The 72,089-nt window shown below is 31.3% G+C and overlaps 1 protein-coding gene across 4 annotated transcripts; it reads right to left on the bottom strand.

Annotated features, from left to right (window-relative positions):
* Window positions 1–230: 230 nt before the first annotated feature.
* On the bottom strand, window positions 231–30,955 carry LOC132940980 (coiled-coil and C2 domain-containing protein 2A). Of its 4 annotated transcripts, none has more exons than XM_061008819.1 (26): window positions 30,940–30,955; window positions 22,408–22,529; window positions 22,154–22,282; window positions 21,997–22,086; window positions 20,718–20,814; window positions 20,070–20,162; window positions 19,406–19,585; window positions 19,017–19,152; window positions 18,798–18,918; window positions 18,390–18,700; window positions 18,129–18,332; window positions 17,892–18,071; window positions 17,571–17,825; window positions 17,275–17,511; window positions 17,086–17,191; window positions 16,809–17,015; window positions 15,992–16,185; window positions 15,213–15,324; window positions 14,953–15,143; window positions 11,291–11,486; window positions 8,984–9,136; window positions 7,956–8,121; window positions 6,778–6,899; window positions 5,251–5,529; window positions 3,895–4,278; window positions 231–1,874 (listed from the first exon to the last, which is right to left on the bottom strand). In XM_061008819.1, coding segments are annotated over exons 1-26 (4,455 nt in total). In that variant the 5' UTR covers window positions 30,941–30,955; the 3' UTR covers window positions 231–1,685. The 4 variants fall into 4 exon arrangements, with proteins under 4 accessions (XP_060864802.1, XP_060864803.1, XP_060864805.1 ...); XM_061008820.1 differs by lacking the exon at window positions 30,940–30,955 and adding an exon at window positions 22,614–22,697; XM_061008822.1 differs by lacking the exon at window positions 3,895–4,278.
* Window positions 30,956–72,089: the final 41,134 nt, after the last annotated feature.

Raw genomic sequence — 72,089 nt, forward strand, 5'->3', positions numbered from 1 at the left:
AAATACTCTGAATAATATTTAGTTTGGGATATTAAATCAAAATTATTGTATGTTGACCTTCAAACAGCATATGAGTTAAAAAAGTAATTACGATAAAAATATGATTTTTTCCAAAAACGTTCTTTTGTACCTATAACTACTAAAAATTATTGAAAAGAAATATTTTCAAAAACGTTAATGTTTTCTGAATTAATGAGTGTCTTGCGTTAAAAGGATCATCCCGTAGGTAGTATAATATCATGTTATATATACCTTATCGACGGTTTTTTTTTTATGGATGCACGTGAATGTATTTATAATTATATTAATTCGAATAATCACGCAAACGTCAGCGCGAATATTGCAGTTTATATTTTTTTATTTATTTTTAATCAGATCAGTTTTTCCCCTCCAAATACCATATATAATAGAGCTTTTTACAGATTTGCGCACTTATATATAGGTACGTCGATTGATATCATGCTATATAATTTTAAACTTCATTCTGGTATCGCTAAATGAATAACCTATAGTAGAAGATAAATTAAACGCGTATTATCGGTACCTATACATATAGCCATATAGAATTAAACGTAGGTATCTAACGAGGCGAGAGACAAAGTCAAATTTTTTTTCTCTCTCGAAGAAACTTCTGTCTTTCCGTCATCATATTTGTGTAAGTATATGCAAATTTAAAAAGATTTTTTTTTTTTTTAATTGATCTTGAGCCCGGCAGCTGAGGCCATTAGCTATTTTTAGTTTTACTGTAGGTTATTAAGTCGGTAGGGGGAGGAACACGTGTGTGTTTTTGTTTGGCAGAATTTTTGATTGGACACCCGTAGGTATCTGCCATGCCCGGGTGGGGGGATGGCGGCACTTGTTCTCCGGACACCGTGACTTGCACGGAGAAAAATGCCGCCCAATGGTCGAGGATCGAACTCGGACCGGCTGTGCCGAATCCGTCGCGTTAGACCGCTCGGCCACCTCGTCCCCCTTAAAAAGATTAACCCCAAGACATACCGAAATAAAATCGTGTTGTATATAAGGGAGAATTCATCTAAAAGTCATCGCTTATTAACTATTATAATTAATATGGATATCGATGAATAATATATTATAGTCCTATCGTTTCGTGAATTAAATCGTTTGTACAAGTTAGAACTGTTGAACATTTACTATAAGTTATAACGTTCTAACTCGTATACATATATATATGTAAAAAAAACAATATTTTTGACAAAAAAATGGTTTATTATTCTATTAAATAAAAAAAAAAAATTGTATATTTAATCTTCCACATAATGTAATTGCCGTGAAAACCAAGAAATTATAAATTATTATTAATAATTAAATACTTAAACTTTCTATTATTTAAAATATAAGTTTTATATAGATAATTTATCTCCACACATATTTTGTTTCAAATATTTTGAATTACAGAATATATTAAACTTCAATATGATAGGGGGGCCCTATGATCGGGGGGAGCCGCGAACCCCTGAAGTGGATTATCGTGTGCCAATGGGTGATGATCTTGCCCACTCCCAGGGGGTTGGTGAGGCCCTAGTGGCCTCGTACTTTATACTTTTGTTTGAGCAATGAACATGCAACATAATTATTCGATTAGTTATAAATATAAGTCACAATATTGTCTTTATATTATATATATTAATGTTATGATAATGATTTTCGAACTGTAAGTGCGATCAACGCCTGGGTTGCAGAGACGCCAGGTAGATCCAAACAGACAATACTTGATTCGGGTACGGGTGCACATAAACGGCTAGCGCGAACTCCACCAGCGGACTTTCATTAAGGTGCATGCCCGTCGACTGTATGGCGTCTACTAATACTTCGGTGTTGCTGTACGGTCTGTTGATGGGAAAACCACACATCTGCAACAATATATACACAAGCGTGACGTTATATAATATGATACCTATATGAACTATTAAAAATAAACATAATAAAATAGGTAGGTACACAATCTGGTGCAAAAATCCTAAAACATTTAAGGGCAGCGAAGTCTCCACAATATTTCAGCTTGATATAAACAAGAAGATTTTTGAACGGAAGTATAAAAAATTTAGGAAGTCCTAAGTGATGTGATGTGGATGACTATTATGTACTATTAAGTACTATCAAAATGAAAAGTTAGAAGGCCAAAAATAAAAAATTTCAATCAAACAAAATGTAATTGATGACATTTTAGCAAGAGAACGTAGGTATATTTACTTTTTCATATCAATATTAATAATTACCGAAGTATAATAAATCATAAACGGTTCAAATTACTTAAGAGGATGTCAGCGCTCTATTTGTTTTCTCTCTCTGACCTTGAAAATCTACATTTAGCAAAACTAACACTGTGTTCTTAAATTTAATATTACAATTAACTCACCTATCAAAGCTTAAATTAATTATATCTGTGTCCATACGTTGGTTTTTTATGATATTTTAGTTTTTATGCAAGATATATGCGAGCGTGTAAGTTATTACAGTTTAAAAATGTTTATAAATTGTATAAAAATTAAAATGTTGTAAAAAACCAACGTAGGTTAAAGTTTCTCAGCTTAAATAGTTTGATAATAAGTGAATTCGCTCTAGTATTAAAAGTAACAACACACGGTTGATTCTGCTAAACATAAATGAATATACATAAATTTGCAGTGTTGCACGTGCAGGGTCAGCGAGAGAAAACAAATGGCGCGCTGACATTGTCTTCTATTAAGAAACTAAGGCTGAACACCACACTTTAAATACAATTTAGCACGAACTAAACAATTCTGCGATAAAAACCAGTTATACAAGATAAACGTAGAGCCCGTTTCTAGCAAAAATACGAACAATGTTCGATAATACGTCTTGTTTCCGCCAAGATGTAATTTATTTTTGAAAAGAAATTACACCAAATATTTTGTGTGCATCATGTAACAGCACGATTGATCAAGAATACAACAATATCATGTGTGTAGATTATAGAACAATAAAAATTATCTGAAACGGCTCGACCGATTTAAATGAACCTCTCATAGCCTCATGCACTCTGCAGTTTGCACTTATGTGGACGCTCATCGCCGTTGTCCTCGTTCCAAACTTCCGAAGTAGTCGGATAGCCTACCAGGGCGGCTGAGTTACACTAACTGCAGCAAGTTACACCCAAAAGAAGTTGAACAATCACAATTTTTTTTAAGAGTTGTCATTTTTTACGGATCACGAAGTAGTTTTAAAGATTGAAGTTGACAAAACTAATATATTATGAACATTATTATGTAGGATGTTATTAATTATTATTATGTTAATTGGAAATATAGCTGCATTTCATACAAATATAAGTCCAAGTAATTTAAGTCAATTATTTTTTAAACAAATCATATTATAACGATCTTATTAAAACATTTTTAAATTATTGTAAATTTGTATAAGTCACTGCATCCAAACCACACAATTTTGTATTTTGAAAAAAGTTTCTCGTTCCGAATACACTCAATATTTGTATCAACTTACGTTAAGTAGTAAAAGTTTATAATACGCAGTTAATTATTACAAATCAACGCACAAAATAATCATCGAATAGATGATGCTTGTTTTTAATTAAATATTTAAAGCTAACAAAATATACAAATTTAATATTAAAATAATTTTAGTGATTTTTCTTTAAGCCCCGTGACACCAAGGTGTTTTTACATTTATATTTATTTACGTACCTGAATATGAAAATCTTACCGGCACTTAATTTTTTTTTTTAACTTTGATTACAAATGTTTAGCACGTGACCCAAAAAAGATTCTCCGCCCCCGCACTATTTATATCATAGTCTACCCGACCGCCTCCTGGGCCTTGATAAATATTTAACAAACTGCAGTAATATGGCCCGAGTACATATATAGTGGATCTGTCAAATATGCGCTGCACCTTGTGGGAGACGAGCAAGTGCTGCAACTCGGCCAGGTAACCGTTCTCCGCAGCGGTGGCGGCCGTGTATCCGCCATTCCACGTCTCCCGCTCCAGGTTTGGAAGGATTTTTCGCAGCACCGATACGCAATATCTATTCCAGACGGTCTTGGACTTGACCCGCCACTTCATCAGCGCGTTCCGCAACGTCGTCTCCAGCTTTTCCTGAAGAAGGCGGGCGTCCGCGATGGCCGGCGGCGTGTAGTCCACCGTGTCCGGCTGCACGGAACCCGCCACGGTGGGCGCAGCCTGGTACCGGCCGAAAGCCGGGTTCCAGTCCCGGGTCTGCGTCACGTCCCACCGGGTCCTGGGAACCGATTTTTCGTACTGTACGTTCAGCCAGATCTATATGCATATGTTATAACATGGGTACTTGGTAGACATAGGAGCATTATATATCATCATATATATTGTGTAGGTACGCGCAGATAACCGATTTCAATTAAATAATATTGTAGTAAAAATGTTCCGACGTTCAACATCAGCATCTCATCTAATAGAAGAGTGAATCTAGTCGGTGCATTTTTTGAGAGGCCAAAATCGAAAATGCCCACAATAGTTTTAGAATGCGATATAAAAAAAAAAAGAAAGAAAAATGGAAACTTTTGAACAAAACAAATTTTTGACAAAACCAATTTCATTTTTTGGTGTAACTCAAAAACTAATAATCGAATCGAGGAAACTTCAAATTTTCACTAAATATTTTTAATAGTACTTTTCACTTGTGGTAAAATTTTCAAAATATTTTTACTCTCGATCTATAATCATAGTCCATTTTTCGAATTTTGTAAATTTTTTTAATAGAAGTTCAAAAATATTAAATATACATAAGCACGATTATTTTTTGTTATATGCATTTAAATTTCAAATTTTGACAAGATTCAAAATCCCGAAAATATGCAAATGATTTTGCAGTTATAAATTCATAAAAAATGTTCTGTTCATAGCTAACATTAGACATTTTAATAAAAGATTCCTCGCAAGTTTTTCTACATTACACGAAAAAAATTTACTTGAAAATTACGCTATTTATTATTTAGTCATGAGATATTTTTTATTTTTTTATTTTTAGTTATTAAGTTGGATTTTTTATATAAGTATACTAAATGAAACCCGTCGCAGAATCGTTTTTCACTTTCAATAATTTTTCATTGAATTCAACTCGAATACACCCATTACAATGACATACTCGACAATTACTGTACAGAAGAGCCGCGGTACCCAATTTTCCACCTTTTTTAATGTTCATTTTTAGGTTTAAAAGAACCAATGACTACCTAGTCATAAAACTTATAATCAATATATATAGATACTCACATTTTCAGCGTTCATCAGACAGTACGCTTCCTGTACGGGTGAAAAGCTGTCACACGTAGAGTACTTCTGACCAGTGAGCGGGTCCCAGACGTCGTACACAGGGCTGGAGCCCGATTGGTCAGGCACAGGGCACGATGTCAGCACGTAAGCAGCCTCACCCCGGGACACGCCGGTGCCCAGCAGCAGCCAAGAGCGGATGTTTAACTTGGCGAAGTAACAGCATAGCAATAGACCGTGGTCGACACCGGAACCTCCACCGAACAGTAAGCCCAACAGTTGCTGAAACAGTCAACAGAAAGATATTACAACTGCCTATGCATAATATTATAACTAGGTCCAAACGGGTTGTTCAACCATATAAGTTTTTCCGACTGATCCGAACGTAATTTATCCGTTAGAGAGAGGACGTTAAAAACCTTGACAATTTAATGCAAGGTCCCTTAGAAGTTTCATTAACGTAAGTTCAAAAATATTAAAGATAGATAAGCAAAATTATCATTTATATTTTATATGCATTTGAAGTTCAAATTTTGAAAAATTTCGAACATTTTCAAACTATTTTTCAGTTAGAAATTCATAAAAGTTTTTTCTTTCATAGCTAACAATTAGGACGGTAAACCCTAGACACTTGAAGTTTTCACCAAATGTTAAGGTGACCATTTTCCATACATGGTAACATTTTTACATTTTCCATGTTATCATATTCTTTGAATAAAATTTAACATATCTATATTGACAATATTATATAGATACCTCAATTGAAAAAAAGTTACTTACAGCTAGTAAATTATAAATAAACGCGTTTGAAAATCAATGTGTCTTGATGGTTATAAATTATACAATATAAATGTCTGGTATTAAAGATCGGTAATGTAGCTTTACGACCTTCAATATCAGCTATAAAATTGTTTTATTTTTGAGTACTCGTGGTAAGAGTTTCAGCCGATGCACCACACAGCTGCAGCCTGCATTACGTTAAGTACATTTTTATTTTTCTCACATTTCGCACAGTCTATTAAAATAAGAAAAAAACTAAACGATGGTCGATGACAGACGAAGGAATAGTTATGAAAATAGCCACTGGAATTTTTTCAAATTTAATAAATAACCGATGACGGCAAATCGATAAATTAAAAAATATTAATCCTACCTATATAATGGGACTACGAATCTAAAATGTATCTAATAGAACTAACTGACTCTCGGAATTAGTAAGTTAATTGTTTACGGTGTTTGGCGTCGAAAACAGTACAAAGTTTTTAGTGAATATTGAGGAATAACGATTTTACCGATTATACTCGTACACACTTATGTTCGTTTTTCGATGCACACACTAACAATTAATTACCTTAATACCATCATATTAATTTTACTCTGGTATTTTTCTTAAAACACGATCGAGTGCAACCCCGGGAACCCTCAAAAAGTATTGCTGGGAAAAAAATATTAAATAACTAATATGCATAGAAAAAAATGATATGTATGATATGTATATATTATATTAATTATGTTTAGTACGATACTCACATCCCCCGTCAACCAGACATCAAATCGGCCGATGAGCAAAACGTTGCTGTTTACCACCGGTATGAGCGATACGAATCTGGCCACCATTTCGGCAGTGGTGTTTAGCACGTCCTCGGAGATCACTGGGAAAAACAACAAGTTACTTTGAGTGAAAAATATAAATAAAAAAATGGTCGCATGACATTAACAATATACATATAGATAAGTCGTAGGTGATAAGTTTGTAATTTTTCGATAAAAAAAATGGACTTAATTTTATTATTTTATTAGAATTTCAAGATAAGATGAGAAAACTCAGAGAACAATCTATTATAGTTCAATATTCTGTATCTATTATATATACGACTATATGTTGAATAAATAAATGTCCATAACAAATATTCTGCTCCAGTGTAAATCACCAGGATCCGAAATCATAAAAATTATCCTTAGAATAGTGTAATTGTACTGTATACATAGGTTGATGAGGGGACGCAAGGAAACTCGGTCCCACTACCTCTGACCTTGCTTAAAAGGCGTCTCCTTAAACTTATTCTTCTAAAAGTATGATAGTACGTTGAGAGTGAGGCCTTGCAGTTGAATCAAAATAATTTCTTCTTACTTCAAAATGGGTAATTATTTATTTTCCAAATGTTATTCTTTTAGATTTATTAGTACCTATACTTATCATTATACTAACGTATTTTTTTTTTAGTTTGATAAAAATGATTGGTCGGTGGAGCCTCCCCATTTGCGTGCAACATCTCTTGAAACAATATTTTATATTTAAGTAGGCGTTCAAAAACGTATGTGCAATTAAGTCCAAAGGAAAATATAATTGATGTTTTTTATTATTTATTTATTTTTTGTATGTTCAACGGACAAATGCCCTTTAACCAAATGTAAAGTATATAACAAAATTACAATCAATTTAATATTGAAAACTTGATATAGTTTATATTATAATAACCTATTCCTTACCTAATGATTTTTTGTATGGGTCATGGGAAAATTTTACATGAAACGCTTAAAATAAAATATAAATCACAAGAACCCTTTGTAATTTTGAGCCACATGCCCACATTAAACCCTGACTGTATAATACATACACCTACCAACTAGCTAGGTATTTAAAATTATAAACAAAAACTTTAAAAAAAATTAGTGTAGGGGATAATAAGTGTGTACCATGTACGTACCAGGGAGAGGTAACGGCCTAAAGAATCTGGTCACACAAACGGATTTACCGCTACAGTGTATCACCAAGGTTTTTACGGGCCTTCCGGGAAACTGTTTCGCTCCTTCTGCAGACCAATACTCTAAATATCTCTCAAAATTAAACGATTCACTGCAGTCCAACCTCTCCTGTAAATAATTAATAGTATAATATAACACAATACTTAAATACATGATACAACTTTATATTCTAAAAAAAAAAGAAAAGATTATATAATTAAAAAAGGTCAAAAGATAACGATAATAATTGCAATTATCTCAAGTTTCATGCAAAAGACTTTTCAATTACACTGATTAAAAAAGAAAAAAAAATTGAACGGTTTAATTAACGGGCGAGTGTACAAAATCTTTTTGTTACTCTTTAGATAGGCTGAGATTTTTAAGAGCTGTATTAATTAGGTAAAGAGCAAATTAAAAAAAATGTGTTTACGGATAAAAACAAAGTAATAAATATCTATACAGGAATCTATTAAAAGCATTAAATAACTGAATATATAATTTTCAAAAATAAAAATAAAAATAATGAATACATAAGTCATAAATGCAATATGTTTCTGACATATCCGTTTATACTTTATATAAGATATCTTAGTGGTACCATGTAAAAATAATAATTTTAACATACCAACACAATGGATTTGTTCGATTTTGTACCTAGTTGTTAAAAAGATAATAATATATTTGCATTAAAAATGATATGCAAATATGATGATATTGTATGGTTTGTGAAATAGTTTCAAAACCCTAAAATTGGTGCAATTTATAATAATAATAATAATAATAATGGAAAAGAAACTAGAAAATATCACAATAAGTATTGATGATCAAAATAATGTATTATATTATTACATTTTCTTCTTTTTACTACATTTAAACAAAAACAGAAGATTATTTTAAGAGCTATTGACAAATATTTTAAAATGGAATTATTAAATAGTAAATATATGAAAGTAAATATTTTATCATTCATTAGTTTGAAGATTTTACTTACCTTGATAGGTTCAGGATGGTGTAGTGGCGGCTGGACCATAATGAATAAGCTCAGAAAAGTTGAGTTCCTATAATGAGAGCTCTCAGAATTTGACACAAGTCTTTCATATCCCAAAAGGTGTCTAGGTGTGTTCATTTGGAATATTCCCTCGATCTAAAAATAATGTTAATAAAATAAAATAAATATACATATGTATAATATATTATGTGGATACTAGATACAATTTATACACATGCGTAGTTAATAGTATTTTTAGAATAAATTAAGATGGCATTAGTTATGCTGGCTCATAATAATTATTAACATTTGACATGGTAAATAAGAAGTTATTACATTTTTTTAATATTCTAGTGAGTGATATACTGAAATATAACTTTAACAAATTCCTACTTTAATTTTAATATTTTTGTTGAAAGTAAAAACCATTAAGAACAAACATAGGTCAATTAGACAACAATGATTTATTATAATTTATAACACACAAAACAACATATTTATTTAATCAAAACCATTAAAGTTCTCTATACCAAAATACACACTTTTATATTACGTAATTGCCCATTAAATGTTCATTAATATTTCACTGATTCAAATTTAAATTTACAATAAATTAGCAAAACACTCATTAAATATCATATAACTAATAGTAACATATAACAAAGTGATTGATAGATTTATAATTTTTCAAAAGCTTCTTTTTACAATATTAACGCTCATAACTTTATCATATCTTTCAGATGGTAGCCAATACTAATTTACTCAGTATATATTGTGGGGCCGGAGTGACGCAGTGGTCATACAGATGACTACGACTCATACAGTCATCGGTTCGATTTATAGCAAAGTGCAAAAAGTGTGTGTTGTTCTACGTGATCACCAATTTCCCGTGCTGTCGACCGGTTGTGTCATCCGGTTTCTAACTAGGTCCCACTCCACTTGGAATGAATACCGCACATGCCGCATGCCTACTTATGGATAAGGGGGGGTAGTATCATGCATAAAGTGATATATATATACATAGGTAAAGAGATCACATGATCTCCCTACTACCCACTTGTGATAAGCATTAAAAATAACCTTGAGGTCGTTTCAATGAATAAATACAGAAAAAAAAGAAGTATGTATTGTATTGAAAACTTTAAATTTAATTTTTGTTAAATTGTTAATTTATCACACAAAACCTGTTATAATTTCCATTTAACCATAAAATAATAAACAAAATTAGTTTCAATAAAGATATTTTAAACGCATTAAGTAGGACAGGCCACTAGGCCAGAGGCAAAAGATGTTTTTTTGTTTATAGGTATATTGTATAGGCGAGGACCAGATATTAAACAACTATTGCTAGAATTAAAATATAAAATTAGTAGTAACATCCAATTATGAATATTATAGATTGCTCACTACGGTCGCTCAGTCAATTGTTCTGGATAATAACACAAGGATTGCTAGTAAATTTAGCGTAGAGTATTTTGTACCATAGTGAGCAATCTATAGTATTCATAATCAATGGTAGTAACTATTACATGTCTTGAAAAATAATCTAAACTCAATGTGTTTAATGCTTGATCACAATATAAAGATACTTTAAAATAATATGTAAGTATAGAGAAACCAGATTTTATTGAACAGTCACAGGACCATCAAAAGTGTCTGTTCTAGACAAGTGTCTGTTGTAGTATTTTTTAGTCAAACTCACATTGTATCTAATTAATCAAAATATTATGTTTTTATAAAAAATCCAATAATAGAATGAATACATTTTACACATATTAAATATAAGTCATACATAATTATAAATATATGCAATTAGCGTCATTGTAGCATAGTATGTACATAGATCTGAAATTTATTATATTTGAGTATATTCTAGTATATGAAATGATACTAAGTTTGTTGTCTGTTTTTGAATGTCCAGGAGAAGATATTACTTCCTGTGTAACAAACAGGTTAAAATATACTATACTCTTTTCACCATAAGTTGATCCACTTTTGTTTTTTTGAGCACGCAGAGTATGGTGAAAACGATGTGACACAACAGTTCACTATGTATACACTATACACTGTGGTGTTTTGCGATGTGAAAGTGTAGAACTACCGTAAACCGTATTGTACTATTGTCACGTTTATCCCGTACTTTGCGTGCACAAAAACAAAATGGGTCAACTTACACATACAGTGTTTAGAATAAATATTTTTTTCCAGACTATCATTTTATCTGTTGACAGATGTGTCTATTACGTACAGTACACTACAGGTGTCCATTAAATCAGGCTTCACTGTACATTGAATATAATATTAACTAACTTGAGAGCTGTTGAATAATGCTGATATGGGTATAATGCAACTTCCTAACCAATGTCTCTCCAAACGTTGATGTATATTAGTTTCTCGGGTTCTACCATCTTCTAATATATCAATAACAATTTCATCATACATATTTATGTGAATGCAGTCATCAATAGGTTGTACATCGTTGGGGCATAAATCAACTGAATTTGATCTACAAGAAAAACAAATAAAACATTTGTTAAACATTAAATTACAAAATTTGTATTTAATTATTTGATTCAACAACCAAGTACCACTACCATGATATACATAATATTATACAACAGTAAACTTTAGTACGTTTTAGTTTTTACTAAAAAATTGTTGAGTAAAATTTTAATTTTAAATTATGTTGTAAGGATATATTTTTATGCATCAGGGTTTTTTTCAATAATAGTACTCGCTTTAATGTTGATATTATCATAAATTAATAATTTAACGTTTAAAATTTAAGTATACCTAAAAAATGCATTATAGAGAGTGCATTACAAAAATGGTGTAACACATACAAAAAAAAAAACATCATAACTTGTAAATTTAAAGTATATTTAATTTGGTTTTTAAAAATATGATCTACATTTTGGTTAAAATAATTAAATAATCAGGTTTATTTATGGTTTTGTGTGATACTCAAAAGATCAAATAACCTATCAAAATATTATAGGCATAAAATTGAAATAAAATTATACTTTTAATTTAACTTAGGTAATCAGTTACAGTTAATATATCACTATTCATTCATTTTTAATTTTTATAACTTTTTGCATCAAAAATTGAAATTTTACTACATTATATTCATACAATTTATTTATTACTATATTTACTAATCTTATTGTTTTTATGAATACTTAAAAAACTTGAAAGACAGCATACAGTTAGTAGCTAGTTTTAATACATATATATGAAGAGTATATACAGAGTGATCTTTTGAGTATACTAGCCCAATTTTTATGTTCAAATAATGCATGTTATATTCTAATTCTTTTTGGAATTTTTAAGTGCAGTTAATTTTTGAATAATTAGATTTTTCACAACAATTAAGGAGTGCCTATGTAATTACCAACTTTCGTTTTTCAAATGAGAACCTACATATTTTAATACAAATTGTGAATCAGATGATTTTTCTGAAAATGTTAATATACATGTTGTTATCAAAATGTAAACAAAAGGTTTCCTAGTTATTTTAATTTAAATACTAAGGATGATAGTCTATTAAACACTTTGTAAATTAATACGAGTTATTATAATTAAGTATACAATATAAAATATTACTTAATAATGAGTATTAATTACTACTTATTCATGTATACTCAGACAATTTTTTTATATTACAAAATGCTTATGAATTGATTTTGCACCCAATAATTTTCAAAACCAAATTAAATAATTTCTTTTTAATAGACTATTATCATTGAGTATAGATATCGATGCTTGATACTATTATCCTTGGTAATTAAAGTGGCCTAACTCGGAAACTTTTTATATAAATATCGATTACAATACGTTAACATTTACAGAAAAATCGAAGTATACAAAAATATCTTCTTTAACTATACTTTAAAATTCTAAAAATCAGAATTTTTAAATACCTATGCATAATTTAAACACAAAAATTGTGTGAGCATACTTAAAAAAGGTGGATAAGTGGATGTCGCTCTGCTGTACAGTAGGTTAAAAGTGGGTCACTGTAATGGATGGTGTTAAATTTGAATTCAATGATATAATATCATTGTATAAGAAAAACGATTCTGAGCAAAAACGTTCAGTCAGCCTATGATATTACCAAGTATATTTGATGATATTATTGTGAATAAAGTAATTTATATATAACTTATTTACGTGGAGCCTTGTTTTAAATTTTCAATCCTTAGCCATAAAAGTTAAACATTTTATACATTTTTAACTACAAAATAATTAATAAATTATAAATTTGATAAATGTTGTCAAAATTTGAACTTTAAATGCTTATAAAAAAAAATCGTGCCTATGTATTTTTAATATTTTTCAACTGCTATTAGAACGATATATCAGGAGCCTTATATTCAATTTTCACGCTTTTTTACATAACAAAAAATTTTTTATTGATATTTATAGAAAAAAAAACTAAAAAAATTGAAAATTCACAATGTCCGTATACCGCTCAAAAAGTCAAAATATTTTCAAAATTTTATGGTGTAAAGAAAATGCTAATATAAACATTCAGTGAAATTTTCAAGTATCTACAGTCATTCGTTTTTTAATTACAATAAAATAAGAAAATTGTTACATGAGAAATCGAGTGAATATCAAATGTTGTAAAAATATAAATTTCAGACGCTCATAAAAATTTAATTTAAGTTTCTTGTAGATATTTTATTTTTGATAAAGGTAGACAAACTTATGAGTAATCTTATATTAAATTTTCAAATCTTAGATTTAAAAAGAAAAATTTTTATGAATTCTCAACTCAAAATAATTTGCTAATTTTTGTGATTTTTCCGTATTTTGTCAAAATTTGAACTTTAAATGCTTAAAAATAAAAACTGAGACTAAGGATTTTTAATTTTTTTCATCTGTGTTTGAAACAATAACCTAGGAGCCTTCTATTAATTTTTCAAGCTTTTTTACTCAACAGATAAAATTGATATTTATAGAAAAAAAAACTAAAAAAAATTGAAAACTGACAATGGCCGTAAACAGCTCAAAAAGAGTCAAAATATTTTGTAAATTTTATGGTGTATAGAAAATGATAATATAAACATTCAGTCTAAAAATTTCATGTCCCTACGGTCATTTGTTTTGAGTTACACCAAAAACCAAAATCAATTTTCTCGAAAACAGATTTTGAATAAAAATTCCCGTTTTTCCTTAATTTTTCTTTTGTTTTTCACGTCGCTTTTGAAAACTACTGGGAACCCAGTTTTACTTTTGACCCCCCCAAAGTAACAACTAGATTCACTTTCCTATCAGAAAAGTTACTGTTCAAGAAAATCCAAGCACTTTTACTGTCCTAAAAGATGATGACAGACACAAAAATAAAAAATTAAAAAAAAAACACACATCATTGTAAAATCAATTCGCTCAGAATCTAAAATCACCCTGTACTCGTAAATGTACTATATAATTATTAAGAATTATATTTGATATTATTGTGTTAAATATTATTAATTAAAATTTAATTAATAGAGTAAAACAAAAATTTATATAGATGCTTTATATTTCAAAAATCTTTGATATAAATTCAAAATCAATTTGTTATATGATTTATACATTTATGTATTAAAAAATATTTACAAATCATACTAAACAATCGGGTTTGGCATAGTCTTATAAAAAAGGTTGTGGTGGATATAAAAAATGTATATAAGGTATCCATTACCATGAAATATATATTATTACAATAATTAATAATTGTAGTATACATTTTTACCCTTCACAAATATAAGTACCTGAAGCATGTCATCAGTAGTGACAAGTTAAAAATAAATCAGTAACTTCATGCTTACAATATTACTATAAATATTATAAAACCTTTAGGAAATATTAACACTCAACAGAGTATAAATCAATTTTATTCGTAGAAAATAAACCTTTCTAACTTACTTAAGAATATTTTAATATTTTATAAATAGGATGACAATATTATAAACAATTCTGACCTCACAATAAGTTGCAAATCTTGGTTCCAAGTTGGATTAGAACCTTCAGCAGTAGTTGTTCTACTCGTATGATTCTTAAAGGATATTTCAATAAACGGCTGTACTGGAACCATTGCTATGTCTCCCATCATCATATTATCAGAGTTTTTTCTCACGGGTACCTCAAATGCTCTCATGACATTAATAACAACCTTGGATGAAAAGTTATATAAAAATAAGTAATAACGTTTGAAAACAATAATATTTATGAAATAGTTTACTTTAATTTCTTGTCCTGAAAGGCTTTTAGCTGGTATTTTCTTTCTTTCTTTTCTTCTAGGACGTAATGGTCGTTTCGGCTGAAACATTTTCATAAATGTCAGACCTAAGGTTCTGTAAATAATAATAACAGTATAGTAGTAGTTAAATATAATTATAATAATATAATATAATGCAAACACCATATTTATATGGAATATTAAAAATTGTTATATTTAAAGTGTATCCTCAAAAATATATTTTTAAACAAACAATTTCTTGGAAATACTGATCACTGCAGTACACAGAACGAAGCATGCATCTTGTGTAATTTACAGATATTACAATATATTTTGAACGTTTTAAATTTACTTAGCTAACAAAATATTTTGTTATTCAGTTGTTTTATCAATGTAAAATGATGTGTGTGTGTGTTTGAGACCTTTAATTCCTTCAAATTAATTAATATTTATATTACAAATAAAATATAATAGTCAATTTAAGTAGGTAATTTTTAATTTAATTGATTATTGGAAATTAAATAATTGATAATAATATTGATACTATGCTTTTTAATTGCATAACTTAGTTTTTAAAACTTCTCTTTTTACTGTAGTTATACATTTTTAATATAAGGTTCTATCAGATAGAAATGATGGATCAGATTAAAGTCAGGTTTAACAATGTGCACAATGTCTGTAAAAGAGGAGTAATGGTTGGAATTTAATTTGTGCCATTTGGACACCAACATTTTAAATACAGCCTGACACTATGACAAAGTTTATCCCCAAAATTAACATACCCAATGTCAGGAACAGTGTCTTCAACGATGATGTCTCTGGTTATTTTATTTCTGTTACCAAGCTTGCATTGTTTGAGGATCTTGTCATATAGTTTGATAACTGAATAACGCCCCCAGATTCTACTAGTTTCCAAAGGCCCAAGACCAGCAACTTCCAGTGCAAGCTCAGAAGTTGCGACACGATTTTCAAATTCCTTAATAAAAATCACTTGATATTAGTCCCACACAATTTATATATAGCATAAGTATGATAATAAATTAATAAAATAAAATAAATTACTGCAGATGCAGACATATTTTTTTTTTAGTCATAATTCAATCCTCTTTTTAACTCACAACCAATCAATTTATTTTACCTCGTTGAATATTGAGACTATTTCAAACTTAAAGAAGTTTCTTCCAACTCCACTAGAGCTACAGACTTTGATCCACAACAAATTTTGGCTTAACCCATTAACGCCGTGTGTTGCCATATGGCGGGATAGATTTTTTTACAATAATTTTTGAGGTATAACATATCCATTTTCAACAAAATTTTGATTAAAATCGTAAATAAAAAAACTCCGGCGCTAATGGTTTAAACAAGCATTTACAATTTTAAGGGAAATTTTAAAAAAAATCTTCTAATTATAATAAGACATTTTTCTCAGCGTATAGTAAAATAAAGTATTTTAATTCTAAATTATGGCCACAGCTGCCAATATAATTAGATCAATAACAAAAAAAGTAATATAATATAATAATAGCTATAAAAATATTTTTGGTAGTTAAAAATTAAAAATTAAAATATTATTAGAATAAATTGTAAATAACTTACATTAAATATATCTTTTGGTATAAGCCATTCTTTTAATGGTACTGCTTTGGCCATTCTAAATTCTATTTCTCCACGATCTCGTAATTTTAATAATTTTAGTCTAGGATTAGAATCTAATTCTTCTTCTGAACAGAATTCCAATATTTTTTTATAAATATTAACACTAAACTTTGATTTCATTTTAAAAACCATTTCTTCATCAACACTCTAAAAAAAAAAAATAATTAAATTCAATACAGTTGGAAGAACATTAATAGGAAAATTGTATTCAACACACTTTTAGAGCCTCAAAAAATGATACATTATTTGGATCGTTAGGATCTGGATGCAAATCATTCATCCAACTCAAAATCTTCTCCGTTTTAGTTGACAAAATATTGGTACTAAAACAATATATTACATAAATTACATTACATATCAGTATATCACATTATATTTACATAAAAAAAATAAAAACAAAACTTACTTTTGTGAATAGATTCTGTTAAAGTAATTTTCAGGGGGGCATAAAATTGTATCACCAAATGTGCCCCAACCAGCCTTACACAAAACTTCACCAGATGTATACAAACATTGATTTTCCGTATCTTCTGGAAATACCTTAAAATCCACACCACTTCCAACACCAGCATTTTGAAAGTTCTGATTGCCAAAACAGCTGAACTCCAAGTTTTCCATGTCAACAATATCTAATGTAGTATTGCTGAAATTAAAATATGATTGAAAGTGTTGTATTAGTTTAACAATGGTAAACCAATGTACCTTATTGGAAAAGGTATGTAAAGTTCTGCTATGGGATTTTTTGTAAACATATTTTTTGAACTCAGATTCTCACAATGTATGTTTAATGATAATGTATCAGGCCACTGATGAATTTCAACAACAAATTTCTGATTAACATCAACAGAAAAACTGTCATTGATCGGTAACGGAGTAGATTCACACACTATATGACCATTGAATATCACATCAAACCAAATAGATTGTTTCGACAATGCCAACCTTCGTTGAAGCTCACTACAAAAAATATCTGTTCACTATATTTATATTTATGACACAAATTGAAATTAAATTTTTAATTACTCTTTTGCAGTAATAGAATCTTCGGGGGTAGGTTCAATTTTAGACATAATAAATGTAATAATTGGTTCTCCTGGAGATCTTAATGAATCTGAGAGAATACTAAATACTTGATCTCGGACTTTGGGAATATTGGTTTCAATATTTTCCTCCCCCATTTCTTCAAGAGTCTCAGCTACTAACCTACATTATCAAAATATTAAATTAAATCACTACAGTAGTATTTTTTTTTATATATACCTGTTAAACTCTGTTTCCCATTCCTCAGTATTATCATGGTCATCAACAATAATTTCCAACTTTGTACTAGTAACAATGTACTCTTGCCTTTCTCTTAATTTTTTCAAGTCCCTCCAGGTCTCCAAAATATTGGATACTAAAGATCGATCTGATTTACCTTCCAGTAATCTCTGGGCTCGAGTTTCTTTAATTTCTGTTTTATATCTAAACAAAAATTAAAAGTATTAAAACAAAATCACTAATTTTGAGAAATTTTTGAACCTTAGTAAACGATTTCCATGATTTTCCAGCAAATCTTTATTATTTTCTTCTGACATGACCTTAACCAAAGTATCTTTAGCATTACGTAATGCCTCCAACCTTCCAGACAACATTTTTGTTCTTGCGATATCTTGACGACACTTATACTTATAATACAGTTGTAATAGTTGCTTGTCTAGAACATGTTGTCGACTGAAAAGAGCATGATGACTAAACTGAATTTTTGAAATTTCTAATTCTAAAAGAAATTTTATTTCTTTAGAATCATGTAAATTGTTGTTGAAACTGTATGGGCTCTTAAACGGAATTGCCTGAAACCAAAATAAATTATTATGAGAAAGATTACAATCAGTATAAACAGTGTACAGTGTCATTGTTTATATTGGACATCAATAATAATATACTTACGTCTGTGTATTTAATGTCCAAAAACCCATTGTTTTCAGTAGAGTCTAATAAATTACAGCAGGATGGACTAGTTAAAGGATCAGGTAACCTGATTGGTTCACCGTCTTCGCCAAACCAATGTCTAACAACATAATCATAAATAATTATTAGTTAATAACCAATTTCAACCAATTAACTAGCTAATTATTTCAAAATATTCATATTCATAACAGTTCTAACAATTCATTAGCTTTAAGGAGTCTTTGTTGAAGTTTATTTAGACATTTTTCATAGACTGGAGGATATGTACCAACATAAAGTCCTTCTCTCTCTAGGTATCGCGGTTGTCTCGAATTCAGTCGTTTCGCAAGATCCACTGAAACCAAAATTTATTAATCTAGGTACATAATTTATTCTGCTGTTATTTTTTTTTTTTAATGTTAACTACAGCTATACACTTACAGCTAAAAAAAAATCCTTAAGAAAATCAAATTAAAAACATTACAAGAAATAAAAATGTTAAACAACAACTTGGAAAAAATTGATAATATTAAAAAAAATATTATATTGGAATTAATTAATAGAAAATTGTTCTTGCAACATATTAATTTATTAATCATGGTTTTTACCTTGAGATCCATCTGGAATAAAATAAATCTTTTCAGCTGCTTCTTTAATTTTTATAGATGTACTCAAAAATGGTACCAACGAATGATCTAAAACATCGACATCCTCTCCATCTGTTAGTCCTAAATAATCTTCTGTGACCAGTTTTTTATCTTCTTCGTTGGAAAAACCAACTTCTGCATCTATGGAAATTATGAAAATAATTTTTATTGTAAAATTAACAACATTAAGTTAACACTTAATCCAAAGAATATAAAATCTTCTTCTTGTTGGGTCCGATCATAAAAATGCCAATAACAATTGTATTAATAATTTAATTATAAATAAATATAGAACTATAAGAACTATAAGAAAATAAAATAAAAATTGATAGTTTATAATTGGTAGGCACCTTTATTCAAACTAATTTTATGATATAAAATAATAAAATATTTTATTTTACCTGCTATTATTATTATTATTATTATCATATTTAATTGCTGTGCAATTATAACAATAATAGTATGTTTCATAAAATTATTTTATGTAAAGCCAAAGTAGTCTACCAGATTCTCACTGTATGTTTTAAAATATTTGTGTGATAATTTCCTTGATTTAAAACAATTACTTAATGCACTAAAATAAATACTGCGAATGAATAAAATGAAAATAAATTTAAACATTTACCGCTAGATTCAGCTGATTTCTCGTGGATTTCATCAGGTTTGGAAGGAGGATCCCATACTTTGGTGAAAAAATTGTAACCCTCAATTTCATGGTCTACCTTCATAAAATAAGATACATTTTGTTACTGCTAGATATTATAGACTAAAATCTGAATACTTATTAAAATTAACAAATTAGTATTTATTTTTCAACTAAAACTGTTGTGTATAAGATTTCAATTAATTTAAAATGTAAGAAAAAATAAAAGCAGATGCAAAAGCTTAATGCATATGTTCATGATGTGATTCAGTTAAGTCCATGCTTCGTAAAGTACACCTGTCCAAGACAGGTGAGGAAATGCAGGTGCTGTATTGCAGGAACTATGGTTGATAGATAAGGATGAAACAGCCCGTGAAAGGAACTTAACTTAATGGTAAAACTAACAATAGAATTCAAGTGCAATAATTAAAGGGAATATTTATAATTATATAAAAAATTACTTATTTTATTTGTACCTACTAAAAATCAGTTTAAAGTAATATTTCTTACTCATTTGTATATTGGCTATTTGTGCACATTAACAAAATCAGTGCAAGTGTTGAAGTTACCTGTATAAATAATTCATTAAACTACATTAAATTGTGTACATATTATTATATTTATTGGTACCTACCTCAAGCACATTGTTTATGACCACATTTTTAGTGATCTTATCCTTTTCATGTTTCTCTAAAGCAGCTGCAACTGCCTGATTTTCTGAACTCATCTTAAAATAAAAATAAAAAATTTTAATACAAAATAAATAAGTGATAAATTATATAAGGAAAACAATTAATTTCTATCAAACAAAAATAACATATACTAACACATCAAAACTATAAACCGATTGAACATATTATTATTGATTAAATAGTTTACTGATATATTGAATACCCATTAAAAAAGACAATAATAATAAAGTATGGTTTTTAAAATACTATAGATAAAATTATGTTCTAAACAATATAGTTTAAATGTATTATATTGATTATTAAATTCTGTAATTAGTTAGATACATGTTTTATAATTAAAAATGTGTCCACTTAAAATAAACTATACACAAAAAAAATATTTCAAAGTTTTATGGATACTATTTACAGAAGGGCATTATTACACTATTTTTAAGTCCTTTGTTAATATTATAATTTATAATTTCAAGTTATATATAAGATAAAAGTATTAACCTAGGTCCTAGAGATGTAAATAACATACATAAATGCTCTGAATTCTCTTAAATTAAAAATTGTTTAAATGTCAAAAGTATAATTCATTTGATTTTTTTTAAAGAACTAATGAGACTGTTATAACAACTGTGAATAATGAAACACAAATATAAAAGTAAACATAAAGTTTAAGTTATTTTATCTAATTATTACAATAAGATGACACGGAGATAAAAAAAAAATCAAAAATAAATATAAAAAACATTTTGAACATCTATACAAATCAATGGTATGTAACTAAATGTAATACTAACAATGAATCATTGAATGAACAAATAATGAGTACATTTTTTTTTTTTAAATAGAGACTAAAAATCCATAGGAATATTTTATTTCCTGCCTAGGGAAAGATAATATAATTCATTTTCTTAACTATTAATTTGTATTATTATGTATAGATTATAATTATTACTAAATAATTTTATTTAAAGGTCTTTATAAGTGCAGTTATGTTGGCAAATTTACACTTTGCAGATTCTATATGAACTACCTATTAGTTTATATAGAATACATTTTGCATCCACTAAAACCGAAATTACCCAACTCAATTATTCTCAAATGTGTGAGAAATTTAAACTAGATTTTTCAAACAAAAGATGATATGCATATTATGTGAAATGGTAATGGAGTCGGTTTATATGAATAATCAACAACATGTTTTACAATAAGAAAACGGTGAAACATACCAATTGTGCTAAACGTTCAGCAGGCTGTTTGACATTTTGTTGAACCTTGATTTTGGTTTGTTCAACTACCACAGTATTGGAAGCTCTTTCCTAGGAATAGCGGTTGTGAAAAAACCATTCACGAAATTAAGTAATTATATTATCATATCCGATTTACCTTGACTTGATTAACGTGTTCTCTGAGACGATCTTTAAATGAGCGTACTTCTGACTGTGATGTACAAGTGCTGGACATACCATCAATCGATGGTCTACGACTGCCCAACACACTAGCTGGGCTCAAAGCCTAAAAGAAAAAAAAATCCACACTAACATTAATGGAACATGATACAATATTAAATAAATGCATATTTTGTTTAGTATAAGTTTGTAGCGCAGGTATATAACTGTGAAGTATATATTGTAAGTTACCAAGTCTACAGCAATATTTGATGCCCGTTCAGATGGCTCTGGTGTTTCACGGGGTGTTTCATTACAATCAAGTACTTCCAAATCGTTGTCGTCCATTTTCATAAAAGAAGAAACCTTAAGCACTAAATCAGAACAATTAAACAGTAAGTAAATGGCTACCCCCAAATTACAATAGGCAAATAGTCAATAATACTTATAATAGGTACATGGTAATTAGTAGATACAAAGAATAGATGAAATTTCATCTATTCAGTGCTAATAATTACTAGATTTTGTTTTTTAAATAATCCCCATGGATACGAGTGATAACGCATTAACACACCAATAATATTGATAATATTTGCCAAGTGATAACACATAGTTTATCAAATATATTCTTATCACGATTCACAAGTAATGAACGTTGAACACATTTTTAAATTTTTTTAACAAACAATTAGCCATTTTGTTTTATGTCATTAGCAGGGGCGTATACAAGGGGGGGGGGGATGTGGGGGTCAGATCCCCCCCCCAATAGGCCTTTTTTTAAATTTTATAAAATAGTGTTCTTAATGACTTAATGTAAGGAAATTACAAGGAAAAAAATAGGAAGGATTTTATGTAAATTTTTATTTTAACACATTCAACAATTAATTAAAAATAATTTACTTAATATTAATCAGTAATCATATATTTATTTCATATTCATATAATCGTATTATGTGATATTTGATAATATGTATATTATATATACAAGTATAATAAATTATTATAAGATAATAATATGTGGCAGACCAGCCACGGGCCGTCGCCAGTCGCCACCGTCACCGATATCAACGCGGCGGAGACGACGCCCGCATGTCCGTGCGTATAATAATACATTTTCCTATACATTAGAAAAAGAAATATAAAAATAGCTTAAATAATAAATATTATTATCTAAAAACATCAACAACAAATATTATGTCAGTTGTACGAACAAGTCATAACAGATGTAATAGTACCAATGCCGATTGCCGAATTGAGTTAATTGTGCGAAAAATAAAATATAATGAGGAAACAACAATCTTTGAACAGTTTTATAACTACTTGTAGAATTTAAAATAAAATGTATTGAATATAATATATATGTTTTATCATTTATTAGGTATTTAAATGTGCACATACCTAGGTTTAGGTATTTTTGTTCCATAATAATTTGTTTGCAACTGATCCCCCCCCCCATACAAAAGTTATGTATACGCCACTGGTCATTAGGTAAGTACCATTTGTCTATTCTGTGTAAGTACCTATAGAAATATTATCTATTTGGATGTAGAGTACCTACTTACTACCTATTTAGTATTTACTTTAGTAGTTAGTACTTTACTCAGACAATTTTTATAAATTATTAAATGTCGAATGTTGATATATTATATTGGATAATATTAATATTAGTGAATTACCAACAGTGGCGTAACCAGGGGGCTAAGGGGGCTTCAGCCATCGGCCGTGTTATGCTATAAATCTTATATGATAAAAGACAAAGTACAAACCATAATATTTCTGAAACGGTTTGGAAGAATCATTTTACGTATTATCAATTATTTGTAGAGGTTATTATGGTTACGGGACTTAGTAATAAGGATCTAGTATAAGGTAACAAACATCAAAATCTTACTTTGTTCAACGCACCCCCCCCCCACATGAAAAAATTTCCTAGGTATGCCCCTGATTAGGTACTAATTAGTTCAAATTATCATAGCCCCCATATCTACCAAACCCGCATTATCATACTAGGTATAGGTATATAAGTATATTAGCATTCGCCCTCCATAATATACATGATATATTATGACTTAAACCAACTCGCTCAAATTTCGATTTAAGTCTAAAGGGCGATTCTCATTAGTCATTTGAAATCAAGAGTAACAGTGTATTTTTAAATTTTAAGTAATAATAATTTTCGATATATTACGTAAGATTTCACTCAAATGGCAGTATACTTACCGAAGTGATGACGACGAAAAACACTATTTCTAATCTACCAATAGGTATTCATAATTAAATATTAATATCCAGTAGCTACTTATACTATACTATACTATAGTATATATATTTTTTGTACTTAAGCCCGGCGACTATGGCCATTAGCTGTTGTAGGGGTTGTGAACTGTGGTAGGGGTAAGGTTGATACGGTAGGTTGATTTTACGATTGTTTTAACGGTTGTTACGGTAGGTAGCAAACACGTGTATATGTTGCAAGGTTTTTAACTACTATGAACCCGGGTGGTCACCCATCCGGGAGCTAGTAGCTGTGGCCGTTACTTACTCCCAGTCGCGCATTCCGTGACTGGTAGCAGCCAACGCGCCACGCCAAGCCACACTAGTATACATATATTATACTCGCTATATTGTCGGTCTGCATAATAAGTGGGAAGGGAAATAATATATGTTTATTATATCGTACGCGATTCGTGTGCCCATCGTTGGGACACAATTAGTGTAAAAAAAGATTTTCGGGATGCAATTCTTGTGCAGCGAGTAATACTGAATATCATAATATATTATTATTTATGGCTTGAGCCACAATATTATTATAAGATTAAATCGTTCGACGGTCTCGCGTAGGCCCGGGACGGACGTCCGCCTACCTGGGCTACCTGTGCGGGGGAATAAAAAACAACATCAGAGACCAAAAGCAAATACGCTCATTCCGTTTGAAAGATCGATGGTAGAACGCGTCAATTTATACCTCGACGTGTACAATAATATTAAATATAAATCGCTTTTTATAAATCAACACGGGCGCGCAGCGGCGTCCTTTTATAACGATAATATCGACTCCTGCAACTCTGCCCATAATATATACTATAATTTACACGATTTACGATGGCCGTCCGTCCGGGCGACCTATAGCTGTTCCCATCATCATCGTGAATGCACGCGTCACACTACAACGATTTCTATTCCGTCCGGATGAATGAAACACGTTATAACTATACGAACGAATAATAGTAATAGTAAAAATAATAATAATGATAGATAAAAAAAAACAAAAAAAATAAATAATTACTTCTACCTGCCTACAATACACATCATGTATATGCTATAATATTATATAAATATAGGTATATATATACGCATTTATAGCTCGAATAGGTACGGTAATAAACAGGGCGATTCACCAAGCATGGCCATCCCCAATTTTCCTTTAATAATGAATTTATTCTAATTCTAATTTTTAAATATACTTATTACTCATTAAGACCATATTTTCACATGTTTAAAATATTTTGTTGTACTACCTACTTGTCTACTTAAGGAATGTCCTGTGACGATAAAATGTTCTGATTTTCCCTCTATTTCCTGTAAATTATTTATTGGATACCTAATTGATTTGAACATTTTGATGGATCTAATTCAAAATTCGAACAAGTAGTTTCTCAGTGTTATTAAAATGTTTATACTTAGGATAATAGTCTCTATATGGTTTTGCAAAAATATAAAATATTTGTAATATTGGATCCAGTGTTTATTATACTTAGACCATTTTTCAAATTATATATGTTGATAGATTAATGTTCAAATCACCATTGCTCCCATATCTTCAAAACCGGTTGGCATTACACTTAGTACAGTGCCGTAGCCAGAACATTTTTTTGGTGGAGAGATCACTAGTTTTTGCAATGATAGAATATCTAATTATGACCCTATTGTTTATAAAGTGTTCACTACACGTCTACTTTTTTTATGTGTTATGACTATCACTATATACTTTTGTCAGCCCATTTACTATAGAACCTATTTATACATTTAATATAAAAATGTATTGTATTATTAACATTATTGTAAACCATAGGTTATTGTTTTCATTAATTTAAGTACCTATATTAATATCATTATATCAATTTGTGTTGTAAAAAAACATTTAATTTATTGTTCGGATATTATTTCAATTTACAAATAAGAATAAGCACAAGCCTATATTAAGGCTGTTGAAAAGTCGAAAGTCATTTTTTTCGTGCAATTAACCATTAAGTGAAAAAAATATATACTTCCAGGAGTCCAATTTTTGAAAAAATATTTTAATTTTTTAATTTTTGTCTGTTTTTTGTAGGAAATGATTATTTTTCAGTAATACTTAAGTAAAGGTGAATTTTGAAAAAAAATAAGGTAATTTTTACTTTCACCTATAGAAATGGTTATAATAATAAAAACTTGACTGCAACAAAAATTGACTATTTGTCTTATATTTATATTTATTGTACCACAAATTTATTATGATTAAAAAAATGACTGATTTTTCAAAATCATAGGTACCTACATAGACTGTCATTGAAATCTCGTGAATATGTGTTAGGTTAGGTACCTGGTACACATAATTTTTGTTATATAGGGTTAATTTTTCAATGGGGTTATTTTTTTCAGGGACTAAATTTCTGGGGTTATTTATTAGGTGAATCACAAATTATATAGGTACTTATAATACAAGCACTTTGCCCGGGTTTAATATACCCAAGTATAAAATAATAATATATCGATGTGAATAAGCGCACGCACATTTACTTTGTATCCAACGAACTCTAAAGCAAAGAGAAGAAGGAAAAAAGTCACACTCGGCCGAGCGTGACGGACGAGGCGGCGCAACAATCGCAACCCGACGATACATTATTATTATTATAAGAATGGAAATCATCGCACGGGGCGGCGCGGCGTGTTTTGTTTATGCGTCCGCACGGACCCATGTCGTGATTTCCAGTTTTTTCCCCTTACGTTGGTATAGGTATTACAGGTATATTTAATTTTAAAAAAATAATTCACAATATAATAATAGCTACGATGCGCACCTGCGCGATATATACCTATAATTTAAAAAAAATAAGCCCTGCTTGTAAATCGATCTTGTAAATGATTTTAAATTTAAACATCGATAAAAATCGTTCAAAATCCTCTATAATGAAATCAAAATCGAAAATATTTTATGAGAATATTCAATATTTATGTTAAAATTGAAAAAAAGTTTAAATCTATAATTTTATTTATCTCGCAATAATATTTTGAAAGTTGTTGTATAAAAATCAGTTTTAAATTAAAAAAAAAAAAAATTTTTATGTAAAAGTCAACAATAGCTAATGGGCAAAAGGTCAATAGTATGCTATTGTTCGTCAGTATAGGTAATTTTGTTTTCTTACGATCGTCATCGTTTCACAGCATCGTGTAACGAACTTATATTATAATAATATATGAATCGTGCATACAATACCTGGTAGGTACTCTGCACACGTATACCTATATGGTTTGTGCAAATCAGCTACTGCAGCTGGTATACGGTATACGCGTATCTATCAAAATTAAAATCGTAATAATGAAAAAGTTGGTTATTTTAATGTTAGCTGCGGTCAATGACTATAATAGACAAAAACTCGCTTCAGTAGATATATCGTTTACGTATATGTTACCCTACAGCAACCCCTACGATTTTTTTAATATTTAGTATGCATTTAGTATACATTTGTATGCATATTTTCGAAATTCGTACGAATGTACGATCTCCCGTCCAAGTACAAAATAAATATCGATCCAAACGTTTCTATACCCGCAATTAGCGTTTCAGATTTGAGAGGCTGAAGCTCTACTACAGTAGTATTGAATAAGCTTAATCTTATAGTCTCTTCTCGCTGGTTTTCCGTATACGGATATAGTATAAAAACATATATTATGTCAATGTTACACGTGTTTGAAATTAATGATTATAGATAAATTGTTATAATAATATGTTTCACCATTGATAGATTTCTATTTATATATAAAGGTTATAGGTATAATAATGACACATAAAAATGAAAAAACCTCGACCACGCTGTGTCCATACTGTATGTGAATTTTCTTTTTGAAGTGTTTTTAGATTCAGTATAATACTATATGCATAAATTATATATTTACGTATTTACGATTACATTGGTATTGTAAAGTTGGTTTTAAACACTACACGACATAAACATGACATAAGTTCCATATAATAGTGACGTAGTGTTATAGCAGTAGGTACATAGGTAATTAGGTAAATAACTGATCAGGTGGCTATAGGTTATAAGATATGTGTATACAATTTTTATATTATAGATAAATTTGTAGCAAACGATAGTGGTTACTGGTTCTCTATAACAATAATGATAGGTGGGTGGTAAAATATACGCTGATGTTCGGTATTTTGTCATACCACATAATACATGTGAAGTTCAGATTATTATTCGGAGTTTGTGCGGAGAACGGTGTCCATAGCAACGTTTGGAGGGATAGCGATGGTGATAGGGATGGATGGTGGGGTATAAAGTGGTTGCTGTGGATACCAGGGGGAGGGCCACAAGTATTAGACCAAAAACGAAAAACAGAAACAGATAGATATTAAAAGATTGAAAATATCTGTTAAAAATTAAATTAAATTGGTTGCTGCAAAATATTATAATACCTATATAAGTAATGCGGTTGGATATTTATCCCAACACCTCGCGATTAATTCATAATTATTATTATCACGCGCGTGTTGTTATTAGATGTGATAAATTTTAACGTGAATAATAGGGATATTTGATGTATTTATTTTCATTATTGAATATAGACTTATAATATTATGCAGGCTAGTTACGTGTAATAGGTGTGGATATTTACCCGCGGGAGCGTGTGTAGAGTTTTTAATTATATAGTCAAGGAATAACTAATAAGCATACGATTAACCTCGTATTCGATTATCGGGTCTTCGAAATTAAAATTGCAAATCGTATTATAATATATAATATACTGTATAGATATATTATAAAGAATCAAAACCGGAATAAATACGATGAATTATCGACATTTAAGCAGTAATTCGTTATAATATTGTGGCGATTCGCGCCTATTACAACAATATATAATATATAGGTATTATGTGCACACACATTAAAATATATACAATTAATGAAATCCGGTGTAGTATTTGATGGTAGAACATTCAAAATATATTTCGTTAAAACAGAGGCGCCTTACGATAAATGTCACCGCGTTTATTTTTAATTATTTTGTGGCAACGTCAAGTTTCTATAAGATAAACTCTAAAACTAACCATAGTATAAGTATATAAATGTAGGTATACGAACTGTCGAGGTGATAATATATAAATATATAATTATAATATTTAATATAATAGTTGGGAATTGTTATGATCACTAGCTTATTTACCGTCGCTATTCTATCACTGCGATACCGCTGCAGCCTACAATGAAAAAAAGGAAATTCAGATAGATAATCAACAAAAAAAAACGGAGCGTATCATTGCGAAGATTTTTCACTATTTAAAATTTAAGTTTCGATGAAATAATTTCAACTTTATGAAACACAGTGCGAGTGCACCTATATATTGTATATACGACCACTGTGAACTTTCTACAAATTATTGAACTATGGGCAGGGAATGTAATGTAGCGACCCGAGTCCATCGCCTGTAAGATTACAAACCTTATAATTAGGCTTTTCATTTTTTTAAATTTTTTTCTGGAAACGGATTTTTTCATGAGTCGTGAGCTCATAACGAACTATTTTCCATTTTTTTTTTTGGTCTAGCATAAATTATTTAATATAATAATAATGTACAACAGGCGTCTACATTAAAATCTGTACTTTACTTTCTATAATACCTACGTAGTTTAGTCAGGATATATGTGCACAATTTTATCATTTACATAAATTCACATAATATGGGTGGTATATTATGAATACAAATATAATAGGTACATACTATAATATTATATATTTATTATATATTTACAATTTTCATCTAGGATACTAACCCCTATTATTTCGTTCAGTAATGTATTAATTTATTCAAACTAAGATTTTCGGAATTTTCAAGTAGAGTGTACTTGTATTTTAGCAATACCTAGATATTAAAAAAAAAATAAATCTATTTTCTCTATAAAATGTTAATTAGATGACTTTTTTTTAAAACTTTTATATACTTAAATTAAAATTCGAACTAGGTATAGTAGTTAATAGTTAATTGTGTTACTTTGTGTACTAAAGATATAAGTCCATAATATTGGGTTTGGAATGCAATGGGAACTATGATGATTTGATAATGTCAGTCATTTATATTAATCTATCAAGTATCAACATATAATATTTTAATTTGTTTAAACATTTTTTAAAAATAATAATAAATAATAATAAATACTATATATCCAATTTGCATACATTTTATATTTTTATGTAACCATTTTTAAGGACTATTATACATGTTTCTAACTCAGAAACTATACTCGTTCAAATATTGATTTACACGCATATACAAATTTGCATAAACATAATTTGCTCAATAATTTACAGTATAAAAAGGTTGGTTCTATCGTTTGAAAAAAATAAGTCAGTATCATCGTACGACACTCCTTAAATAGTATACAAATCTAAATAATTGAAAATATGGTACTTTTTAAGTGAGTAGGTACTTGTACTTAAAAATTCCAAAATTCATTAATAAATGAAAGATGGGGATGAGCATGCTTGATGAATCACTCTGTATATAAGCATATACATTACTTTGGAAAGTACTCCACGATTTAGTACAGGCCCTTGCGAAATTTCGTGTTTAGTTACACCCATTTTCCAAATAGGTGCCTGCAAAAATAAAATATAAATAACTTATAACATTATGTACACGCATGTAATTTGACTTATTATTACATTTAGATACGGATCTCGAACGATTATAGTAATATTAATTACACCGTGTTTATGCATATTATTATTAACATAATATATAATGTGCCCCATAACGTGTAGGACCTTTACCTACGATATACGCAGTTGATCTCATATTATTATTAATTATCGCCCGTGGGGAGAGATCATATTATTTTATACATATAGCTATATAGTTACACGAACTCGAATATAATATAGGTATAATGTTATTATTGGTACTTCGTATTGGTTTGGTCTAATAATATAATATTACGGTCGCGTTTTTTACGCACGTCGTAAAGTTTTCTCTTCGCGGTGGCGTTGTGTATAGAAAAAAATGCAGTAAGACTCGTAAAAAAAAAAAAAAATGTACGCGTTAAACGGTAGCCGGGAGGACGACGCGTATATACCTACACCTACCTAGTACCTACCCAACATAATATGATATATTATTCGCGATTTCGATTTCCCGTCGTCATTTATCGGTCGATCGAATATGATTCATAACAGCTGCCAGCTTTGGATACATATATTATTATTATTGTATATACGGCGCGACGTTCGCACATAATATAATGTAATATTGACAGCGCAATATACGATTTTCGCGCGTTGGTCGCCGATGTGTTTTGCGAGGGTTTTGCACATTACAATATTAACATTATGCGCATGCAGACACCGCAATTCTCGTCTGACCTTATTACGTTACTATTATATTATTATTGCGGTAAAATCGTCGCCGTTATTATAATATATTTCGCGAGTCTTACAAGCTCTGCACCTACGCGCACGCGCACACGCATATAATAATATTATCATAGTCGGCGACGGACAGTTATTACACAAAAACTTACGCGGCGTGCGTGGCCCACGAAAACCCACGGGCGTCTGTCGCCGGGTCCCGCCGCGCCGCGCGAGGTCGCGTCACCAATGGCGTTTTGCGAAAATCTCGCCGACACACAGTCGTCGTAGGTGTACTGTAGAATCGCGCGAAGTGTTGTAAATATACACTTTCGTTTGACGACAACAACAACAACAACGACGACGACGACGACAACAACAATTTCGCAAACAATAATATTATACTTAAAGGTATACCAATTGGAAATTATTCGAAAACAGCTCTCAATATTATGATATAGTCAAGACATAACGAAAAATACTTTTTCAACGATATATGCATGTATACTGCCAGTTAATAACTATTTTACAAAGCTTCGGTACTATATACTGCAGTATAATACCCCAAAAACAAAAATTTAAGACAATCCAGTATTCATACACTTATATATACGTCCAGAAATGTACAATATATTATTACCGTTAGATGTTAAACATAATAACTTTCCAAGATTCTTTAAAAAAAAATCAACTACCTCCGGCTAGAACAAAATATATAGATATGCCCCTACTTATAACTAATGTTTAGGATATTATTCCATTACTTATTAGTTGTTACATTAATTTAATAAATTATGATTTTAGTAATTATTGATAATTTTAGTTTCATAGCTTTATATTTGAGTGCGGCAACTATGGCCATAAACTATTGTAGGGATTATTGACTATTGTTGGTACAGTAATGTCGTTACGGTTGTTACTGTAGGTAAGCAACTCGCGTGTATATGTGGCAAGGTTTTTTCTACTATGAACCCGGGTAGTCACCCATCCGGGAACTAGTAGCAGCGGACGTTACTTACCCTCAGCCGCATTGCGTGACTGATAGCAGCCAACGCGCTTTTATAGAAGTATTTGTTTTTATATCAAAACATGTTATTGTAACAACCATAGGTTTTACATTAAATAGTAATAATTTTTAAACACGGTTTAAGTGAAAAGCTTACCTAATATACTTTATACATTCGTTCTTTCCTCAAGGATAATAGTCCATCAAAATGGTTTTAGAAAAATATGAAATAATTGTAATATTTTATCTAGTATTTTCTATACTCAAACAATTTTCACAAATTATAAAATGTTGATATATTAGTGTTCCCTACTAGAATTGTCATATCATTAAATCCCCATACTATATATCACATATCTTTAAACTTATTATACGTGGTACGCAAAATTAAATTTCTCAAAAACTACTCGTTCGAATTTTGATTTTGATACATTAATATTTTCAACAAAAAAAATCTCTACTAAATAATTGACAGTAAAAAAAGGTGATTCTTGTTTGAAAAAAATTTGATGGTATCGCGTAAATGTTATAAAAAAATCAAAAAATTATTTTAAAATCCTTAATTCTTCTTAAAAACTCCATGTACATGTATCGGGCGCTGAAATCAATCGCTTCAAAATAATAGGTACGAGTTGAGGAAACGGTTCGAAAAGCTTGTAATATAATATTATCGCCGCCGACACGTCTGATGTCGATTAGGAATCGACTTTGAATTTACGTCATCGTTTCTCTTTTCGCCTACCTCCACGCACACGCACAAAAATCTACGCATATTATATAAAAATCATTCTGATGGCGATTCGTGCCTACGGGCGATATAATCATTTGGACAAAACTATATTATTATTTATTAATACACACGATCGTATAATATACTCGAGTATTTGGCGTATATCATTATTATTATTATGACGCGCAGACAGACGATTCGCGCGAGTAGGTTCTATTTATTTACGACAGACGAGATTACATGACGATTTATACGTATCCGCGATACACACAGCGAAAACGCAATATTAATATATTGTTATACGTATAACTATATAGTACATTACCATTTACCGCCATGTGTGCGAGCGTATTCGAATTAAATCGCAGCGCGCCTGTTTGCATTGTAGCAGTGTTGTGCATACACCTTATGTTACTTCCAACGCGATACAGCACACGCACTATCCGTATTTGCAGAAAATTTGAACGCCAGTGCCCATATTATAATATTATGCTATTCATTATTACGTACCTATATTGATATTATAATATACCTACGTCATGGTCGCGGTGGCTGAACGCGTTTTTTCGTGTAAACAATATTACCGTGTACAGCACAATGTATAGGTAGTGTGCAGTGCGTTTTCGAGACATTATTGGGCTGCGGCAGTTGTACGATAATAGCTGCAGGGAGTCCTTTGCAGTGGGTGAGTGTGGGGTATGACTACCACACTGACTTAAAAATGTCGTGATAGTTATAATATTGTCCTTCCACACACCATCGTCATAATTTACATATATATCATTACGTATTCAAATTTAATATGTTTCGACAATATATTTTGGTAATAATGGATTAAAAACCATATAAATACATTGAAATCTTAAAAAAGTCAATATAAAATGCACGATTGCAGGTATAATAAAAATCATAATTTAAAAAATATAAAAATCTATAAAGTATAAACTATAAGTGAGTGTAAAATATGTTTAATTAAAGATATTAGGTATTAATTAAGTGTGACGTGCATACAGAACAAGTAAAATATTTATATGATGAAAATTAAACCGTAAGTAATTTATAAGATAAGTGTAAAAAATGTTAACTAACGGAAATTGTTACAATGTATAAACATGGAAAAAAGACCTGCAAAATCAAAAATGTTAAAAAATGCACAAGAATTCAAAATTCATAAGTATTTAGTACATAATTCAAACTTTGTGTTGAAGCTATGTTTTATTGTAAGCTGAAATAGGTAAATGCATTTATCTACAAAGTCACAGCACAAGTTATTGATCATCATAATCAAAAGTCATAATTATGCACAACATTATGTTACCATCTGCTATGGGGATTATCGCTATTGTTGCTTATGTGTTACATAGTTTTAATTCTGCCAACTGCTAGCTATTTGAAAAGCACATTAGTCGAAGTGAATAATAATTTCAATTAGGATTATAAAAGGAAAGGAAAGAAAATATTTTACACACTTACATTACATCTATACATACTATTCCATATTATATTAAAATTGGGCCGTCTTAAAGTTTGCATATCCGAAAAACACTGAAAATACTCCCATGATAGTAAAATCAGCTGTACACAATATTACGCACGGGTTTCTGTAAGAAATATCTCAATATGCATTGTTATTGTTTTTTTATATATAATACGTAGACTGAAATAAACACTTGGCTTGTAAAAATTATTAATTATAATATAGTATCTGTTATTATATTATATTATTATTATCAAATTTCTTGCGTACCTACTTCACTTACTTGTGTCTTAAATATAATCACGTTAGTGATAGTACAAGTGACTTACGTCTAGCAGATTTGCAGTAAACGTCCATGGTGTATTTTTGTTTATATTTATTATTACATAAGAATATTTTTTATAATTGTATATATAAATGTTTAATTAGGAGTGTTTGAAATGCTGTGCACATCAGAATATAAACCCGTTGTGCGTGTTTTTGACAGTGCTATTTTCCTATACCTACGTAGTCAAAATCGGTCAAGCAGTTTTTGAGTTTTTAAGTCTATAAGGACATAAGGACATTGCTTTTTGCTGTACATTTGAATAACAAATAATAAAGTATTATTTTATTTTATTTAAAAATAAATCCCATACCATAACACGCATATGATAATGTTATTTCTGTAACCAATAGCCAACCGTCTATATACAAACAAAAATTATTCAATTTTCGTGAGCCAACACGAAAAATTCTTGTGTGAACCACCCGGGCCGTGCTCAAGGGGTAGGGGAGGGTGTCATATCCCCTATTTAGCTTGTTCGTGTCATATAAAATATATGATAAAGTAACGAAAGTATATATACTACTATATTACTAAAAATGTGCAAAAATGCATATCCCCCCCCCCTTTCAATAAATCTGAGCACGCCACTGCACTCTATAGTAACCTATTTATATAAATGTCATTTGTGTGTGTTGAAGTGTAACTAGGATAAAAATTGAAACGCGAAAATACTGTCTGGGGGTGAGAATCCGTTCGAATGAGAATACTATTATAAAATAATACCGCCATTTTCACCAATATTATAAACTATTGAAGTACCTTATATAAATACGTAATTTAATAATTACATGTACCTACACATATTAATTTCACATTTTTTTAGTTTTACGGTGCTATTTTTTTTTGGGTTAGCCTTTATATTTACCGACATTTAATCTAACCCTACCCTCTATCAATATATCAGTACACCACTGTATAGTATACTGTCACATCATCGCTCGAACGCGCATTGTACACACACAAGAAACATAAAATCATACATTATTACTCAATAGTCATGATAATAATGAAACGTGTGGTTCAGGCAGAAAAAAAATCAGGGGGTTCATAAGTAAAAATATTAAACATATATATTGTTAATAATTTTAAATATTGTTCATTTACCGTAAGGACGTTTTCATAAGTGTTTGACATCGATCTTTATAAAAATAACAATTGTTGACGATGTGGGTATAATGTTTAGATTATGAAACATTTTGGTTTGTACCCCAACTCTTTCCAATGTATACGTTCCTGATGAGACTATAATGCTATAATATTATGTATTATTTTATAAATGTATTCGCTGCTTGGCATTATACAGACGGCATAAATAAGTAACAATTCATATTTTCAACACTTGTAAAAAGTCGACAAGGTTATAGTCATCTGTACACAGTGTATAGGTATATATATATATATACCTGTGAACTACGGACGAGGTATGCGCCGTGTTACGGATCAGTGGGATCAGATTTTTAAAGTAATAGTAATTACCGACCCACTCTGTTTACCTTAGACGGTCGTCGCGCCATCGCCGCCGACGATGTACAATTTGATATAATATTATTATATAACATTGGTTTATAATATTATAAATTATAATGTTGTATATCGGTTCCAGTTTCATGCACACTCCGCAGGACCCCACGTATTTTATCGATCCGTTTTTAAAGACCGTTTGGCCTCTACAACAGTATTATTATAGGTATAATAGTATGTACATATGGATGTGTATGTAGTGTGTAAGTTATATAAAATATATTAATTTTGTTTTATCCATATGCTCTTTAAGTAGCAAATCAGATCGATAATTGTATTATATTTTACATATTTTGTAATAAAACGAAATCATCAAATATAGGTAATTAAATAAGTTTCGACGAATACATTTTCTTTGATGTTATTTTTTATACTACTAATTTATAACTGACATGCTTATTTATTATAATTTAAGTTATTTGTTTATTTGTTTTTGACGTAATATGAAAAAAATAGTTAAAACTTTTAAATGAGTAAAACACAGCATAATATTATCATCCTGATGAATCTGCTCATTAAAAAAAAAACACAAATTATATTATATATATATATATATTTATATAGCACATCAAGCTTATATAATCTGTATCATTAGGCAGATAATCATTATAGTATATCAAATTTACTTGTTAATATGCTATTTTGTATAGATTGTACATTTAAAGTCTTATCGATTAAAAATAAAAAGTAAATACCCGATAGATTATTATTTATCACGTCATATTAAAATATATTATTATTACAATTTTATTAAAACCAACACGAAATTCCTAAAAGAATATTTTAATTTTACAATTGTGTACCTAAATTGCCTAACTACGACGCCGTGTGATTTTAGTTTTTAATTCGTTAAAAATATTGTATTACACTTATGAGATTCAAGAGAATTACAAAATATCCAATGATATTACTTTCACCAAAATCGATAAAATAAAAAGACAAAAATATATGTTATAGTCATAGGAATTGTGGAAAATTCAGGAATTCTCTATAGTTCCCGATACTTGTTCCCGTACATTTTCGGGCAATATTAACAACTATTTAAATATTTTCTATCTATATTTTCAAGGCATTTTGTTAGAATATCTGAAAAATCTACCTATGAATTATAATATATAAAAATAATAGTAATTTTATAATTTTTAACATTTTGATTAAAAATTTAAAAAAAAATATTGTTCATTGGTAGTTAATAACTAATATTTCGTTTTTTTAAAACAGTTTCATAGTAACAACGCATTTGAAATGCACGATCGAAAACTTGCACAGCTTGTAGGTAAAAGTCAAAATTAAAATCGTAAAAATAGTGATAATAAAAAGTGATATTTTCAATGAAAAAGAAAGAAAAATTATGATTTAAATTTAATTATAAATCAGAAAACAATTAAACCAATATTGTGCAACAATATAAAAGTCTGAAAATTATAAAATCAATATATTACCTAATTAAAATTTACATTAGAAAAACTAGTGTTATACAGGTAGGCATCGATAGTGAAATCAAAAATTTCATTTCGATTTTAAGCTCAGAATCAATAGCTGTTTATACTTGTCGGGTAATCGACTATATAAGATCACCTAACCAGATATTTTGTTGTTCACTTGTCGTGTAAATAAAAAGCGTAAAGTTGACGGTCGATTTTAAATGTGTAAATAGTAATGGTTCAACGTTCAGTAGGTATCTATCACTACTACAATTGTATGGTGTACATAACACAACATAACATAACAATTAATTATGTACCTATAATATAAAACTATGCGTATTGTGCTTTGGTGGAAAGCAGATAACTTTTTAATTGTATATGGAATCGTAGCCCTCCACTCACATTGTTGTTAATAATGTTAGTAAACCTGAAATTGTAAAGGATTTCCGCCTATGGACTATTCTGTTTAATATATAGACAACTGATTCTAAACGAAAATCACTGCAGCTTTATAGAGCGCTTAATTAAGTTGATAATTTATTGGTCATGTATACTGCTGCACTGCAGCATTCATCGAAATCATAATAATATATGTCCTTAACTTGTATAAGTCGTCGTTGAATGAATAGATTAAATTAGAAAACACGAGATGAAGTCATTAATTTATAAGAATACAAATAGAACTTAATAGTTTGCGAGATATACCTATGACGTATGTATTCGTTGCGCTCATCAGTCCAATAACTAGACACCTTAAATACAATATTAGGTATTAGTTAATATTTTATAGGTTATGTTAAATTTAATGTAATTACAGGGGCGTCCCTAGATTGTTTCCTATAAGAGGGGCAAACCCATCTTAACTCAACAATTATGTTCATAAAAGCTAGTAAAAGCTAACTATATTATATAGGTATAATAGTATACTGTTATACCTTTTTATTTTTATTTAATATTATAGAACCATTTTATAATAGGTATGGCTTTAAAAACATAAATATATAGGTATATTGGAATAGACAAGATATTATAGCCACCTGGCGGGATTATGATGAAACAATCAGCCCGCAGTATAATGGTAATTCGCGTTTCCCCCGAATGATAATAATACGACAACGTGTCATAAGACCTAAATAATAATAAATGTCAGTCTGAAAATTCCGAACATAAATTTATAGGATATTGACAACGACGTGAACGCGAGGGAGAGAATCGCGCGCTGTCGTGCGTCAATTAGAAATAATAAAACGCGGGCGTGACGATGACGGGAAATCCGGCGCGCGTTAGAAAACGTTCGTTTCCGTTCGTATATTGTGCATTGTTGCTATATGCTGCAGCACGATTGTTATTATTATTTTTATTTTGTTCTTAAGTGCATGTATTTTGTCGAGTACTGGACGAATAGAGGACGCTGAAAACGCCGATTCGTGTCCAACATAATATTACGCGTATTTCTAATAAAATGACATATTTCAATACGATGATATTCGATTAATGCTGTTGTAGCAGAACATATTTTGTTATGTATGAAATGTCTATATTATGTGTACACGTTAATAATTTGCGTTAATGTGAGAGACCTAAAATCACTAAAAACTCTAAAATACTACAAATGCTTATTAAAATTGACCCCTATACCTATTAATTTACTTATAATTTTAATTTTAAGGACTGTTGAATTAAAAATTGAAAATTATTTTTCCTTCACAACCTAGAAAAGATGATAATAAATTCATACATACATCCAAAACAGCAATCGGGAAGTCCATAAACTAACCTAAACTTATTGGTCTAAAACCTCAAAAACCCAATACGGGTGCTCCAACAGCCTTGATAATTTATATTTTAACATGTTTAAACATAGTCATATTGCGAGTGAAGGTTATTTTCTCATGACCCGCGGTGCGTACTATGCAGGAAGGTAAATAAACAAAAAAACAATTTAACTTTTTAAAGTTGAAAAATAATCTAGTTAAACACCTGGATCCGATAAACTACACATTCAACGACTAAGCGAATTATAATGTTTACATATTAACAGTTGTACATCATAGACATTACACACTATAATAGAAAATGCTCAAGGATATGAAAACCCGAAACAAACAATTCACGACCGTGGTCTGAAATAAGGCCATGACATCCTCACAATATTGGAACACGTTCACCTGCAACTTACACCAAAACTAATCTAGTACTAACACCAACTAACCAACCAAAGCAATAAAAAAACAATATATTTGTCACCAAAAAACTATTACGACTAAGACTAACTGAATCTAAAATTGACACTAATATACTTACAATTTTACTAATTTGATTGTTTATTTTTTTTTCAACCGTAACTTCTATAGGGTTATTGGCTTAGAATATTTACAACAGAAATACATACATTTAGGTACATTATGAGATTGAATATAACATCTGAATCTTACAAGTAAAAATATGTTAGAGTATAATGCAGGTACAAGAATAAATAAAAATTAATAAAATAATCAAAGGAAAAATTAGATAGAATTATATAATTTAGATATTATTAAGAATTTTAGGATTTTATTGATGTTTTGTTGAAAAGGTCCCAATGCTTCGTATATGTGTTCAGGTATATTGAAAATAGTTCTGGTAGCAGTTGCGACAGTAAAGTTACATTGTTTGAACTGTATAGGTACCAAAAACTTAATTTAAGCTAAGCATAATAATTTTCTAATTTATCAGTTTCGACTGTAGAGTTATTGTGTTAGTTCTTACGTGGTAGTAACTATAAAACCATATCTGCAAATGTGGTGTATTAGACATCAATGACAGGTATAATACTAAACGAGGAAATACGGGAGGATTTCTATGTTGATAATTATTAGAGAAAACAGTTACTAAGTATTCATAATCATACCAATTATCACCAAGTACCAACAATTTAACGTATATTATATTGAAAAATAATGTTCATATCATAATATATTTTAAGGCTTGGTGCGGCGTGGTGTTTGCATTCAGACACGAAACGTGTTCTGAGTGTACGCGACCGACCGATGTCACTTGTTCCAGGATGGGTGGCCACCCGGGTTTTTAATGAAAAATGCCCATATGCGTGTTCAAATCAGCCATACCCTCCCCAGCCTAATGACCTCAGAGCCTTAATTAAAAAAAAAAATCATATATATATAGTATAGGAAAATACAGTAATGGTGTTTTCCAAAGGTATACAATAGCTAGTCAATAGTATTGTAATTTGCATTTTTATATTTTATAATATTTCACAATAATTTTCTAGTTATTTTAGAATGTATTTTTTCACCCTAGTCAATTCCCAATGGTTCATGAATGTATTTTTTTTAGCCAATCACAATAATATGCAAATATGTAACGTTTTTATATACCATCGGTTGTTTTATCGAGAAATATTACATACATTATTCATTCGTTTATTTATATCTGAAATCGTTTACCCATCCTGCAGTGTGATAGTAATATAGAATCAAAATTTAATAGATCATTGATTTTTAAAATATCAGCCGGAAAAAACAAGTTTTTCAATAGTACAGTAGTATTAAACTATAGTCACAACGTTAACAGTTAAAAGTTAAGTGCTGTAGTATACTTCTTAAACTGAAAGACAAACAACTTGTCCAGTGTCGGTTATCGACAAAAGAAGTATCAAAATCAATGTTGATATAGCCATAAAGGTATAATATATGACACGACGGGTACCGAACAGTTCGTCAAAAGAGACTATTTGTCAAAAGTACAGCAGTTGGTCAAATAATACTTATTTTCGGATTGTTTGGACATTCGACGCTTAGTATTCACTTTCAGTCGATACCCAACATCTGATATCAAACTGTTCTCCAATTAGGTATATTAGTGGTACGTCGTCACGGCCATGCCACATAATATATTTAGCCCTGTTTTGTATGGTATTTATATGATGATATCAATTTTAAAAAGTGTGTTCTTTTTTATGTAAGTGGCTATTGACGTGCAATAATAACAAGATTGCAGAAGGCAATCATTTTACTATATTATATAAATTTTAAACGTTCAATTGATATACAAATATTGTTCGTTTCGACGGCTTAGTTTCATATATAATTTCCTTTTAGTGCGTTTTAGTGCCATGGCATGCCATAAATAAAAACCTCATTCCGCGAAATCAAGTACCTATATGAGTACCCACGTACAAAAATGTTTCTATTATTATTGGTGAACAGCACTTTGACAAACGTTGTTGCAGCCGAATCGTTTTCGACAAACCAACACTCATTTGACGAAATGTTTTTGACCAACTGTCCTAGACATGTTGACGGACGTACGCGGTACTACATTATGGACAGCGTGCGGTGGCGCCGTCGTCGTCGACCGGGTCGATATGCGAGCTGCGGTTGTCGCGCACTTTTGGTCGGGACGGGGCGGGGCGCACAAAGTCCAAGCGGTTCGCAGCGATCGCCCCGACAGATGGCCGACGCGAAATTATACACTGCAGGCGGCGACGCTACACTCGACAGTTGTTTGCTTTGCGCGGCCGGCTGGTGCGGCGGGCACGGTCGTTCGCCCGCTCCCCCCCGAGGGAGCGTTTCCAATTTAATTTCCTCGAAAACTCATTTGCCGTCCGCAGATACGATCGCGCGCGTGACTGTCGGAAAAACCTTTACGGGGTGATTCACCCGACCGTGCACGCCGGTCCCCATTTGTATCCATTATTGTACGCGCGTTTATTTAAATATTCTGATTTTTGTAAATTTCATATAACCAGCTATACCTACAACCTGCTTGAGATCTGCATGTTTTTCAATTCTTAATGTTTATTTTTACTCCTCGATGAGTGTCCTCCTGCGACGATACAAACTTCTTTTAACGAGAACCCATCCTTCTTTTACTGTAAATGATTTAGTGGATATTGTTTTGAAAACGTTAATATATTTAGTAATATACTAATTATGTATATACACCCATTTATAAAAATTAAAAAAATATAAAACTGATGTAATAGGATTGTATATAGTATTTATTATATTATTTGGACCATTTTTATAAACTATAAATGTTGATAGATCAATACATTTAATAATAATCATTTTTAAATAACCACAGCCTCCATATCTTCCGAAGCCAATATCATGGACCTACAAAGTCTATAGTACGCAAATTTAGTAACTCAAAAACTACTCGTTCGAATTTTGATATCAATAGGTTAAAGTTTTCAGAAAAATTAGCCACTAAATAATGTACAAATAAAAGTGGGACTATCATTTGAAAAACAAAAGTTTGCACCTCCACAGTATACTCCTGAAGTAAAGTACAAACAAATCTCAAGAATTTGTAAATATGGTATTTATAAGTATATTTAAAAATTCTAAAAATCACATTTTGAATGTCTAAATTATTAGAGAAATCAAAGGGAGAGCATATTTAGTGTTTGTATGTTTAATATAACAATGTGCATACGATCTGCGTGTGTACCATATTGTAAACCCTGTGGCTACAATTTACGTCTGTATATAATAGTGGTCGTATGAGGCCTCATATTTTAGATTTTATTTTTAATTTTGCATTTGCATTGTCAAAATAAAAATATAATAATACGTACAAGCAGGCGTGGAATGTCTGTAGTAAAGCTTGCCAACCTATGAAAATGTTTTCTTTCTTCTAGGGAAACCTCAGAAAACGTAGTTATATTATTATATGTTATACATTGTATTTAGGTATTTTAGAATATTGTAGGATATTTCAAAACCAAATAGTTTCAATATAACAAATAACCAAAAAATTAAGTTTCTACTACAGTGTACAGATGATGGTGTATAATTTATTCTGCTACCTACCTGTACTGGCAATCAGACAATATTTATTTCAGTACCAGAGTATAGGCCAAACAAAAGTATTCATAAAATAAAATTGGTCGGGTTCCTATGGCTGATACCAGATTGGTTGCAGAGCTTCTACCCCACAGGCAGATTCTGTCCACATATAATTTGTATAATGTCATTCACCTGTGAGCCAATCACGTTCGACCCTCAAAATGTTTACAAAAATATGTTTTATATAAACAGTATTCAGTATCCACACAGACCATGATTTTTATAAAGATTTTTCCAAGCAATCTTATATAATGGCATCATAATGATAAATTAACAATATTTTGTTTATTAATGATAAGAATGTTTAATTTTTTTGCTCATGAACACCCCCACCCCCTCCCACTTTTTTTACGCTAGTTGAATTTGTTCCCGTTTGATTTTAAGCTATTTATTGTTTCCAATATAAAATATATACCTAGTTAATAAAGTTATTATCATCATTATTATTATATCTGAGTATAAACAGTTATTATACTACCTATATTATAGTACCTTAGGTTTCTAAACATGAGTTTTAGTCCTCGTTGTGTCCGTCCATCAATAATTACTGTTATCTACATGGTTACGATTGTTGATTTGGTTAACAAGAATATAGATATAATTCGTAACGTTGTTAATTAATAATAATTATTATAAAATATTATTATTATTACTATTATTTATAATATAATTATAATAAATATTAATGGGTTTTTAAATTGGTGCTTATTTTAAGCACAGCGAGATGAGTGACCAACAACCGGTCTTTGTAGCCTTTCCGGTACTGTAGTATGCAATTATATTTAATATTATTTTCACATTTTTAATACTCAGTAGTTGCTAGTATGAATTCATTATTAATTTACTTAAAATAGAATATTGTTATATTTTTTATAATTAATAAAACATGTCAAAACCGAATTTATTTAGACTTAGATACCGATATTATTTATTTGGATATTTAGATAAGTATACACATAATTCATATAAGTTTTAAGTATATACTAGAACTAGGTAGGCCAATTCTATTAAAATTGTAGTTAGGTGCCTATATGGAATTATAGTTTATTGTTTAAAATACGTTTAGAAACTGAGAATATAACATGTTCGACGAGTGGACCCTCCAAACTTTTTCTTACGTGTTCAGTTTTTATTACAATTTAAAAGTTATTCGAAACAATTCTATACCCATATGAATATAGCAATATATTATTTTCTATTTTTTATCAATATGGGAAATTTGTTTGTTTCCGTCGTCTTTAACCTACCCCAAAACAAAACTACTGACAAGTGACTACGACAAGTTTGTGAATTGCAGGTATCTCCATAGAATTCAAAGTAAACGGCTATAAGATATTGGAAAACTTCTGAATCTATTTTTTTGATGGCTAGTCACAATATCTCAAATTCAAACGGGAACCAGCGAGAGCTCACTTTTTAAAATACGTAATTTCAAACGGGAACTATATTTTCCGTTATCATTTAAGACATATATACACAAACTTGTAGCTACTCTAAAACGGCGTAACGACTTTGCTGCTGTATTTCTGTAGCTATAGGTTTATATATTATGTATACTCACATCCATCTAAACTTGATAAATAAAAAGATTCCTGGCCATATTTCAAACATAATATTATGAATTATGAATTTTTATATTACTAATGATTGCCAGAATTTGTGAGTTTGATGACCACTGAACATTTTTTAAACACGCGTGCCGCCACATGCACTACAAATTGGGAAAATATGTCAACCATACAATATTTAAAATAAAAAGGTAAAAAAATATTAATTTAACAATAGGTATTTACATAATATATTAATGAATAAGAATTATAAAGAAAACATTAACTAAAATATAAAAATAAATACATTATAGAAGTACATCTTACAAGCAAATAGCATAATATATATTTTTTCATACTTGCTTGTATAATATATTATAAGAAATAGCATTTGTATTAATGATTTATAGTTTATAGTCGTATACAAATATACAATACATTTTGATTAAATATTTCAATAAATTGAATTCTTTTAATGATGGTAAAAAAAAAACATGCGAATACATCTGATTTCCGTCGTTGTTAATAACGAAAAAATAAATCTTTTTCTTCGTTTTCGCAATTATTATAACTATAATATTATAATGAATTATTATTGTGCATTCTACACACGACTGCGGGAAACGAATAAACGACTCTCCGTCACGATATGTGTGTGAATGTGAATAATTATGAATATATAAATACTGCAATTTAGCGGACTTCATCAAAACGCAATATTATTGTTATGATAATGTTTGTGGAGAAAAAAAATTGTTGGATTCGTGTCCGCGTTCTCGTTCAGAGCCGTGGCGAGATTGCAGAGGTCCAGAGCTGGGCGCGGGCGAGTGGTGGAGTCGAGGGCTTGGCATCGAATGACGAAAGAAAAAATCTAAAATATTATAACGCGTTTTTCGGGTAATACACTGTCCTTAATAACTGCAATTGCCGTACATTATAAAAATATATGCTATGCCGACCGGTCCGAACGAGAAAACGGCGTAATTAGGTACGTGTGTATATTATACAGTCGTGTTATTATTATATATTATACCGCCCTCGTCGTCGTCGTCGTCGTCCGGTGGTCATGCGATGTTTAATATTATATTATTATTATTATTATATGGCCGTCGGCGGTGGCGAGTCTGCAGTCCGGCGCCGGCGACAAAATGCATATAGGATTCATGAACGGCCGCTGCTGCAGTATAATGTACCTACCTAGTTTAGTTTACCTCCTCATGGAGAGGACGATGGATACCACAAAAATTGTGCCCGTGATCGAACCGTCCGATATACGACCGTCCGCGGTGATTTCATCAAGAAAAACGCAATGTAACACCGTATTATGTATTATAATCGAGCTAGGATTAAAATTTACCAGGCTCCAATGAGGTCAAATTGTTTAGAGTCCCCAATACGAAAGAAAAAAAACTGTATATAATTGTATTTTTATTTTCATAAAATATATAGCTCTTATAGATAATTATACAAGTAGGTATTCAATTACAGAAATGTCTAGCTTTTTCTGAAGCAAATTTGTGAATAATATCGTGTACGTTTCTCATGACACTGACAATAATATTAAATCCATGCAAAAATGAAATTTAAAAAGTATCAAATGTTTTATTTTAAAAATCTACATTTTTTTAAAGTACCTATTTTTTTATACACATAACATTTCATAAGTAATAATTACAATATCAGGTGATATAAATGTGTGATTCAAAATTAAAAGTCACTAGAATGTAAAGTCTTGTGGCCCGGGGGCCGTTGCTCCGCTACCCATCCCCTTAATTCGGGCTTGATTGTAATAGGTCTTGGATTAATTATTATAATCCACTCTGAAATCGTACTAAATAGCAAAGATGGGCAATTACTAGTTAACCATTTTGAGTTAGGTTAAGTTAAAAAGTCAATTGCCCTTCGCCTTGTCAATTGTGCACCCTGGTACATATCCAATGACACACTTCACAATTATTTAAAAATGGAAACAGTAGGACAATTAGCTACCAAACCCTACTCTAGATTTCACTCAAAATTATACTACCACGCCCAAACCCTTTAATTTCCTCACTCTCATTTAGTTCTCTCTCAGGAAATCCAACTCACCGATTTAAATGTCAAAGGTATAGAGACTTACAACTACAACTATAATAAATACATAAAATAATTAATAATCATGTTGGGATATATCAATGGATAATATTTTCACTAAACATTCAATTATTCAAAAGAAAAAACAATGTATATTCTTTTAAACATGACTAGGTAGGTAGTCGGTTAATTGTCTAATAAATTTAAGGACTTCAGTAGTTTAATTTACTGTTGAAACGACTTAGCTTGTATTTTTCAAGCATGGAAATAATGCTCCGGGGGCCTTTGGTGTGCCAGGCTGACACTATACTACCACCCACCCCAAAGAAAGTGTGATCGCTCTTCTCGTGAATATAATGATGAATCCTGCCCGCCGGTCGACACTTTTTCGTATTGTAACTTTACTCGATTTTCCTCTGCGTGCACATAATAATAACGTATTTTAATAACTCGCGACGCATGATATACAGGCACCATACAGTCGTGGTAGTGGACAGCGATGCCCGACGGGTTTCAAAGATTCTTCCCAAATTAATATTAGTCGTATTATTATTATTATTACTACGTGTGTGTGTGTGTGTGTGTGTAGGTACGAAGCGTCACAGGTATATTATGTACCTATATTAATATTGCGCGCCAGATTCTGACTAGGTGGTCTCCCGCGCCCCGGGAGAAAATCGTATTTATATCATGTCGCAGGTGTGCTCTTATATAATAATATACAATATTATAAGGTCGTCCCACTATAATATAAAATGCACGAGCTGTTTTTGTTTACTATTTTTTCGGTGTACATTACATTATTATTATTAATTATTATCATCGTCATCACTATTATAATATTATGTATATAACGTACAAGTGTACTTTTAAATTTACAATCTATAATAAGCATGGGTACGGTCGCGACGTAATTGGCCCGTTGCGACGAGTTTGTGGCTGAAGTTACTATAATATATATATATATATACATATATGTGGTGTCTATACTATAATATTATGCACAATCGAGTTGCGAAAATTCAAAAAACTTGACCACTCGAATTGTTTGTGTTCCTCTTGAAATGCTCGTAACACTCGACGTACTATTAATCTCGTTAGCTTAAAGGTAAAATACTGTGACAAATAGCTAAGTCGGAGTAAATTATGTCTGGGTATTTCAATTGTCAGCGTGAAAGTGATATTATATTGTGTTAAGAAAACAATGACGGTGGACTTGAATAGAAAATCGGAGCAGATAAACTATTAATATCGATCAACAATTATAATTCCAAGCGTACCTACGTCCGCATTCGATGATAATATTGTAATCAGAGGATTTTTAGCTGATGACCAAATTATGGGTACAATGATATCAAATAAGTAGTAGGTAGCGTGATTCCGATGGTTATACAAATTATGAAAAAAATAAAATTGGTGAACCAAACAATTTCATCATTATAAACTGTTGGGAAATTGTTTGAATCTGTTGAAGACGTTGATATTAATTCTATTAGTACAATATTAGAATATTTTTACAAAATGGCGGAGAAGATATGAACGAACAAAAAAAAACAGGGTATGACCTTCAGTGCAGCGGGAAGGTTGCTCGAGAACAGGACCTGCAGAACGCTTAGTCTAGGGCGACGGGTTACAGCCAGTCTGATAAGAGGCTATAGTCAACGGGGCAAAAACCTGTTTCTTAGCTAGTAGATAATTATGTTATAATTAAATAATGTAATTAACATAATTTAATTCAATCAAATTTGATATTATGTTATAGGGTCATGAAGGAGGCAGACTCCGCTATCATACACGAAAGCTCATTGCTCGCGAGTCGCGGGGCCCCGAAAACTGCAAATGCACACTAGCCAAGCGCGTACGACGTAAAACCTAAAGATCGAGATCACTATAGTAACAAGAGCCAATTAAATGAGAAAAATTATTTTCTTCGATTAAAAGTTCATTTAAAAAAGTTTAAATTGTACAGTCCTGTGTCTCGAATCTTTTTTTTTTATCCCCATTCAACATCGAGGTATCTCAACTTGACTTAATATCTACAAAATTTCATACTATATGTATTATGGGAATTATAAACTCTCGGCGTCGAACGCGCGACGACGATGTGTGTTAATATAATATACATTATATCTGTGTACGCGTTTGTTCGAAAATTATATTTAATATAATAATTATAATATTATATTATACTTCTGGTTTGTGTATATATTAAATTATTACATTAACTGTACGCTACAATTATACAAAATTAACGCATGTGCAGTGCGTGTGTGCAAAAATATTTTATGCCGTTTTACGGCATGTTATTAAAATCATAGAACGGAAGTACGCGAACGGGTTTTTTTTATATATTATGTATATTTTTTCGGCAGCCGAAAAAAAAACTCTTTCGCAGTCGAAATATTTCATGTCTGCAGGTTTAATGTAGGTGCATAATATACTATATACATTGTTTAATGTACCTACATAGTATAATATACGTGTGGACGTTTATCATATTATAATAATGTTTCAAAACAAATTTACGCCGCGCCGTGCAAATAACTGCAGAGTGTGATAATTATATTTTCGGCAATAAAAATATAAATTCGTAACGTGTTGCAGCGAAATCATGCCCGAAAACTGGTCTACTGGTCTCTGCCGGTTTTTTGATGCGTTATTTCAAGACATAAAACATGATTGTTCGAAAAAAAAATTAAGTGATTTCGATGCATTTGCATTTTTTTTTTTTTGGCTTATATTGTATGTATAATGCATTGAGCGAGCTGCTTGAAAAAACTGTTGTACGCAGACTACCTATACATATAATATAATATAATATATATGGCATAAAAAAAATTTAGCTCACTACTTTACATTGTTGGAAGTCTCGTGAGGTGTACGCAGCGATTTTATTCATTTATGAGCTTAACATTTTTATAGTGTAGAATACGGTTATTGTAATGAAATTTTACAATAACGTTTCTCGTTGCTCGGTTTGAATTAGAGGTATTTTCGATTTCTCCGATTTAGTTACTCTTATAAGTTACATATTATTAAAAATCATAGCACGAAATATTAAGCAAACTCCTAAGTTGGTAAATTTTTCGTGATGTAGTTTGTATACAATACGGTTTGATATAATATATGTAATAATAGATACCTACTGTTATATTGATTTTATGAATTGTTTTAAATTTTCGTCTGTTGAGAATTTATACAGTTATATACACTATATACATTATATATTTATAAATAATAATTAATAACTAATATATAGATTTAGTATTTGACTAAAAGCTAAATAAAAAAAAAAAAAATATATATAGTTTTAAGGCTGGGACTTTTTTTATTTTAATTTAAACTTTTTTTTTTCGTTCTAAACTTGTTCGGAATTTTCAAGAGTTCTTTTTGGGGAAGGAGATTTTAATAATATTACACTATCCGATCCCTAAAACAATACTATGTTTATTTTATATTCTAAAAAACAACAATAACAACAACATTATTAGGAATGCGTACTCGTAACATATAAATATTCGTTTGCAGGCACGTGTGTCGTGGTTGTGTGGCTCTTATATACATTTTGTCTTTTCGTTGGGTGTGATTAAGGGTTTTTTTCTGGCCTTACGATAATCGAGAAGGGCCCCGCTCTAACTATATATATATATATATATATATAATATATACATGCGCGTCCCCTGCACGCGAGAAACACGATTTTTGACTTTATTCCCACGTGACATTTCACCCGAGAAACGGCTATATTGCATTTTATATTATACATATATATGTATGCAGCTTTTTCATCTGTCCCGCGGTCGATCGGTGGGGGATTTTAGGCGGCGAGTGGTCGGGGGGTTGGAGGTGGTTAAGAATTTGCAATAAAAGGGTGACCGACCCCATCGTGCGCGCACCAGGACTTAATACGTTCCACCCAATAAATGTCTCGTAAGCCAATATGCCCATCAATCCGCCCCCGCGCAAAGCATACACCAAATATTTGCCGTCTGACTCACGGAAAACGCCGCACTGGAAGAGACTTTAATATATAATATGCGTCGCATCGTATTATATGACTTCCGTTATAATTGCTAAAAAAATTTAATATCGACTATTGAAGTCCGCCAATTCCGTAAGTACCTATACCCATCATGTGATATTATATTATGTACATAATATATTACGCACGCATATTTCACATTGTTCGCGCGCACTTGACGCATATTAAATTATTTAAATATCTGCAGCACCTACCCCCGGAAGATGACGACGACGATAATATATTATTATGGCATAATTATTTCGTCAAAATATTTCAATATATTAATCCGATCAATGATTTATAGCGATTTTATATTTTTATTTTATCCATACCGATTGCAAAACGATAATAATAATATTACATAATATTAAACGGCAGGTGGTGATCTGACAGTTTTTGGATTAATTTCGAACGAAATAATATACACCTATATCTGACGAGAAAAATCAAACGTTATCGGTAGGCGATTTGACTTCTGTAGTCGTATACCCACGCCTATGGTAAGATACAATAATATTGCGCATATACTGGATCGTACCCACACTTATTTTGAATATCCTAGAAATCGGCAAACACTGCACGTTATTGTGATGCAATTCTATGCAAATTCACTGGCCGTGATGACGCCGACTGAAATGTGTGTTTTATTCAAAGATTAAAATATTCATAAAACTGTATTATTATATTATAGTCTGCGCACAACGGTCAACGAACATCGCCTCGAGCTGGGGTCTTAATAATAATGCACATAATCTTTGTATTACGGATAGGTAGTGATAATGCGCCGGTATACATTATATGCCTCCACAGACGACCGCCTATCGGACAGATCTGAAACATAATTTTAAAAATATTCGTGTATAGATGTATGCAGACGATATAGTATACTGTGTTCGTGTGCGGTTATATTATTGCTTGGCTTAACTTTAATCCGCGTACATCGTAATATTATCACAACGTGGCCGGTTTCAGCGAACCATAACTGTATTAAGCAGGCACACTGTCATGTTAAAATTGGAATCGGAATTTTATTCCGTAAAATAAAGATTATTATTATTATATAGCGCAATAAATGATATCGTATTATATCGTGTAACCAAATATCGTTCAAGTCCAAGTATGAACCTTTTAGATGTCCGCGGGAGTGATTGACAACAAACATAATATTAAAATAACGCAAAGTGTTTTATTTTAAATGCTACACGAAATATTTCTGTTCAGTGTCTACGGAGATTTCAATGGGGTTTTCGGGAGAGCTACGGAAATACATATTTTTTGATGATTTTTGAGTTGTCAGCCTTTTTATTGTGGTGCGCATGCGCAATACAACTTAAAATTTCGTAGTAACACGTATTTAAGACACCAGATTATGACGATTAAGTTAGACCACATTTTTTAAAGCAATTTTTAGTTCTCAAAATCTCAACCATAGTTTTAAAACCAATAAAATAATGAACTACAGTATTACCTACTATACCAATAACTTTTCAAAGTTAGAGTTCGTTATTATAACTACATAAATCATGTATATTATTTTATTTCTCGACTTCATCTGCGGAAAAAATGTACGGACATATACAATGGAGTGGTATATCTTTGTATTTCGGTTTTAGTTGTAGGTATTTCGTTGATGTGCAAACGTCGTGCGATGTTTTGGCACAGGCAAACAGACGATGTGCAAACGACGACCGCCCAGCTATTCACCCACATTTTGGGTCTCCACCCGATCGCCCTTGACTGCGCATGTACTTGGCGTTTTTATAAGCGATTAGTACCTATTTATACTATACAGTCGGCACTACACGATATCGTCGCATTACGTATTTATATTTTTTATGTATAACAACAGAAATCGTTATTTATTATACCTATATATATATATATATAGCTGGTATAGGTACTCGCGACGGATTAAGCCTTTTTAACGTTTCCCCGTCACCGCGTCGCCACCGTTATAAATTCGCGCAGACAATAATATCACGTATATAATAATATATTACGCGTTGTCAATCCTTTTGTGCTGTATATATATTGTTTCGTTGAGATTTTTTTTTTTTTTTATTCTGAATTGGCTTCACCCTCGAAATAAAACGCCATGCGCCCGATATGTACATTTATTGTATACGCGTGTATATTTATACATACATAACAATAATAATAATAATATAATATTATATCCGTCGCACATGTCGCGCGGGCATCACAGCACCGGTCCCGCTCGGTGGCGGTGGAGGGCCCGCGCGCGGTGCCATTGTTTCCGTGGCTTTTTAATATCGGTAAATGGACGCGACGAGTGCGCCTCAATCATTACCGATATTGAAACGCAACTCGCCGTCGTCGTGTTTCGGCCCAATATGTCCAGCTTGCACCGTAAAATGTTTTAATAACGCGTATGTGTGTATCCGCCAGTGAATAATAACACAACAATGTAGGAAGCGCGCAGATGGCCGCGGACGACGGACTATATACATTCATACATATATATATGCAAACAAAACATTTTATGCGTATACGATAACGTATAATATTATTATGCATATTGGAAAATATCCTAATCATTATTGACGCCGACGACACCTGTCATGATTTTCCGACTATAATAGTGATAAGCGTCATATTCGGCGCACCCGTCGACGTCGAGGGTTGCAGTATCATTACTGTTCGCGCAAGTCAAAGTTTTCCAACCGGCGTGTAGGTTTGTTCCAAAGAATGCTCAAGTGCATGTACACTAAATTAAATATTCAAGACGAATCTCCGACCATGCTCACATCTCCCTCCCGACCACTATTTTTTCCCAAAAAATGGACGCGACGAGTGTGCCGAAATCATTACCGATATCGAAACTCAACTCGTTGTCTTCGTCGTCGTCGTGTTGCGACCCAATATGTCCAGCTTGCACCGTAAAATGTTTTAATAACGCGTATGTGTGTATCCTCCAGTGAATAATAACACAACAATGTAGGAAGCGCGCAGATGGCCGCGGACGACGGACTATATACATTTATACATATATATATATATATGCAAAAAAAAAAAAAACATTTTATGCGTATACGATGACGTATAATATTATTATGCATATTGGAAAATATCCTAATCATTATTGACGCCGACGACACCTGTCATGATTTTCCGAATATAATAGTGATAAGCGTCATATTCGGCGCACCCGTCAAGGGTTTCAGTATCATTATTGTTCGCGCAAGTCAAAGTTTTCCGACCGGCGTGTAGGTTTGTTCCAAAGAATGCTCAAGTGCATGTACACTAAATTAAATATTCAAGACGAATCTCCGACCATACTCACATCTCCCTCCCGACCCCATTTTTTCCCATAAAAATGGACTCGACGAGAGTGCCGAAATCATTACCGATATCGAAACTCAACTCGTTGTCTTCGTCGTCGTCGTGTTGCGACCCAATTTGTCCAGCTTGCACCGTAAAATATTATAATAACGCGTATGTGTGTATCCGCCAGAGAATAATAATACAACAATGTAGGAAGCGCGCAGATGGCCGGACGACAGATCATACATTTATATATATATGTGCAAACAAAAAAAATATTTTATGCGTATAATATTGGAAAATATCCTAGTCATTATTGACGCCGACGACACCTGTTATGATTTTCCGAATATAATAGTGATAAGCGTCATATTCGGCGCACCCGTCGAGGGTTGCAGCAGTATTATTATTGTTCGCGCAAGTCAACATTTTCCGACAAATTCCGTCCGGCGTGTAGGTTTGTTCCAAAGAATGCTAGAGTGCATGGACATTAAATTAAATATACAAGTCGATTCTCCGACCATGCTCACATCTTCCTCCCAACCCCTATTTTTTTCCCATATATAAATTTAAATTCTGATTTTTGAATTTTAACATAGGTCCTAGTATGTTTTCGGGTTGGTGACTACTTTTTTTTCTAACCAATTTTTGTAACGCTTTGTTTATTGCCATAGAATCTCAAATCAACAAAAATAAAAAAAAATAAAAATTCGTAACAAAATAGGAGCATGATATCTTCTATTGACTTTTTTGAAAATGTTGATGTATCTAATTCAAAATCAAATGCGTCGTTTTTTTAAATTTGTATACAATTTATAATTATATAGTAATATTTATTGAAACTTTGTAATTTGTAAAAAGGTTCAGAGTACTTAAAATAAATACTAGATTGAGTTTTACATATTATATTTTAAAATGTTTGTAAATCAATTTATAAGGGCTAGTATCCTTAATATATAGGTACATTTTAACTCAACAGAAAATGATTATTCAAATTTTGATTTAGATACATCAATATTTCCAAAAAAAATTATCTGTTGAACAATTATTAGTAGTAAGAGTTAGATTACAGGACACTGCTTATGGTACGTATACAAATCTAATATTAATTGAAAACATGGTGCTCAAGTACACTAAAAATTCCAAAAATATGAATCGTAATAAATTCATAATTGGTGGGAAAAATGAGTATTAGTATGCTTGAATTGTCCAGCAGTGATACGAAAAGATTTACTCAGTGGCAAAAAGACTTAAAGAGGGCAGGAAATCGCGTGAAAAGTATTCAGATTTTTTCAAAATATTTGTTCATATACTCACGAACGTATTAATGAGCATCATAATATATTTTGGAATTCAGTCGAGAAGGGCACTTACATAAGTATAGTATATGTACCATGATGGACATATTAGAAATCTCGATTTGCATACAATACTTCGTTCTACTGTATAAACTTGAAACATGAAGAACTAATAAGAAGGTTGACATTTAAAAAAATATATAAATGATTTGATTTTTTGCCGAAATATACACATAGGTAGGTACCGTATTAATACGGCTTTACCAAACTACTATTATAACTATACTTATATAGAACCTTCGAATTCAAATAGGTTTATTTTTTTTTTCCAATGCAGTTATCAACTGAGAAATGAAACGCTTTCAAAAAAAAAAAATCACTTTGCAAACGATTTTATGCGTTTTTGAACGTCTGTTGCAGTCATTCACAGCTGCGAGTCGATGTCTTAAAAACAACGTTTTTCGACAACTCGTTTTAACGGGCCGTATACCGCACGAATGTGATTATTACCATGCACGTAAGTATGTATATGTACAATATATTTATATGCATAATACTTATAATGATATGTATAAATTATAAGGTGTACATATTTTTTTGAAAACGCGCACTATGACATGTCCTCGAATACGCAGTTTTGATTTGTTTGCCATATAAATAAGTCTTCTACCGCTCTAAAATCACTTAATGGCTATCCTATAATATATATATATATATATATAAATATTCTACGCGGAAGGCAAAAACGGGTTTCTTTTTTACGTATAGTTTATATTATTGTCTCCGATGAGAGACTAGCAAATGTTGACTTCCTGTCCTTCTCTTCTCCGCGTCTTAATTATATTATACGCGTGCTACTTTTTAAACACCTAACCAAATATACCATGTTTAAGTACGTGCACTAGGCTGGGCCAAGTCCCATTCACGCTTGTGTACAGCTAAAAAAAAATTCAAATGTGTAATAACGCTTTATTACAGTCAGCTAAACTATTCCAATAAGCTCTACAACATGCGACCGATCACTACCTTCTTGTATTGAGACGCGTTAACACTTCGGCTGAGGACTTTAACGGTGCAAGATCGATCAATCGGGATAGCTAAATAGGTATACTTTGTATAATTCACAACAATATTATTTAGTTAGGTAAATATGGAACATATTATCATATTGAAGGCCTTAAACTTATGGCTCCTTTTCAATACATGATGCTCCATACAAGGGCGGATTCGTGACATTTTTTTTACCTAGGAAATATATGTTTAACCGACCCAAAATAACCTTTTTTATGTTCTTAGATATTCATGTAGTTACTCAAAATTATTCTATTTACCGTTTGGCGTTAAACAATAAAGTAACAAATTTAATACAAATCAATTAGTCGTCAATTAATTTAAAACATATAATATCAAAGTTAAATACGAAAATGCAATGGATAATCTCTAACAACTTAATATGATTATTATTTATTTAAATGCGCTTATATTAATTAAAACATCGGACACTTAAAAGCTGAGTTCTCTGTAATGCAATTAACTTTGTACAAAAAATGTTTGTCATAAAATATTAATGAAATATCCCACACGAAAAGTGGCCAATTTCCGGGTCTATTTCGGGAATGTTTCCGATTTCTTGATAATCCAATACGCCCACGTCGCTTTAAATGTTTTAGAATTGAAAAATTGTGGTAAGGAAAATAGTTGTAGAACATGCCATATTTAATTTATAATAATATTCAATATTGTTTGGGGCTATATTATAGGCTCCTAGAAATGTGTACATAGTTACGCCTATAAAGCTTGTACAATAACATCCAAAATTCAAGGCTTGAATTAGGCTTTATTGATATTAGTTTTTTTTATATAAATTTAAATTAATATATTGATTTTAAATATGAGTTTTATATCGTTGCACACCATCGTTTTAATTGTTTTCCAAATTTTAATTAGATTTTGAAAATAATTTTTTATTTTTAATTTTGATTTCTACCTACGAGTCATAGGTACGTGTAGGTTCGTTATTCGTGCGCTTCATGATCATTACGCGTGGCTGTTGTACGTGCCTAAGAAAATGGTATATTAGTTTATTAATTATTAGTTACACCTCTATAATTTAACAACATTATGGACCAGTTAGCTGTTATTGAATTTAAAATTTTAATTAAAATCAATTCGGAAGATCCCTATACAAATAATATTATGAAATAATTATTATTTTAATATAAATCAACGTTTTTAATCTTTTTAAAATTGCAATACATATAATAAATATTTTGATCATTATTAAAAACAATTCAAATTTGATATTAGGTAAATACTTTTGATTTTTAAGAAGTTTTTTTAACAATATTTAAAATCGCTTTTTAAGCACTGATCCAGTTATCCAAATATATTATAGTTAGTGTGAAACAAGGACAGGTCGTTTTTCCATCTGATCATAATATATGTAACCTTTATGATAATATACGAATTTACAGTTCAATACATATCATAGACATAAGTGACATAACGCACGTACCTATATGTATAATGTTTTGTCATATTCCGAGATTTGTCACTGCAGATGGAAATAATAGTGCATTATTACGTCCCGGCTGGCAGCAGTATTCCGTAGCTAACTAAATGCGATTATTGAAAGAAACAAACGACTGTTCACCTGATGCCATAAAACACGGTATATAATATCACCATCGGGCGTTCAGTATTCAAATACAGCCCTATTAAATGCACACTGCAGGATTGCCTTCATGTTTGCGAACGCGTGATATACGACACATTTTATAATGATAATATAATAATATACGCTGTGATATACAGCCGGAGACTCGTATTGGCATTTGATCAGAAACAAAAAAAAAAAACCAAATGATAAATGACGTAGAAATATGCAACCGTATGGAATGGAAAGTACGTCGTGATTTATGCCGATAGGTGAGACAATGCTGACCTGATTTGACCTCTCAACAACGGCCGTGCATACAGCGACGACGAAGACTGCTGTATAATATTCGCGTGGTTTTCATTCTCTGGGGTGACCTCTTGCAGGTGGCCTGCAGATCGCGCGTCAATACAATACAATATGTATGTTTCTCTTTTACGGGGTCGAAGGGACAAAACTTAACCGGCCAGGAAAATTTCATATTTTTACCAAATAGTGGTGAGGAAAGTTAGTAATCAACTGTTTTTCAAGTAGATACAGCGATAACAACTTATGATGAATGTAATTTAAAAGCTTTTTGATCAATAGTAAAGTTTTTTATCAACATTTAAAAAAAAAACTAAATGGAAATGGAAAATGACTATTAATAGCTCAAGAAGAATCAAAATATTATTTTGAAAATTCCTAAGAACTATTGTTACTTAACCTTTTTACTATCTTAGATAACCAGAAAATACTCCCAAATTTTAGCAAATTTACTATCCCAAAAGGGTGATGGCAGACAGGAAAAAATACACGACACAATGCATTCATCGCTCCGCTCACAATCTAACAATGAGATGAATTTAAATAAGTATATGTTTGTTATTTATCAATAAATTGAAAGACTTAAAACGTTGAAACTTGAACAGTTTTGTAAATTTATTTTTTTGCAAAAAAAACATAGTGAGTTATACATTTATTCTTAGGAGTGTTGGCCTTATTTTTGTAGCCCGAGGGCGGCAGCGAACTGAAAATCGGGTCTGATCTTCGTGCCCTCTCTAATCCCTTGAACAATTTTAGTTGGCTCTATATGCCATGCCACGCGCGTTCACCTTCGTTTCGTCGATTAAAGTCGCGTTTTGCCCATAAAATACCTATTATAACAGTAAAAACCATCGGTTTTAATGGCACCGACCATCGTATATTGGATTCATGTACACGATATTTGTTTTAAAATATCGTAAAGGTGCGTCTCTTTCGGTCGCCCACGAATATAATTTGCTTTTTATACGTTTCCTTTGACGCGGGCCGACGGCGCACAGCTGCTATATTATAGTATAGGTACCTTTATATACGACATTATTATAGAACAATACAGTGTAATAATTTATAGTTCTTTAATATTGTACAACGGGTTAGGACTCGATTTATTCGATTATTGTTTTACACCGCGTACAAAAGCAATTCTGGGGCCTACAAAAAAAAAAAAAAAACATAATACGAATACTGTTTGTATTATAATATGGGCACAGCTTTTACAGAATCCGACCGGTTTCCACAACGGCGTACATCGTTGTTTACTATAGATCCAACATTATTTGTACATAATATATATATATAGCAGGTACATTTCTCAGGTCATTGATGAAAAAAACAAAACGATATGAACATTATAATATTATTTTTATTTAAAACATTACAGCTATATTATTAAAATGTATAAGTGCAACCACAGTTAGAGCTCTAAACAGTCGGATGGGTTACCAGCGGTTTTCAGCCTTTCCATATCTGCGTACCACATACACAGTTAGTTGAACATTTGTATGTACAACTTGAGTGCAAATAACCTTTTTCTTTTGCTTATTGAAAATGTACAAGTTATTTTACATGTCAAATAAAAATAAATTGATCTTGTGTTTTATTTAAGTCAACTTAGTTTCAATTTTTTTTTTTTTAACGAACTTCAACTTTATTTTATATTTATTATATTGGGTTTTTAATATGGATGATGATTATGGATGCTATGGTGATTTGAACATTTTAGCAACTAAGATTAATCCATCAACATATTTTATAATTTGTGAAAATGTACGATACCAAATACTGGACCCGATATTTGCAAGGACTTTAATCGACATAAAAAAAAAGATTCATTTGAAAAACAGAAGTTTGGGCACTGTGTCCTTAAGTAGAACAAAAACCTCAAGAATTTTAAAATATGATCTTCAAGTTTATATTAGATCTTCATTTTTATATGTAAAAAAAAGTAAAAAAACCAAATTTGAAAAATGAATTCATTAGTATATACAGGGTAGCGATTAGCACGCTAGATAAATCATCCTGTATCATCCTGCAGTGTTGTCATATTCGCGGACAAACCGTAGGATTTATCACAGTAATATTATGTGTATTTTTATTCGCAGCGTAAAAACCGTCAAACACCCCACCATTTGGGTCGGGGTTAACGACGGGCTCATCCGTTCCGGGCTGTTCGTCTGCAGCCTCCATCGCTTAATAAAGGCACACGCACAATGCATTACTATGGAGCACACGCCAATGGGCTTTCGACCGAAAACAAGACGAGAATATTATTATTGTATATACATACACCGTCGGACCGATCGTTTAACCCGATTAACCGATCCCTCTCCCACAGCAGAACCCTCACCTCCCCACACCACCACGCCGGTGCGACAACACCGGAGCAGTGTCGTCGTCGGCAAATTTGATTTGCGAAATCTTATTACGATCGCGCGCGTATATATTAATATTGTTGTAAATTTTTATTAACGTCCCATCTGTATTCGCAACGGTCCCGCCACCGCCGCCGCCGCCACATGTCCACCTCTCGGCGTCAATTTGTTTTCAAAATGTACACGCACACACACAGGACTTTGCTAAATAAATTGTCGATTGTGTCGCGCGTGCAGGGGTCGGAGACTTGAGGTTCTGTATAAATATATATATACACACATTGTACAATACGCGATGCAGTGTAACGCAATTACTGGCATTGAACACGTGTTCGATTCCGCACTGCACGCACACACACACGATTAATAATATTATTATATAATAATGTACACTTTGTGTGTGCGCGTCTGTGGAGCTTAATCATCGACATGCGCCTCACCAATCAGTATACGCACCCGAGTTCCGGGATGTATACGGTTTTCACAGCACCCGTTGCTTGTTACTTATTTTATTGCGCGTCCCGGACGATGCGAGGAACGTTGCGTTCCTACTATTACTATAGCTGCCGGTCTCGACAATAATCACGGTTAGATTATGTAAAAATATATGGCATATTATATCGTTGTGCACGTGTTTGCAAACGGTTATATTATCATAAGAGCAAATAAGATTACAATATTATAGTCGACATCTCGACGGAATGGCCAGATTTTAAATATGTGTTCGGTAGACGCTTAAATAAAATACACACATGCAAAATAGCATTGACTAAAGCTCTATCGATCGGCAAATCGATTGAAAGTAAAGAGAAAGAATAAAAGTATAAAACACCGTATTACGTCTATCACACAGTGCGTTATTCGTTTAAAGATATAAACGCCAATCGATATTTTACAAGACGTATGAATTAATATGAAAATATATCACACCAATACGCAAAGATGACATTATAAAATAATAGTATCGATCACAATGATTGTACTTCTCTAGTTATAAAGTTAAGTACTTAAGGCCAAATATATCAACATTATTTCAACTCTGTACACTATTATATTATGATATTATATTGGTTTTTGTAAATATTTATACTGCACGACAAAAACCGAATTCTCGGGTGGCGTTTAAAATAAAGACTCACATTTTTTCACACGACTTTTATACTTCTATTGGCTATTATAGAGATCTCCTACATGCGTTGAAACTTGAAACTCTTCGCTCAGGATGTCTATAGCTGGCCAAAATGTTCTTAGGTCTCGTCTTTCTACCTCTACAGATGCGCCTGGATTTTTTCTAGTGTCCAGTTCCTTTTTACACTGCCCGAAATCCATGTTCCTTTTCCATACCCACTCACACCGCTGGGTCGTCTGAATGCTTCGTGTCATCGATTTCACATATAATATTAATTATATTAATACACCTCTTCTCTCTCCTATATTTCATTACTTGGTTGATTTTTTTCTGTAACCTATAATGCGACTATACAATTTTTAATTACTTTTCATTTAAATTATGTTTAATTAATCTCACAACCTCTGTATACGGCCGTCTTGCCGTTTAATTCTAAAAACAATTAAACGTGTTATATAATAATAATCGATCATAAATCTCGGATTGATCTTTGTCCAGGACACGGGCATATTATAGTGTACACATATACTATGGTAATTTATTTTTCACATATTCAAAATCATTATTCATCCCAGCGGGTATATAGCACGCGACTCGTTTGAAAAATCGTTATTATTATTATCGCGCTAATCCGACTAGATGAAGCTGAACAATGAACACGTGCAGTAATAATACAAGCTCTGACGAATTCTAGAATATAATAACTAATGAGTAATAACTACGAAATGCGTTCAATTACATACTATATTGTGTACTAAACTGCAGTGACGAACAGTAACGAAATAAAAAAAAAATACGAAGTCCTACCGTCGCACGTCGACCAATTATTTATATTATTTTATATAGGTAATTATTTATATATTTATATTTAAACCGTACAATTCGTGTTTCGCAATAAGTACTTATTATAAGTCTTAACACATTTACTTTAAACATGAAAATATTTAAAAATATTATATTCAAGAAAAACGATTTCGGTCTGTCAGTTCAATGTTTAATTCAAAGCTATAGCTCATAATATATAAGGACGCTACCCGCATACTCACCCGTAACATTTAGTTGAAAAAACAGGGTTGGGGTGAATGAACACTGTAGAAGTTGTGGTATGTATTAAAACCAGTAGGTACTGAAACCACCAAATTTTCCTAGAAAAATATTGGAGAATATTATTTGTGTTTTTCGTTGGATCAAATATAATTTGTTTTCTGTGAGTTGTCAAAGTTAATTATTAAAAAATATTAATGCATTTAGGTATTGAACTTTTAAAAACGATTCAGACCCGATAATATTCTCATATATAAACTGTGAAACAATTGTGAAAACAATTTCCAAAACACTTTGGTTTTGATTCACGCAAATCTAGTTTTGTTGAAAAAATACATTACTTCGGTACCTAGGATGTACATTGTATACACGAGCTCCACATTTTAAAGCAGCACATTCTGATGACCATTACCATTGTTTTGTTTGTCTGGGTAATGTGTCCTTTCAACTCTTAACTACCTATATTTAAATCATCATGTTCAAATATTTATAAAATTATCGTAGGTTCTCGAGTATATACCACAGGTAGGCATTGCAAAATTTAGCGGTGGTATAGGGGTGAGCGGATGCAATGTACCGGTGCACGTTGCCCAAGGCTGAAATTCTTTTAGGTGGTGCCTCAGGTTGGTGTGCTAACTTTGTAAAGTAATAAATTATTAAACCCATTCAATACCTAATAGTCAATCACAAATGTATCTTAAGAAATTACCCCCACTCGTTCATATTCCATAAAATATTATGGTCTATTTTATATCTACTTGTGGCTCAATTTAAAGGAAATCAATATGAATCACAATAGGTAAACATTGATGAAATATTATTTTTATTAAATCCATCTTCCCTTTAATCAAACTACGAAAAAAATATAATTGATGCATCTTAGTATGACTAATTAATAATTGCAAATCCATAAGGAGGGATCTCCAATATTGTGCACCCCGGTCTCCCGAGTCCTAGTTACAACACTGCACGTAGGTCCAATTAAATTTTAATTGGGACATCATTATACTCGCAACGCGTGCTTTATGCGTGTACATAGTGTTCACAGTATCGTTTTTCAAATTACCTCTTGACAATATTATATCATTCATTACTCGTCACTCCCTTGCCACACCCTCCTTAGCCTTGGCCATCCGTCGGTCGGTATATGATCGCACAAAGTCCGCTACCGGGTTGTAGGACATTTTGTAAGTAGAAAATATTAAAAGCCCGGATATGTTGTGCTATTTTAGGGTTGTAACAACAATCCACATGGCGGACAGTTTGTACTATTTCAAGTAGAAAAAAATGTCTATATTTTAAAAAGCTACATAATTGTTATTACTTATTTAAATAGGTACATACAGGTAGTCGTATAGATCGATTGTCGATTTCAAACAGAAATAAATAGTTATACATGCATAAACAATACTTAAAATGAGATATTTATGAGCTTAAAAGTTAAATATATTGTTAATTATTTCAAATAATTGTTGACTATCGTTTAGTTTTCGTAATGAGTAAGGTACATGCTCACGTATCCAATTTTAATAATGTTTGCAATTCAACTTATTCAAATTGATCATAGTGTATCACTGTATTGGTGTATGATTGTATGAATAGTGTACTATCGAATGTCACTAAACTAATACTGATCACGATCGCGAGCGGTTGATCGTAGTACGTTTCGGACAATTTAATCTCATCTTTCAAAACATATTTTCAAGTTTATTTTCACCGTACAATGTGTCTATTGTCTCGATTTGCCCTGTGGTGTGCAAATCAATTAATTGACTATACAGCCAGTGAACAGAGTGTCCGTTTACGCCACCACCACTGTGCAGTATACATCAGGTAAACGCGCCTGTTTATTTTCTCGGGCCACAGGTATCATATTATGTTATAACATATTATACCCAGGAGACGATCGATTAATGATTATCACACTATAATTAATAACTATTATCGTCGTCGTCTCGCTCTCGGTGTAAAAAACACGGTATCGAAATTCGATACATCTAGGAATATATTATTATCCATATTATATTATATAATGAGCGGTTTCGGCAAAGGGGTGGAAGGGAGGAAGTGATGCTCGGGCGGTGGTGGACGAAAATATATAATACATACATTGTCCCTGTAGGTCATTAAATTCGGCTCGTGCTGCAGTGTTCGGAAGCTTAAGAGGACTGTGTGCGACGACGACGGCGAGGGGTGGAAAAAAAAACTGTATCGCCGGAGGTCTATCTGACTATCTCTATACGTACACGTATACATTATTATCATCATATCGTATATTATTATACACACGAGGACGAGAGAGACACCGTGACGAGTTTATAAACCCGAGTGGTGACGTCATTTGGCACGCTGATCGACCAGCAGCACGCATTATACATAATACGCGAGCACACAATCGCTAATCCTGGCGCGTACAATCTCTTGAGGGTTGTTCCCGCCACCGACACTGTATATACACGACACGGCTCACATATATATATAGACATATAGGCGCTACACGACCCTCCGCGTACAAGTCTTTTCGTCAGATATATAATAGCTTTGCCGTGTACTCTCTCCGCGTGTACACACACACACACACACACACAAGGACGAAACAACATTATCGAAAAACACCCTTCGCTGTCTATGATTTTCATACGCTCGCACATAAATGACATTATTATGTATACAATATAATATTATGAACGAATAAACCACGCGACTCCAAAATCAAAACGGCGACGCACGTCACGTCGTCGTCGGACACGTCCAAGTCCGTAGTCACCCGCGCGATGTACGCGCCGATAAACAGACTATACGCGCGATATAGTGTACAGATAGATATAGGGTACCGAACAATGAACGATCGGAAGTGCGCTGTATAAGAGGCTGCTGCGTGCCCGGAAATAACTTATCGACAAAAAAATCACTGCACTCCGCTTTGCATTCGGAAACGATGCGATAAACACGCGCCGAAAGAATTAAACGCTTTTACTCTTACGACATTATACACCACCTCCTATAACTGTAAAAAAAAAAAAGCTGGTAAGTGGATGTCGCTCTGCTGTACAGTAGGTTACAAGTTAGTCAATGCATAATGGATTGTATTAAACTTAAATTCAATGATATAATATCGTATTGTATAAGAAAAACGATTCTAAGCGGAGACGGTTTATCAGTCTGGATTTTTTTAATTTTTATTATTATAGCCTTTAAGTTGAATTAATATTATAACATTATAATTTCATTGCTACGGTGATAAACAAATCGTTAGAAATTAAAATCCCATTTAAAGCGGTTTTTCGTAATTTGTCAGTAGTTATTCCCGTGACATTAAATAACTACTGAGAAAATCGAAAAATGACCTCTTCAAAGTACCATCTTGATATAATTCGCTAAAAGATAAGGTACTATATGTTGAAATCGAAGCACTTATTCTGGTAGAAATTTTGTATACAGGATATAAAAAAAATAATAAAAATAAATAAATAACACCATTGTAAAACTACTTGCTACCTCGCCCCGCTCAGAATCTAAAATGTTCAGAAAAACGTATATCACACGACTAATAATCATTTGCATTAGTGATTTGATGCAAACCATCTTCCGACGACTATCATGCCATAAAAAGCGTTGATTTACCATAGTAATAATACAATACTTGGATCAAATAAACTTTGAGGTTTTTAGGACTTGCTCGACTTCTATAATTCAACAATACTCTTTTTGCCGTCGCGGGTTTTTTTCCGTCAATTTTTCTTCCTAATATCACACTGTACATTTATCTATAATACCTCATCGACGTATTGAAAGCGGCGAAATGAAACTCGAAAGACAACATCAAAATATTTCACTATTTGTTTCCTATCCAAACATACTAATATTATTTATGTTATTGCCATAATGGAATTAAAATACATAATCTAACTATTTTCATACATGTTTTGTTAAATTAAATTATTTGTAACTAAATCACATTAGCTTTTGATTTTATATTGCTCCCGGCAGTCAACATAATTATTAAATGTATGTAATAATAAAAAAAACCAAGTCATGTCCTTGATAAGCTTTTCAGGTTTTTTTTTCGGTCATCCATTGACGCTTTAAATTATTATAAAAATAAATAAATTGTATACACACGTGTATAAGTTAAACTCTTTAGCGACAAATTGTTATAACAATATAGGTACATATAATATTTATATTAACTTTTGTTCATTATTATGAAATCGTATGCGAATCATTTATGATTATTTATACATCTATTGTATGTATGAACCTTTCATAACCTGAGCCATCATACAAGTTTTTCTCAGTAAGGCCCATTCTCTGTAAGAAAATTAAATTAAATTAATTAGTATTGTAACGTAGTGGAAACACATAGGTATAACTAAGTAGTAAAGTATGATTATAATATTATTGCTATTGCTATTAATATTATTATTATTATTATATATACAAAAATGTATTCGATTTGACTTGGTTGATTTATTGTACTGCAAATTGCAATTTTAGCACGTGAATATAATCATATAGGTACTTTCTACCAGCTCGTCTGCGATATTATAAATCACCACGAGACGGCCTGAAAAATACATATCATATGAAAAAACAAATACCAATTATACACCATAGGTACATCGAAGGACACTCTACGTGTGTGTGTGTGTGTGTGTGTGTGTGTGTGTGTGTGTGTGTGTAGTACAACAAACAATTTATATTATGTATTGTATGATGTATATTGTCGAATTTGGCCTTAACGCGCAAACATAAAGGTTCAGGACCTTCAGCGTTCCATTAGGTTTCGTTTTCGCACGTGAATTGTTGTAAAATAATTTAATAGCAAAAAATACATTATTATTATCATATAATATATTATACGAGCTACTCCGAATAAACTTCTCCAAAAATAATGAATAGCTATAAAGTATAATACAACATGACTATTGCTGCGAATGTAAAATGCAATACAACATTATCATATCAAATAGCATATAATAAATATACATACGTATCGTGTGGTTATTCGTTATACAATATAATATAATCAATTTATTAAAGTTCCCAACTCTTACGATTTACAATACTTACCAATAGTTACCTAAATTGGAAACAATTTTTTTATACAAAAGTTGTTTTGCTTTTTGACCTTTTTGAATTATTGACTCTTTCTCGGAGTTACAAATTTTTAGTGGTGGTTTTTTTTAAAAGTTTGATAATTCCTCGTCGATCACTATATCAATACTTTTTGATCAATCGGTCAATTTCGACCGTAAATAGTTTGTACTTAGACGACTTCAGCTGTAGTACTATAAAATATATTCTGATGCAGTTAAAATGCGGGTTTCGACCAAAATTACCACTTATTCGCCGTGTCTTGATAAAAATGTCGTTTAAATAATACCAAATGCTGCGAACGGTCCATTACTTAGAACAATATAATATCAGTGTCTGAAATCAAACATAAAAAAATTCGTACGCGTGTGATGCGTATAATATAATATAAAGTGATACCTGTGGTACGCGCAGTGCAGTACAATAGTTGTAATTTTATTATTGTCATAAATTATGACATGTATAGGTGCCTATATAAATGTACCGGCATTTGAATTTATCGACAAAATAAAAATAAAATGTACATATTATATTATATAATAATAATAATATTGCGAGTATAACGACGTCGTAAAATAATATAATAAGGTAAGTATTATATTAGACGTAATTAAATGGTTTTCTATTATCCCGATCCCGATATTACGTATACCGCGCATTAGCGTTGTATTTTTATTGATCAATTATTTTTTTTTTTTTTTTTTTGTCCGAATCAGCTCCATAAAACCAGCACCGTAACGTATAATAATAAATAATAAAAATGTACATTATTTTACGACGATCGTTGTAGCGAACCTCATCTTGCGTATGGTACAATCGCAGTCAATCACACATCACAAATCATAATCACACGATCACGTGTCGTCTGAATCGATTCCTGCACGGTCTTGATAGATATTTTTCCGAAGTATAGTTAGCTATTTTTTATCAAGCAGATAAACACGCCGTTCGGGTTTTTGTTTACGCCGATCCGCGGTTATTTTGTTTTAGACAAGAAATTCAAGTACGTTTTTTTAAACCCTAGCACGATAATCTGCAAAAACCGAAAACGGGAAACAATAATACACGCATTTGTGAAAAATAATTTAAACTTATAAGTATTATGCTGTACACACATAGGACAGATGTAGATAATTAATTTACAATATTTTACAGCGCTCGCGGTACATAACATTATCATTATTAAAAGTACGCAAACAAAATATCGATTTTTAACAACAACCAAACATAATAATGAATTCGTTCTCATCCGAAGTCGATAATATTGTGTCGTGGTGTTATAATAAGGCGCTGCAAGGACAACGATTATTTACTGTTTTAGCCCACACGATATAAGTCTAAAATATTTTTTTTCTCTCCATATAATACGATGTAATAATATGAGGCCGCTCATACTACGTATTCCGGTAAAGTCCGGTCTGCGATTTATTCGAAAATGTTTTACCAAAAACCATATTTATCAGCTACTATATATATATTATTATAATAGGTACTACCTACATGGCCTAACCACAACAAGCCGAGCAGTTATATATATATATATGTATAACCAATTATCATCATCTATCATCTTAATTATAACACGTACTTGTAGATTATTTCTGCGACATGAATACAAATTATATTGAGATATATATATATATATTATATTGAGGTCGCCGTACCTATATAAGGTCCGTTTAGCGCCGACTATAGGACCGACTGGTCCGAGGGATTTCTTTGAGATTCACAGCGTGGGTATAGACTTTTAGGGATGGGAATTGACCCATTTTCCAATACGCAGTGAATTAACCCTCCCATTCAATTTTCAGTCGTATGAACAAGTATTAGTATTTACATATTGGTTCTATAGAGGCCTTCTAATTATATAGAATAAAAGAATCACAAATCCAAAAGTAAAATATTCATCAAATCCTACGTTTATATTTGTGCTCTATATATATATACTTATCCGTCGTTTCTACGACACTGAAGTAAAAACAGTATAGGTATAGTAATTCACAATAATACATAAAATATTATAATAATATGCATAGTGCATACTATGTGTATATTATATACTATACAGGTACACAATACACATAGTTCACCTAAAACCAATTTCTCACCTACGTTGCCCATAATATCACTAAGATTCCTCACCCTCGTCACGATTTCTCCCTTTTATGGAGTTCATAAAAAAATGTCCAACCTTGTGGCATTGCTCGAGCGCGTCAGCTAAATAATTGTATTACCTCTCTACTCGCTGGCTCATTAGTCATTAAATTCTCTCGAATTCTGTCCAGTTAAAACGTACGTGTGCTTACAAATTTCTTCGGAAACTATTCCCTCTTTCATGCAGTCTCCTCTCGCGCGTACTCTCAATGGTCACGACCAGTCTGTGCACAAAATTCTGCACCGTGATATAATATGTACAATTTGTACGTACAAACTTTGGTTTAACTCCGAGTTCCTTACATTTGTTCGATGAATTTCTTATTTATTTAATCTATCGTTGTTCTGTACAATGTAAAGTTCTACCAATGAGTCTCATAAATAAATAGATGTAATAAAATAATAATAATAATAATATTACACACCATGCGCTGCGGCGTTGAAACGCGTAAAAAAGATGATTGAATTTCGTTATTATAATATGATGATGATGATGTGCATATATAATGAGAGCCCGAAAAACTTAGTTATCGACAGCGGGCAAAACCAAAAAACAAACAGATGTCCGGTGTTCCGGCAGCAATATCAATCCCAACGCACTGCGCGGACAAAGGTGCCGACACGACATCTGTTTGTTTTTCGCGAATAATATTATATTATTATTTATTACTATTATGATCGCATGGTGCTGCGAGGCCTGTCCCTTTTTCAGCGATTCGACTGTTTATAACTGCAACTAGGCACATCTGACAAAAAAACGGATAAGAAATGCACTCTGGTAAATATATAACTATATATATATATATGTATTATATTTAGAGGCTTACGGAGGGTAAAAAGAATATCCAACTTAATCATCTGTAGAGTTATACACCCACTCGACATTTAATTGAGTACAGAAAAAGTAATAGGCTTCTTAAGTTATATTACATAATATGATTGTCGGATAATTATTATGGAACAACGTGCAGGCTTGAATGTTTCAATCAAAATACTTCG

This window comes from Metopolophium dirhodum, chromosome 3, assembly GCF_019925205.1.
Source record: "Metopolophium dirhodum isolate CAU chromosome 3, ASM1992520v1, whole genome shotgun sequence".
Taxonomy (NCBI): Eukaryota; Metazoa; Arthropoda; class Insecta; order Hemiptera; family Aphididae; genus Metopolophium; species Metopolophium dirhodum.

Bases quoted from the DNA above. Each gene is read 5' to 3' on its own strand.
- LOC132940980 (XM_061008819.1), bottom strand. The intron at 15,144-15,212 runs GTAAACTATTTC...TTTTCATCCAAG, and splicing joins TTTCAGGACAAGAAATTAAA to GTTGTTATTAATGTCATGAG. The intron at 9,137-11,290 runs GTTAGTTAATAT...CATTATTTTTAG, and splicing joins CATTATTCAACAGCTCTCAA to ATCGAGGGAATATTCCAAAT.